The 70,989-nt window shown below is 37.0% G+C and overlaps 5 protein-coding genes and 2 long non-coding RNA genes across 11 annotated transcripts; 4 read left to right on the plus strand and 3 right to left on the minus strand.

The window, feature by feature from the left end:
* Window positions 1-67: 67 nt before the first annotated feature.
* LOC137748239 (LEAF RUST 10 DISEASE-RESISTANCE LOCUS RECEPTOR-LIKE PROTEIN KINASE-like 2.1) lies at window positions 68-2,834 on the plus strand. The gene is made up of 4 exons (XM_068488357.2): window positions 68-996; window positions 1,116-1,151; window positions 1,234-1,263; window positions 1,376-2,834. The coding sequence occupies exons 1-4, from the start codon at window positions 192-194 to the stop codon at window positions 2,536-2,538; spliced, it is 2,034 nt and encodes a 677-aa protein (XP_068344458.1). The 5' UTR covers window positions 68-191; the 3' UTR covers window positions 2,539-2,834.
* Window positions 2,835-6,731: 3,897 nt separating this feature from the next.
* On the minus strand, window positions 6,732-10,672 carry LOC137749057 (uncharacterized). Of its 4 annotated transcripts, none has more exons than XR_011070150.2 (7): window positions 10,437-10,669; window positions 10,078-10,166; window positions 9,913-9,983; window positions 9,314-9,376; window positions 8,450-8,523; window positions 8,100-8,331; window positions 6,732-7,203 (listed from the first exon to the last, which is right to left on the minus strand). It is a non-coding gene; the product is annotated as an uncharacterized LOC137749057 (long non-coding RNA). The 4 variants fall into 4 exon arrangements; XR_015954226.1 differs by lacking the exon at window positions 6,732-7,203 and adding an exon at window positions 10,285-10,346 and having other exon boundaries at window positions 7,905-8,331; window positions 10,437-10,672; XR_015954229.1 differs by lacking the exon at window positions 6,732-7,203 and adding an exon at window positions 7,905-7,999.
* Window positions 10,673-19,209: 8,537 nt separating this feature from the next.
* LOC137748147 (rust resistance kinase Lr10) lies at window positions 19,210-21,650 on the minus strand. Its single transcript, XM_068488241.2, has 3 exons — window positions 20,870-21,650; window positions 20,613-20,639; window positions 19,210-20,510 (listed from the first exon to the last, which is right to left on the minus strand). The coding sequence occupies exons 1-3, from the start codon at window positions 21,546-21,548 to the stop codon at window positions 19,399-19,401; spliced, it is 1,818 nt and encodes a 605-aa protein (XP_068344342.1). The 5' UTR covers window positions 21,549-21,650; the 3' UTR covers window positions 19,210-19,398.
* Window positions 21,651-31,076: 9,426 nt separating this feature from the next.
* On the plus strand, window positions 31,077-33,880 carry LOC137747568 (rust resistance kinase Lr10-like). The gene is made up of 5 exons (XM_088681503.1): window positions 31,077-31,516; window positions 31,709-31,918; window positions 32,034-32,069; window positions 32,370-32,396; window positions 32,510-33,880. The coding sequence occupies exons 1-5, from the start codon at window positions 31,435-31,437 to the stop codon at window positions 33,670-33,672; spliced, it is 1,518 nt and encodes a 505-aa protein (XP_088537629.1). The 5' UTR covers window positions 31,077-31,434; the 3' UTR covers window positions 33,673-33,880.
* Window positions 33,881-34,110: 230 nt separating this feature from the next.
* On the minus strand, window positions 34,111-39,214 carry LOC137747566 (uncharacterized). The gene is made up of 6 exons (XM_068487697.2): window positions 38,875-39,214; window positions 37,311-37,383; window positions 37,118-37,211; window positions 35,648-35,770; window positions 35,499-35,556; window positions 34,111-35,122 (listed from the first exon to the last, which is right to left on the minus strand). Exons 1-6 carry the CDS (start codon window positions 38,905-38,907, stop codon window positions 34,547-34,549), a joined length of 957 nt encoding a protein of 318 aa, XP_068343798.1. The 5' UTR covers window positions 38,908-39,214; the 3' UTR covers window positions 34,111-34,546.
* A 489-nt stretch (window positions 39,215-39,703) lies between these two features.
* On the plus strand, window positions 39,704-41,910 carry LOC148698361 (uncharacterized). Of its 2 annotated transcripts, XR_015967023.1 has the most exons (5): window positions 39,704-39,988; window positions 40,090-40,158; window positions 40,859-40,921; window positions 41,603-41,672; window positions 41,816-41,910. It is a non-coding gene; the product is annotated as an uncharacterized LOC148698361 (long non-coding RNA). The 2 variants fall into 2 exon arrangements; XR_015967022.1 differs by lacking the exon at window positions 41,816-41,910 and having other exon boundaries at window positions 41,603-41,801.
* A 5,682-nt stretch (window positions 41,911-47,592) lies between these two features.
* Window positions 47,593-52,325, plus strand: LOC137747641 (protein ABA AND ROS SENSITIVE 1). Its single transcript, XM_068487786.2, has 7 exons — window positions 47,593-47,940; window positions 48,617-48,716; window positions 49,225-49,441; window positions 50,448-50,625; window positions 51,588-51,663; window positions 51,749-51,795; window positions 51,904-52,325. The coding sequence occupies exons 1-7, from the start codon at window positions 47,852-47,854 to the stop codon at window positions 52,082-52,084; spliced, it is 888 nt and encodes a 295-aa protein (XP_068343887.1). The 5' UTR covers window positions 47,593-47,851; the 3' UTR covers window positions 52,085-52,325.
* Window positions 52,326-70,989: the final 18,664 nt, after the last annotated feature.

The raw sequence follows: 70,989 nt of genomic DNA on the forward strand, positions 1-70,989 counted from the left end.
AAATAGGAGATGGTCCATGTCGACTGATCAAATCACTTGAGTACTACTACCCTTTACAAGTAGGATTATCATCATAATTAACTGGTAACGACGTTTTGTGAGGGTAAGATACGTTAGTTTTTCAGAATTCAGACTTTAATCAGAACCACATTAAGACCGTGGGGTGTTTGAAACGTTCCCACTCTCTCACCATGGCTGCAGGAAGAGTGTTACCCCTTACAGCTAGTTTATTCAAAGTATTTCTAGTTGTTGGTTTTTTCTGTGTAGTTTGCAGTGCTAAGGATGATCGTCATCACTGTACTTCTACCTGTGGAAACATCCCCAACATAAGCTACCCTTTCCGACTGAAACATGACCCAGGCAACTGCGGTGACCAAAGGTATAATCTGTCTTGCGAGAACAATCGAACTGTATTGTATTTGTGTTCAGGAAAATACTATGTCCAGGCAATCAATTATGATAACTACACAATCCGAGTTGTGGACGCCAATCTTCGTGAGGGTGACTGCTCTTCATTGCCTCATTATTCATTGGCAGAAAATAAATGGGATAGCCAAATTAGTAGACATCATCCATATAGCATTTGTCAAATCACAGGCAAAACGAGATGGAGTTTCCCTTATCTCCAGACTCAGACAGATTGCGTAGAACTATCGAAGCCAATAATTTTCATGACCTGTGAAACCCCAGTGAATTCTCCTGTCTATGTGGATACTGCACCTTGCACTAGTCCTATGCGTAACTCAAGTGGCCATGGTTTTGTAAAGATTGGTCATTTAAATGCCTCAGATATGAGGGATTTGTGCCGAATAGATCTTACAGTTGCGACATCATGGCCTGGTGCAAAGGACATGAACGTCTCCTACATAGACATCCACAAAGAGCTAGTCTATGGGTTTGAACTTTCATGGCTGCAGAGCAAACGCAGACCTCATAGTTGGAGTACTTGCTACATCGACAACGATACAAAGAAAGTCAATTGCGATTATGGCAGTAGTAAGTATTTTGTTATATGTATTTGGAAAAATCGGTTTCCTGCTATCATCTAATGGAAAAATCTGTTTGTTATATATATTCTTCACATAACCGATACTTTTGTTTCTTATATGATGCAGGCTTAACGAATATGATCATTTACAACATCCTAATACGTGAGAAATCCCATCATTTTCACTTTTTACTTACAGTTTACTCTTTGAAATTATCTCTCTAATTTAAATTTGTTTCTTGCAGCTAATATGGCTTTGGGGCTTGACATCATTAGTGAGTATTTCTGGTTTTTATTTTTAAATGCACAACGAATTTTCAATTTGAGAAGGTTGCATGCAGCTTCAAAGTTCCCTCTTGATTCTAATTTGAATTATTTCCATTACAGTATGGTATGTCCTTCCAGCAAGAACTCTACTCGGCATTTCATGTTTGATTGTTCTTTTAATCTATAAATGGAAAAGGCGGCACTTATCAATGTATGTCCTAATTGAAGAGTTCTTGCAAAGTCACAACAACCTCATGCCAATAAGGTACTCCTACTCCGACATCAAGAAAATGACCAGAGGATTTAAGAGCAAATTGGGTGAAGGAGGTTTCGGCTCTGTCTACAAAGGAAAGCTTCGTAGCGGCCGCTTTGTGGCAATTAAGATGCTGGATAAGTCCAAAGCTAATGGACAAGATTTTATCAATGAAGTTGGTACCATAGGAAGGATTCATCATGTAAATGTGGTGCAACTAATTGGCTATTGTGCTGAGGGGTCAAAGCGTGCTCTTGTATATGAGTTCATGTCAAACGGATCACTTGATAGACACATATTTCCTAAAGAAGGGAGCATACCCTTGTCTTGCATGATGTCATTTGAAATCTCACTCGGGGTAGCTCGTGGTGTTGACTATCTCCATCGAGGATGTGACATGCAAATTTTTCATTTTGATATCAAGCCTCACAACATTCTTCTTGACGACAATTTTGTTCCTAAGGTTTCTGACTTTGGGCTAGCTAGACTATGTCCATTAGATGATAGCAGCTTAACCTTGACTGCAGCACGAGGAACTATTGGATACATTGCCCCTGAGTTGTTCTACAAAAACATTGGAAGTGTGTCTAACAGAGCAGACATCTATAGTTTTGGAATGTTGCTGATGGAAATTGCAGGCAGAAGAAAGAATTTGAATGCAGTTGCTGCACATACTAGCCAAATTTACTTTCCTTCATGGGTTTATGACCAATTCAGCAAAGGAAACGATGTGGAAATTGAAAATGCCATTGAAGAGGAAAAGGAAATAACAAAGAAGATGCTTATAGTTGCGCTATGGTGCATCCAAATGAAGCCTAGTGACCGTCCTACTTCGATGAACAAAGTAGTAGAGATGCTCGAAGGAGAAATTGAATGTATTGAAATGCCTCCAAAGCCCTTCCTATATCCACAAGAGAAGCCAGTGGTGGATGATGAAGACGATTCAGAAACAACGTGGTCATCTGGACTTTCGAAAGATGATGTCGAAGAGTCACCAAGTTTAATTCAAAATGCTAATGAAATAATGTAGCTCTAGTTAGTCTGCATGATGCCTGGGCATAGTCAAGTTGACAGAACAGTATGCTATCCCTTCTGCCAACTTTGAATCCATCAGCGTAGTTTACAGTATAGCTTAATTCGCTGGAATAAAAGAAAAAGTTAATCTGCGTAAGTAATTGGCCTATTTCTTAGGCACAACTGTACTTCTTTTGTCGACACATTTTGCTTCTTCCTGTGCTTAATTTGAAGTCTACTGTGAGATATAGTGTGCTATTTTCTATTTCTCATTTTCTTAAATTAAATTTCACGACTGTCCGCTATTGAAAATTTTATCTTGTGATGAATTTTGGCACATATGTTGGAAATTTGTTGTGGGTTAGAGGGTAGGTATAATCAAATAAGTTGGCTTTAAAATATGAATGAGAGATTTTAGGCATTGGGGAATAATTTCTAATAAACAAAACAATATTGGGAAGCTGAGCATGCTCATGGTTGGTAAACACTTCAATTCCAAGTATATTTGCCAACACATTAAGGACATATGCAAACAAGCGTTGTTGTTCAAAATGAAGTTTGGTCCAACGCCAATGTGTGTCAGAAGAAAGAACATTGTGTGCCAATTAGTGGGCCAGAAGTGCAGGCTGGACTGGGGCCGGAAGTGCAGGCTGGACTGGTGCCGGAAGGAATATGTTATATCCCAGTTAGTACCAAAACTATACATTAAGGTGTTGTGCACTTGCTTTTCCGATTTGTATGTTTGGCATTACGGTTCTATTTCTTAATCTTCGTTTCAATATCTCATCATGAGCTAAGTGTTTCTTTATGCATTTGGGGCTTTTAATTTAGTTTATTAGTTCAATTTAAAAGTAAAGCCAGATATAGACAGGTATGTACGAGAGAAGGGAGAAATGAGATGTACCGAAATCATTTTCCTTATGCTGTACAAATGATGTGGATTGTGGAAGTGGTTGAACTCATCATGAGCTAGTTTTGAGTTACTGGTATAAAATTGGGAAAATTATTCAATGGTATGTAGTATTGAAATGATACAGAAAATCAATGACTAAGAGGGGGGTATTGCGTCAGGAGTTTGATGGACTTCGCTTGACTCTCAAATTAAAGTGTATTCAATTCAAAGGCTACTTAAACAACTATGAATAAATTTCCCCATGTTGATCTTCTTTAACTGATCTGGTATGAGTTGGCTGTTCATTTGGACTTCAAATACTTGAAATCTCTACTGGTTTATCAACTATTTCAGACTTTGTATACTTTTATTTATAACTCGTGGTCTGGTAATACAAGGAAAAACGATTTAATCTTTAAATTGTGATCAATGTGAAACTGTCATCTGACTGTGTCCCAGACGACGGCTGGTGTTCCAGTTCACGGGTTATTAACAATCATCCGCTCTTTTATGAGACGACAGACGACAGCAAACTAGTCGATTAAGCCAAAAATTATACCAGTGCAGATTGGAAATTGTAGGGAAGGTTCAATGGCCCTTAGTTCTGTCCACATCCAAAACACCTCCAAATCAAATTGACCTACTAATGCAGTATTCTACAAGTTAGACAAATAAATTCTATCCACAAAACTTTGTTATATGAAATGTATGGGGAGCTAATTTCCTTCTACTTTTCCTTACTTCCACAGTAGACAATGAAGTTACAATCTTCTGCTCCTCACCACAAGTCATTAATGTGAACGCGTGGGAATGAGGAAAGCTATTCCTCATTAAGCACTTTTCCATTGTCTTTACAAGATTTTACTCAAGTAGTATATATTACCCCAGTTCCATTCATCAATAATTGATTTTCCTGCAGACGATAAATTTTAAAAACTATCTTCTGACGAATATTTGCTCAGAATGTTGGAAATTGTGGGTTATAGGGTAGGAAGAATCAAATAAGTTGGCTTTGAAAAATGGAAGAAAGATTTTAAGCAGTGGGGAAAACAGAGCATGCTCATGGTGGGTAAACACTTCCTTTCAAACTTTATTTGCCAATACATTTAAGGAGATATGCAAACACGCGTTGCTGACCAAAATGAAGTTCGGTCCAACACCGATGTTTGTCAATATCTTGGACAATCAAAGACAAACCAAACGTTGAAAGAGAGACAGAGGATATGTACTGCAGAAATTTGTTTCAAGATTTTGAACTTGGTAAATAACGATGAAGGAAATAATGTTCTTGATTAGTTATTTCATGCAGAAATATTTAGGTGTGGCTTCAATGAAACGTAGCACTCAGTGCTATGGGTGCTTTTGAATCTTGTATTTTCAATCTCAACCATTTATATTTTCCGTGGCACGCAATGCTACGTACTATTGAGGAAAAATTGGAAATCTTCCTCATATAGAAAAGATCAAGTGACTTTCTGAATTTGTTAAACAACCATTCATACAGGCAAGCATCACTTAGTTCTAACTTCATAATCAATCAAGAGGTTCTTCTAGTGAACCTAGTCTTTTTGACAAATAATACAAGGTGAGCATCCAAATCGCACTACTATATTGGTGTGATACATTATTCAGAAATTTATAAATTTTATCGTGTTCTTAAATTTACATTTAAATTTTGTGTCCTGTGAACTTTTTATTTACAGATCTTTAAGATTTGTACATTTAACATTAAGGACAGATTCACTTAAATGTTACTTGGTACTTGTTTCTATTTGTTTGCACTGTGGGCACGGGGGATCGAAATTATACATAGTTTATATAAAAAATTCTGGGTTCTCCAGAGTATCAAATGTTTTAACCATTAAATATTGATATTCTATATTTTTAAATAAAGGTTCAGCAGTTAAAATACCCGAAGTACTCGAAAGTCCCAATTTTATAACATGCTTGTGAAGGTGAATAGGGGAGGGAAAAAAGAGTAGTTTAAAGTTGAGGTACATAAGAATACTGAAGGTACCTTCAATCTGAATCCAAATCGGTGGTGTATTTTCATGCTTTGGTGTCTGTTAGCACATCTGTCATGTCCTAATTAGTACCAAACTAGTCACTAAGGTGTTGTATATTTGTTTTTCCAATTTTTTTATGTAGAGTACAAATAATAAGCCAACCTGATAATTTTAAACACGGCTTATCTTAAATTATTGTAATAATTTTAAATTTTCATCTTTTCTTAATTATTTAAAAAAAAAATTAAAAGAAAATAAGCCAACCTAATAATCTTGACATTTGGAGCCATTTGTTAGAATATTTTAGTCTAAGGAGGAGGTAAATTTGGGAAAAGGAGTTCAAGAGGTAAATTGGCACATATGGTTTTGTAGCTTAATTAATTATAGTTCAATTTAAAAGAAAAACCTAAAATAAACATGTATTCCTTATGCTTTACACATTATGTGGATTGTAGAAAAATGGTTGAAATTACATGAGCTTTGAGGATATATTTGTCCCACCAAAAGAGTTACTGGTACAAAACTTGAGCTAGTCTCTCCGCTCTTCAAGAGAATAACTTATATGCAACTGCTGCTAATCATGTTATTCTATATATGCTGTTAGACCAAGTCCGAGTTACAAGAATCCAGCTCATGTTTAAACTCTAAAGTGCCTGCCATCATTACAACTATAGTGGACATGTGATTGCTGACTCATGGACAGCAGGGAGGACAGTTTATTATTGTTGTGCTTTTGCTCCGAGTGCTCTGGTGTGCTGTTGCTGTGCTGCTGCATGTGTGGCGTGCAGTATTTGTATTTTAAAATTGTAAAATTTGTATGTTGTAGTGTATATATTAAAGCCTTCCCGTAAGGCCTTGGTGTGGGTGAATTATTTTATAGAGATCAGAAATTCTATCATATGCATCATGTGTAAAGTTGAATGCTAAAACAAAAGGAAAGTAATATTTTTTTTTTTAAATTATAAAGACGTGATTCATGAAAAATTATAAAGATACAAATTAGGATTGTCACACCATTTTATGCACACAAATTACGAGTGGTCAAATCAAGAGGGTTGAATTTTCAAAGTAGCCCTGAGTGCCACGTAGAGGCATATGAACTCCCATTGTATAGTTTGGAAGCCAAGGAGAATTGGTCCTTGGAAAATACTAGTTGCTACCCCAAATCAAGTAGCCGGACTTTCAACGGTTTTTGGTATTTATATTTTTTTTCTTGAAACTAATAAATATTAAGAAATTTAGCTACATTCATAACTATTTAAAACAAGAAATTAAATCTAAAAAAAGATACCAAACTGGACACGAGCGGAATTGAAAGGAGAAAATAAGCATCCCCATTTTTCTCATTATTATAGGCTTAAGATTTTTCCTATTTAGATCAATAGAGATCTACAATATATGTTAAGACAACCAAAACTTTCCTAAAGCGAAAAATTGGTTTTACCTTACAAACTTTGATTTTAATACCAAACCAAACCGAGTGCATGTCTTCGGTTTGGTCCACAGTTTTGAGGTAAAAGTAGACCAAACCAAACCATGCCAACCCTTAATCGACTAGTTCTTAGCCTTGTGCCCAAACCTAAACCACTATTTTCTTTGCAAGTCCATTAGACTTGCCTACCAGAAGACTAGAAGATGGTACATGTCGATTCATCAAATCACTTTAGTAATACTACCCTCTACAGCAGGATTATTATCATTAACTGTGAGCCTTCTTACTCGCAAAAATTGTAATTCATGCATCCATTAGAGCTTGTTTGGAAACATTTTGCAAAACAGCCTTCTGTACAAATACAAAAACGAGTGTACGTAAATTTAAGAATTTTAAACTTTAATCTAAACCACATTAAAACCGTGGTGGCGATGTCAATATGGGAAAAAAAAGAGAGTTAATCATCAAATGTTTTCCAAAACAAAGCTACTCAACTCAAGCATTGAAGATAAATGCAGCCGGGGTACGATTGCAACATATATAATCTAGGGAAAGATGATGAACACAGCCACAGATAAGGAGATCGAATAGATGTAAACAAATTGACTGGCCTTTTTTTAACCTCCAAATTTGAGTCGTCCATCTGATCAGTTTCTTTTCAACACTCTAATTTATTTAATATGCCAACAAAGGCTACTTAGACAACTATGGCTAAATTTCCCTGCGTTGATCTTCTTTAACTGATCCGGTATGAGTTGCTGTTCATTTTTGGCATAAAATGCTTGAAATCTTTACTGGTTGAGTAATGCTAGGTAGACTAAATTTCAGACTTTGTATGCTTTTACTTTAATTTATAAGTTGTGGTCTGGTAGTACAAGGAATAATGATTTAATCTTTAAATTGTCGTCTCCTAACATTAGGAATGACGAAAACCAACTTGTTCAAAAAGTTTATGTGATGAAGCGACAAATTTCAAAGTGAAACTGCCATCTGAGTGTGTCCTAGTTGACGAGTGATTAACAATCATCTGCTCTTCTACGAAACATCGGACGACAGCAAACTAGTCCATTATGCCAAAAATTGTAGTACAGGTTGAAAAATTGAAGAGAAGATTCAATGGCCCTCAATTCTGTGCACATCCAAAAGACTTCCAAATCGTGTTTTACAAGTTAGACAAATAAATTCTACCCACAAAAATTTCTTATATGAAAGGTATGGGGAGCTAATTTCCTTCTACTTTTCCTTACCTCCACAGTAGACAATGAAGTTCGCAAACATCTGGTCCTCACCACAAGTCAACATAAACGTGCGGGACTGAGGAAAGCTATTTCTGTGGATGTCGAATACTCCGTTCCTTATCGTGGTTGCGAGATGAGTACTATACTTTACATGACACATCCTAACCCTGATGTCCCCACATACCAGGGTAGGCATGTGCTGACTGACACCCGAGGGTGATGAAGCCATTTTGAAGTATGCCTACGAATAAAATTATGTAATTAGAATGAAAACACTAATGCAGGAACTTGTTCAGAGCCAACTACTAGGAATAATATGAAATAATTTCTAGGAAAGTATGCAAACAAAGGAATAATACCTATCCGAAGAAGACTTGAGAATAACTACATAGAGTTGTCCTGACGCCGGAATCATGTGCCTCAGATCTAAACCCTGAGGGGGCACAAAACAGAAAAGGTGAGTGAACCAAAGTTTATAATACTACTAATAATACGAAAACCATTTTATTTCTGAACATAATAACCCCCTGTTTTGAAATACATCTATAGTACTACATGGTAAGTTTTCTAAAAGCTCTAATGTGCCATGAAATCAATCATAAAAACCATGTGTATAAAACAGTACTTGAACTGATAGTATCGCCACCCGAAGGCAAATTCATAAATCCTTTGCCCCCAGGCAAATCCTGTACTTTCTAGGGGTATCATAGTCGGCCGAAGGCAGTACCTGGCCATCACCTGAAGGTGAAACTGTACGACTCCGGGATATGCCGGAGAAGAATCTATAACATCTCACACCGACACTAGCCATGGCTAGTGAAGTTGTCTGACACTGCTTTCGGCAGTGAAGTTGGGGGTAGAACATATATCTCACTCCTCCTCATCACTGTGTCCTATGGCCATAGACATCTAATACTCATGTTGGGTGGATGTGTTGTATGATAACCCACTAGATACATACCCAAAAATATATCTCAAAACCTCATCGAATAAAGCCAAGCTGGTTTATACTCATAAACCCACTGAATTCTTACGTATAAAACCATTTGTTCATAACTTAAATAATTTTTAAAGCGATGAAACCAAATCGTAAATTCTCTAAATCTCAACCATATGTATATCCTTAAAAATGTACTTTAAAACATGCTCAAATTATAAAAACATCATATGCATGCATTCCTAAGATTTGTAAAACCATGCAAGTTATGAAGGGGGACACTCACAAATGTTTTATTGCCGAGGAGCCGCTCAACTAGTGAGGATGTAGCCACTTCCCACCAATGTACCTAAACACATAAAAAGACCACTTAGTCAAACTCTACTAAAACGTTAAAATTTGGGAAAACGGATAGCGGATTCGGATTCGGTACGTCGAATAACCTAAGGAAGGACCTCGAGTTACCCCATGCGTTGTTGCACACGCCGCCACGGGGTAGCGGCCGGACGACCACACCTCCACGCGCCGAGATAAGTCGCCGGAAAAAGTTGACGACGGCAGAGCACAGTGCCTTCGACGGAGGCGTGTGTGCCCCATGCACTGGGCATGATGCGCCAGCCCAAGGGTTTGGGTTTAGGTCCTAGTCGGATCCGGGGTTGGGCCTGGGTTTTGGGTAATAGTATTGGGTCGAGAGGCTTTGCGCCTAAGGTAATGGGCTTGGGTTTAAGCCCAAGGGATCAGACCTAGGGTATAGGGTAATTGCGTTGGGTCTGATTCATTGGGCTGGGTTCATATTAGGTTTTGGGTTGGTTTTCGAATTAGGCTTAGGCTGGATTACTGAGTTATATCCGGGTTTGGATTCAAGTTCGAGATAACGAAATATACCTTGCCGTTAGGAAATTCCGTTAAAGTTAACAGATCTCGAGGTTCCGCCGTTGAAAAGCCTCGCCGTCAAACTACATAAAATTCCAGAATATGATCAGGGCTCTTCCGAGCTCGATTTCATCGATTTCAAAGCCAAAATTCAAGTAATTAGGTCGTAAAACTCACTAGCAATAACCCTAGGATCCTTTTAGGGTGAAGAGAGGTGAAATCATTCTCAAATTCGATCGTTGGAGCTCAACGAGACTCGCCAGAATCTGGAAAAAGGTTGGCGAAATGGATGTAGAGAATTACACCCACAACATCAATCTTAGGTTAGCCCACAAACATTATGATTCAAAATCAAGCTGAATCCCAATAGAAACAATCACCAACCAGCTTTGAACTCGACGATCTACGCCAGAATTCGTTGATGGGGTGACATACAGGCACAGATTCTAAATACAGATTAAACCCCAAAGGTTTTCAACATATAATTCATCACAGAGATATATTATAATTCACCAAACCTAAGAGAAGTAGTTAACCTGAGATGGAAATTCAAGAAAGCTCAAGCTCTTGGCATTAATGGCAGAGCAAACAGAGGTGCTCTAATAACACATGCAAAGCTGCAAGTAGATTCTCCATGTCCCTGAGATTTTTGGGGTTTGATTTGGACAGAAATGGCGTGGGTGATGGTGGTCTCCTTCTCGGAGCTTAGAGAGAATGTGAGCTAAGAGAGAATTAGAGTGTTAGAGAGGAAACTATTTTCAGAATAAAAGAGAGAGTTATGGGTCACGGGGAAAGAAATGAAACGCGACTTGAGCTTGGTTTTGGGCTAACAATCCCACACCCAACCTTTGGGCCGAATTGACACAGCCCAATCTGATGGCAAAGTTGTAATTTATAGCATATTTTAAGACTGGGTTATTACAATCTACCCCCCTTAAGAAAAATTTCATCCCTGAAATTTGAAATAACTTGCTATATGTAAAATATTTGAAAATAGAGAGATAAAATATGTATACATATAGGAAAGAAATCGAGTAGAGCGGCTGCATAAAAGAGCATGCCATTTTCGTCGCGAACAGATTGCAATGACTCATTTTTCATGCCTCCAAGCTCATACCTTCTTCCTTCCTCAATACGATAGTATAGTATAAAACTCATATAAAAATATTAAGTTGAAAATAGGATTTATTATGTAATAACATAATTCAAAAATATATATACGTAATATAGGATGACGACAAAAATAGATATATATACTAACCTAAGATTCAAATACTTGTACAGAGTGGAAAATCAAAAATGAAATTAATTCACCCAAAATTTTGTAAAACCAAAATGCATATAAATAAAATAATGTAATTTAAAATATTTGTACTGAAAATCGAAACCACAAATGAAAATAAGCATGCCCAAACATTTGTCAGATCACGTACTTCGAGAATGGGTGTGTCTTGAGTCGAGTCCTCATCATAGCTAACTAATAGCTCATGTTGTAGACGGGCCGAATTGCCCACTTACTTAGCGAACCCAACAATTAAGCCATCGAAATTACAGTCTACAACCTATAATGCCGATAAATCATCGTTGTCATGGTAAGCAAATGAGAAGTTCCCGAGTTCCGAAGATACCGAAATACCATTTTACTCTTCACAGTGAGAATGTGTCTAGATCATCCGATCTATGCCTCGATCATGTTGCCGTACTACTCCAAAGCACACCAATCAAAGCTACTAGAGGTGCTTCAACATCTACGCATACATGAACAACAAAGTCCTGGAATGAATTATCTGAAAGATGCGTATAGACGAACATATGTCATAAAACATTACTGTCGTGTCCAACCGTGATGATCGCACTCCTGATCGCGAGACATAAGATTCAAAACCAGTATTAAAGGAACTCCCACTCTAACCACTTCCTTTGAGTAACAATTGCTACTTCAACCCAATTATAGAAATTGACCCCACAACCACCAAGCTCGTAATCTGCAGTTCTACCTTTACCAATTCCTTACTAAAAGACGGCTCAACTCCAAACCACTTAAAACTCTTCCTAGTAAGTCAAGTAAGCTTGTGGAAAGGTTATGCTCTTAACGTTCATGTCCAAATCAATATGAACTAAGCGTACACTTCAACATTCACGTAGATCCAAACAATAAGGTCCTGAATTGAACTAATCGAACGATGCGTAAAGACGAACGCTTGTAGTAACACATTTCCTCTATGACGAACCAAAATCGTTGCTCTCCTAGTCAGAAGATAGAAATTTCAAAACTTATACTAGAAGAACCATAACTCTTACTACTTCCCTCAATTTGACAGTTACCATTTCGAACCATACATAGAAATTGTCGCCATAACTGCCAAGCTCAAAACTTACATTTTTACATTCACCAATTCCATGCTGGAAGCCTGCTCAATCCTCAAGACCACATGAAACTCTTCTTGGTAAGTCTAGTAGGCTCGCAAAAGATTATGCTCCTAATGTTCCCATTAGAATCGATATGAAACTGGGTGCACATTTCAGTTAAGTTGATCCATCATGGATTCGTCACGGAGCTAACAAGGAACCATGTCGAGAAGGCTAAAAGAACACCCAATAATTTGAGGGTCAAGACAAGTCCATCAAATCTAGAGTACAAGATATCTGAGTTATTACGATGCTTGCATGCATACAATACCTCACTTGATTGGTTGATAACAATTTAGAAATAAAAATTGGCTAACACAGTTTTCTGATGATCGAGAGATAATGTCAAAACAGTATTCGGGGATTCAACATAATATGGAAATATATGGATCGAAGAGGATTCAGGTACCTACGTGCTTTTCTACAACGGGCGTCTATAACTACAATTGCACAATTAGGTGGTACATGATGGTGCAGTCGTATACTCTATCAATCACCGTCGTCAGAGACTTAGCTCATTTCAACTAAGAATATAACTAAGAAGTTTACGAGGGTGGACGATAATCCAATGAAACTGATGAACGAAAATTTAGATTTTTTCCTCAACCCAAAATTCATAGCAATTTGTTACTACGGTAGTTCTAGAAACATTAAATCACCAGTGGTGAAGAGTTACTCAGTCAGGTGTTGAGTGAGTAATTGGAGGAGGGACTATCCCAACTAAAACTTTGACGTCTGAATGGTTCTCCTGAACAGTCTATCTACTTCAGGAATACTGTAAAGAGCAGTAAGAGAGCCTATGACTACTAAAATTTCTTGCAATACCAGGAGGTGAAACTGAGACTGTGAACAGAGCTAATGCAAACCAAAGTGTCAGAGGGTCTGAAAGATTTGAAAATAAAAATTTCGACCAAATGGTTCAGGGTATAAGTCTCACGAACGGATGGATAGTACACCGGGCGAGATGATCAATAAACCACAATCATCACCTAAGTCTCCACAGAGAAGTGTCATTTGGTTTTCAAGTAAGGGTGGTAGTTATTGACTCTAGGTAATAGATAGGACAATTCACTTCAGGTAGTGCCAATGTCAAATGACATAGCATTACTCAGCCATGCTGCATCAGCGCATCACCATTTATGCAGTAACCATCATTGTTGGATTCAAAATTTATTGGTGTCCTCAAGGGATGTAAGAACAGTGTTAGGGTGAGGAAACGTCTTGAATAAAACTAACTTGTTTCTTATTCGAAGATGAGAGTTTAGGTTATGGTCAAAGAATCACTAGTAGTTATCAATAGAATTTGACAAGACTAATAATATTTAATAATTCATGACACTCAAGAGGATTTTTGATTTCCAACTGTCACAACCTTGGATTTGATAAGAAGACCTTCTGTTACGCTCATTTTTCCCAAATAAAGATATTTACAAAATATACGCAAAGTCGACATTTGAGGAATTTGATATAAGCTTGATTGTTGGTGTTTACTAAACAAATCTCGTGGTCGGAGTAGACAATAATATTATCAGTGAACAATCGCTGAGAAATTCCTTGAGGGTCTACACAAATTCCTTCAGTGGAAACAACAAGCCAAAGAAAGCTGATTTGGTCTACCCCACCGGTACAAGCTAACATTACCAACGACTAGTGCTTGCTTAATTTCCTTCTACATGAACCTCCGATGTTGTGCGCAGTCTCCTAACAGCTATGCCTCTGCCCACCATTCCAGAGGAACGCATGTTGTAGAAGACCATCACCGCCTCTAATCCTTAACTGGTCCCAACTAGACTTTCTCCTACTAAAATTTCCTCTAATTCCCATCACTTAGATACAAATCTAACTCTGCTCGCCATCCCTAAGGGACGCATGTCGCAGAGTATTGATCTGATATTGAATGTCATTCATAAATCAATTACGTCAACTTGAAGAAAAATCTTGACACAAATTTATTATTCTTCAATAGAATGTGACAATTCAAGCAAAATGAAAGTTACACAACCGTGCCGAATAACATCAATAAACGGAAGTCATGACATCCAAGTGATATCACAGCAGACACACTACTAGAATAGAAGAAAATCCTAAGTATGCTTTGAACAACCTTGCTCTGATACCAAACTGACATGCCCCAACCCTAATCTCCCCACATACCAAGGTAGGCACTTGTTGGCCGACACCCGAGGGTGACGAAGCCATTTTTAAGTATGCCTACGAATAAAATTATGTAATTAGAATGAAAACACTAATGCAAAAACTTGTTTAGAGCATACAACTACTAGGAATAATATGAAAGAATTTCTAGGAAAGTATGCAAACAAAGGAATAATACCTATCTGAATAAGACTTGAGAATAACTATGCAGAATTATCCTAATGCCGAGATCATGTGCCTCAGATCTAAACCCTAAGGGGGTGCAAAACAAAAAAAGGTGAGTGGACCAAAGTTTATAATACTACTAATCATATGAAAACCATTTTATTTCTGAACAAAATAACCCCCGGTTTTGAAATACATATATAGTACTACATAGTAAGTTTTTTGAAAGCTCTAATGTGCCATGAAATCAATCATAAAAACCATGTGTATAAAACATTACTTGAACTGATAGTATCGCTACCCGAAGGCAAATCCGTAAATCCTGTACTTTCTAGGGATATTATAGTTGCCCGAAGGCAGTACATGTCCATCACTCGAAGGTGAAGCTGTACGACACTGGGTTATGTCAGTGAAGAAACATGGTAGGCCCCATCACCTTCGGGTGATGCTGTATGATTCGGGGTTACAGTGGAAAAGAATCTATAACATCTCACACCAACACTAGCCGTGGCTAGTGAAGCTGTCCAACACTGCTTTCGGCATGAAGCAAGGGGTAAAACATATATCTCGCTCCTCCTCATCACCGTGTTCTATGGCCAAAAACATCTAATACCCATGTTGTATGGATGTGCTGTATGATAACCCACTAGATACATACCCAAAAATTTATCTCAAAACCTCATTGAATAAAGCCAAGCTAGTTTATACTCATATACCCACTGAATTCTTATGTAACAACCAATCCCGGGATGTACGGAATGAAAAGGGGTATTTTCATATTTTCACTTTGGTTGGGTTAGATATTTTGAAGTGTTACTTTTGGGTTTTATTTGGTGTGCCAAGTAGGGCCTACTTTCTTTTTTTGTTTCCTTTTCCTGTCCCTTTCTCCCCTCCCCCCTCCCCCCCCCACACACACACACAACTCACTTTCATCTCTCTCCCTTACTTTCTCTCATCACTGTCTCTATCCTCTCTCCCTAAGAAAGCACACAAACACAACAACAACAACAACAACATCAGCTGCACACCACCATCCCTCACCCTCTTTGTGAACCCCATGAACCCATAAATGGCAAAGGGGCTCTTCCCTAGTTTTCCGGCGAGACCCATATGTTTGCAGGCATTTTTCGGTCATCTTCGGCCACCTTTTGGCTTCCAAATAGGTATAATATTATTCCTCTCGTCTTAAGCTTCGTTTTGACATTATGGGTCCATTTTGACATTATGGGTCCGTTTTGACATTACAGGTCCATTTTCATGTATATAACTTACAAGAAGATCCTAATACAATTCAAAAGTTTTAACTTCTTTAGATGCAGATTTGTGGCAAGAAGCTATAAATGATGAAATGGACTCCCTGGAGTCAAATCAAACTTGGCACTTGGTGGATCTTCCACCTGGTTGCAAAACAATAGGTTGCAAATGGATTCTTAAAAGAAAATTAAAACCTGACGGATCAGTTGAAAATTTTAAAGCCTGACTAGTTGCTAAAGGCTATAGACAAAGAGAAAATATTGATTTCTTTGATACTTATTCACCTGTGACTAGAATAACATCTATTCGTGTATTGTTTGCTTTAGCTTCTATTCATGATCTTGTTGTGCACCAAATGGATGTTAAAACAACTTTCTTAAATGGTGAATTAGAGGAAGAAATATATAAGGATCAACCAGAGGGTTTTATAATTCCAAGACAAGAAAATAAAGTTTGCAAGTTAGATAAGTCACTTTATGGATTGAAATAGGCTATTAAACAATGGCATGCAAAATTTGATAGTTTGGTTACTTCGAATAGTTTTAAAATAAATGAAAGTGACAAATGCATCTATTATAAGTCTAAAAATAATATATGCACGATAATATGCCTATATGTGGATGATCTACTTATTTTTCGTTCAAATATTCATGTTGTGATTAATGTCAAAACTTTATTATGTGCTAATTTTGATATGAAAGACTTGTGTGAAGCTAGTCTAATACTTGGTTTGAAAATAACTAGGTCTAAAAATGGGTTTTCTTTAGATCAATCCCACTACATAGAAATTTTTTTAAGAAAATATAATTATTTTGATTGTAAACCAGCATGTACTCCTTATGATCCTAGTGTAAAATTGTTCAAGAACATTGGTGACAGTGTTAAACAATCTGAGTATGCGAGCATTATTGGTAGTCTTCGTTATGCTACTGATTGCACTAGGCCTAATATATCTTATGCCTTAAGAGTTTTATGCAAGTTCACTAACAGACCTAGTTTAGAGCATTGGCATGCTATAGAGAGGCTTATGAGATACCTTAAAAGGACGATGAATTTCAGATTACACTATGAGAAGTTTCTTGCTGTCCTAGAAGGTTACAGCGATTCTGATTGGAATACCCTGTCAGATGACTCTAAAGCCATTAGTGAAAATATTTTTAGTATTGGTGGCGGGGCCGTGTCATGGAAGTCGAAGAAACAGACTATTTTGGCTCAATTTACCTAGCTACGGCAAGCGAAGAAACATGATGGTTGAGAAACCTACTGTCAGATACCCCTTTATGGGAGAAACCGATTCCAGCAATTTGGATCCATTGCGATAGCATAGCGACAATAGCTAAAGTGGAAAACTGTTATTATAACGGGAAAATGTGACAAATACATCGTAAGCATAACACTGTAAGAGATTATCTCTCTAATTGAGCTATAAGAGTGGATCATATACGGTCTGAGGGAAACTTGGCTGATCTTTTGACAAAAGAACTAGTGTGAGAAAAGGTTTGGAAAACCTCGAAAAGGATGGGACTAAAGCCCTTAGAAAATTGAGTCATTTATGATAGCAACCCAACCTATAGACTGGAGATCCCAAGAAAGAGGTTCAAAGGGTAATAACAAGTTACAAGTGATATGAGTGAAGTCTTGCTAATTTTAATTTGGAATATTATTCCATGTCCATCCCTAAGAAGCATGACATCTTGAAGCGTTTTTAGGTTGAGATTTTTTTTTCTCTTAGTAAGGTCTATACTCTATGTTGAGTGGGACATCTAGCTACAAGAATATCCTTGATAGTCTTATCTATGTGAATATATATATACACACACACACACACAAATTAAAGCCACTAGATTGTTGTAAACTGAAATAGAAAGGAACAAAATTACCCGAAAAATGTAGAAGCCTTGAGTGGTGAATGATTCTTGGGATGAGTCGCGGACTAAGTCGCTCTCTTTAAGACGTTTAGCGGCTCTGCCCAAAGTTTGCAAACAGTTCACAAACACCACGTTGTCCCCAGGAAAACAACCCAGAATCCTCTTCTTCTGATGAGGTTCTTCCTTGCACAATGGAAGAACCTTCAAACTTACACCCTTTCGAAATGTTGTTATTAAATTAATATGTAAAACTATTTTTTTCTCTCTCTTAGCCTCTTTCCATCCGCATAACTTGTGTGTGTGTGTATTTTTATGTTGGTGTGTGTAAATATATATTATAATAAAAAATACGTTGAGATTGCAATCTGTAATGAATCAAAGCAATTGAAATCCAAACCGCAAGGAATCATGGCAATTGAAATCAAAACGGATAAAAACCACAACGGGACAAAACGTAAGTCAATTCAAACTGAAAAAGAAAATAAAATGGTTCGATTGCATGTTTCATATTTAGGGGAGATAACTCCTTAAGCCAAAATTAATTGACTTTTAATATTGGTAATAAAAAAAAAACATAAATATATTTAAATATTTAAATAAAAACATTACTGCTCTAACAAATAATGCTAGGCGGACTAAATTTCAGACTTTGTATACTTTTACTTTAATTTATAAGTCATGGTCTGGTAGTACAAGGAACAATGATTTAATCTTTAACTTGTCGTCTGGTAACATTAGGAAGACGAAAACCAACTTGTTCAAAAAGTTTGTGATGAAACGACAAATTTCTTGTGAAACTGTCATCTGAGTGTGTCCTAGTTGACGGGTGATTGACAATCATCTGCTCTTCTACGAAACAACAGACGACAGCAAACTAGTCCATTATGCCAAAAATTGTAGTACAGGTTTAAAAGTTGAAGAGGAGGTTCAATGGCCCTCAATTCTGTCCGCATCCAAAAGACTTCCAAATCGTGTTCTACAAGTTAGACAAATAAACTCAACCCACAAAATTATATGAAAGGTATGGGGAGCTAATTTCCTTCTACTTTTCCTTACTTCCACTGTAGACAATGAAGTTCACAATCATCTGCTCCTCACCACAAGTTAACGTAAACGTATTGGACCGAGGCAAGCTATTTCTGTGGATGTCGAATACTCCATTCTTTATCGTGGTTGCGAGTTAAGTGCTCTACTTTACAACAGGATCATGATCAATAATTGTGAACCTTCTTCGTAATCGCTTGGCCAATATGAATGTCTAGTTTTACTCGCATAAACTGTAATCCATGCACGCATTAGGGCTTGTTTGGTAAAGTTTTACAGAACAGTTTTTTCGTTTTACAGATACAAAAACGAATGTAAACTAGGATGAATTCGTACGCAATATAAGCAATCGGGCTATGAATGCAACGTATAAGTAAGAGAAAACCGAATGCAGCCATAACTAGGAGATAGAACAGAAGAAAACAAGATGAAATGACCTTTTTTCTTGTTTAATTATGTATTACACTCACAATACTGCTTTTTTGAATATGTTTAACCTCCAAATTTGAGTTTATGTTCTTATCAATTTATTCTCAGAACTCTAATTTATTTAATATGAATTACAAGCTGCAGCACAATAGCAATTATAATCAATCATTTCCAGTCATTCTAATTCGGAGATGACTGGTAACTCTTGGCGATGGCGTTTTGCAAGCATAGTGATATCGTTTCTTGCTGAAGCGGCAGAGGAGAAAGGATTAGGAGGCAATTTTACATTGTCTTCTCCTTCCAACATTTGAACGACAGCTTTCATCGAAGGACGGTCTACTGGATACCACTGGATGCACCATAGCCCCACAATGGCAAGTTTCGTGGCAATTTTAGCATCATTCTCTTCCTCAACGTGGATGCGTATGTCATCCCCTTGTTCTAGAAGATTATAGATCCATTCGGGGAAATAAACTTGCCCTGTATTCTCCACTGTGACTTGAACATTTTTCCTGCCTGCAACCATTTCAAGTAACAACATTCCAAAACTATAAACATCTGACTTGTAAGACACGGTACCAAAGTTCCTTGAGAACACTTCCGGTGCAATGTATCCCATGGTACCCCTAGCAGTTGTCATGGAAACTGCACTTTGGTCCTTGGAGCACAACTTGGCAAGACCGAAATCAGAGATTTTTGGGTTGAAGTTGTCATCTAATAGAACATTGTGAGGTTTGATATCGAAATGAAGGATTCGTTGGTCACATCCGTGGTGAAGATACTCAATTCCTTTGGCTATGCTGAGTGTAATATGTTGCAGCTTCTCCCAACCAAGGAAATGGTTCTTGCTGTCTGCTGACGAAATGAAATTTTGCAGTGAACTGTTTGGTGCAAATTCATAAACTAAGGCTCGCCTAAATCCATCAGCGCAATATCCAACCAAGCGAACCACGTTAATATGGTGGATCCGACCTAATGTTCCCACTTCATTGATAAACTCTTCTCCATTTCCTTTGGAATTGTTGAGCATCTTTACAGCAACAAAGATCTCACTCGAAAGCTTTCCTTTGAACACTGTTCCAAATGTTCCCTGTCCCAACTTGTCTCTAAATTTATTTGTAATCCGCTTGATATCTGCATATGAGTACCTTGTAGGCCTGAGAGCTCTGTAGTTTTCCAAAAATTCTTCGATCATGGTTTGCCGCTCCTTTTCTTTTCGGTCAAAAGTATATACACGATGGAGTCCGACAAGTATCAGCACAAGTGAAAATGAACCAAGGACTGCACCTGCATATTTTAAGTTCAATTAAGAACCTCTACACTTAACTTCCAAATTGAAAATGGAAAAAAAAAAAAAATTCTTTCATGGTGAATGCATATAGAACGAACCTGTAACAACTAGTTTTTTCGCGGTTCCTGTAGAAAGAATTCGATTCCATTAGTTCTTCATGTGTACCAAATCATTAAATCATTGCATATTTGTTTACAGAACATTCTCAAGTTCTTGATTGCGAAAGGAACATTTTTTATCTATGGAACTTCAGCATCGGGAGCAAAGAGGTGATGCCTGACTAACTACTGCATGATTAATGCTTCAAAAATGTGAAGAAGCTAAGTAAAAACATGATGCGGATGAAAGGCCATACCGTTTTGCTTGCTTACATTGAAGCACTCAGTTTCGGAGTTGGTGCGATTGTTGGCCTTCAGTCTACATCCTTTACCTCTCCTTTCACATCTGTTACATGTTGGTTTGGACCATTCCAAACGAAGAAAATAATTTGGTTCGAATATATCATATGGGACACTGAATGGAAAGTTGTACAACTTGGTACAAGATGTAAGGGGAAGACTGTCAACGAAACTATGTGAAGGTATAGGATATATATGATGGCTAGTCCCACTAAGGCAAGGGATTGAATCATAATATAGATCTCTTTTTGCTGGTGAACAACTAAATAAGGTATAGTCATATAGGTCCGGCCTTTGGAATATGAAAGCAGAGGAAGATAAATTAAGTTTCGGAAGATGTCTTGGAGCACAATGATCTGGATCAGATACTTGAATCACCTGAGATTTGTAGTTGATACTAATGACGAAGAACTTAACGGAAACTGGCAGCTCAAGCACCGTGTTGTTGCTTCGATCGCAGGATAAATCAAATCCAGGATAGCCACAGTGGCTTGGCTGTTTCTCTCTGAGTCGAAATGGGAATCGGATAGGCGGACCATCGTCTCCGCAGCGTGATTCTGTGCACTTATTTTGGCATGCTCCAAGGTTAATCATGAGACCTACCGTGAACAACAGGATGAAGAAAGAGATTGTCATCTTTGGAAAAGGTTTCCTGTATTTCCCCAGGATAGTTCTTCTTCCATTTGCAGGCTACTCAACAAGTTAAGACTGACTGGTAGATAATTGAGTTGCTTTCTGTCCAATCAAAATACTTCACTTTCACTTGTGCAATATCCTACATCACTTTCACTTCTGCAGTATCCTACAAGCCAATGCGGGTACCTGTTAACTTTTTTTCCTTTATTTTCCGTTTTTACTTTATTTTAATTAAATCTTAACACTGTCAAACTAAAAATTAAGTTGAGAAAGATGTCAAAAAATTTAGAATGGAGACATAAATTTGGGGAAAGAGACCCACAACTAGGGCTGGGTTCGGTTCTAATCGGTTCGGTTTTTTCTCAAAACCGAAACCGAACCGAAATTTCGGTTCGGTTCGGTTTGGTTCAATTTTTTTTCGGTTCGGTTTTTTTTCGTTTCGGTTTTTCTCGGTTCGGTTTCGGTTTTTTTCGGTTTTTTTTTTTTTTTTTTTTTTCTCCCTCCAAAATTATTAAAAAAAAAAAAAGGAAATATGAAAGTTCACATTCATATTAAGAGGCCAGGCGGAATGAAAAATAAGGAGGAGGGTTAGGAAACTTAAATTCAAGAAAAGAACAAAGGAATCCCAAGCAGCACATCTTAACAAAACACTACATGATGGAATCTAACTTCAACTTTGTTATGTTAAACATAGGCTCAAGAATAATTGAATAACCACCCTTGGCCATTTGTTCTTGCGCAGTCTTCAAGTGGGACAGAAACGGATTCAACAAACCAGAAGCTATTTTCTCCGTCATTCCATTTGCGGATATAACCAGATCGCACCTATCAAGACGAAGGTTTAGGAGCAGAAAATATCAAAATGATGAACAGTATGGCATCTTCGAAACTTTCACAATCACATTTACGTATAATAAACAAGAAACAAAGCAGACAACAACTAACAAATAGTGCATTTTCATCAAAATCTTTCCTTGTTTAGATTCGAGTACAAATACGGCTTCTCGATCAATAAATCTGCACATTTCCACTAAATGTAGCTCCAAATGAATTTAAGACACTATAATTCATCAAGGTATGCAAACTGAACAATAACAAAGCAACTCAGAAAAGATTGAGTACCAAATAATCAAACACTTTTACACATGCAATGACATAACAAAACAGACACATAACATAAATATCCAATAAAACACCAAAAGATCCAATTCTAAAACAACAAGAATAACCATCCAAAAAATAATAAAATTCTAACTTAGACATTGCTCATAACTTCATATAACCCAATACTATACCAATTGCATAAAAAAGCCAAATCCAGCCTTTATTGTAAAAATAAAAAATAAAAAAACATTCAAGACTCATTTGATTTGAAGAAAAGGATTACCTGGTCCGAGTTGGGGTGAGTTGGAACAGAGCCGAGTCCAGCCGAGTTGAAGACTTCATCTTTACAGGGAAGTGGGTTGGGGAGGATTGAGCCCAGGTTTATAGAACCAATGCAGGAAAGTGGGATCAGAGACTCATTGGGAAAGTGTGGAAATGTGAAGCTAATTTGTGAGGGAAAAAATGGGCTCAGAGAAAAAAAAATGAGAAAATTTCAGATTAAACCCAGAACAGAAATGGCCTGTCCCAGCTAAAAAAAAAGGAAACTGCAAGTATTCCACGTTTCATAAGAAAATAAAATAAAAGGAAACTGCAAGGCTCAAAAGTGAAGTTCTAATTTCTGAATAACTACAAGGCAGGTCATACCTTTGTTGTACAGACAAAATCCCATAGCTTTGTTTTGTTCCGCATGATGTCCTGGAGGCCTAATGATAGCCACGGCAAGAACAAGCTGACGGCGAGATCAAAGACTGGCGCTCGCGGCGAGGGCAAGGTGTGAGTCGTGTGACCGTGTGAGAGATTGAGAGATTGAGAGAGACAGAGCGAGAGAGAGATGAGGCTCACTGGCTCAGGGCCTCAGGCTGCGCGAGACTGAAGAAGAAGAACTGAAGGCAGGGAAGGCCGGAAGGGAAGTAGGGAACGAGAGAGAAGAGGCTTAAGGGTTAGGGTTACAACGGCGGCTTTAGTTACAGGGAGTCAGGGCAGGGTTTTGTTATTTGTTAAGGCTTAAGGGTTTTGTTAAAAACATTAAAAAATTAAAAATAACCTCACAAATCCTGGAGGCATGAGGGTTCGAACCCATGCCTTCAGCTTGTAAAGTTTCATTGAAACCAACTTGGCAATAGGTTCTGTTTTGTTATGATTGTATGACTAAACAATTTATAAATATTCAAAAAAATTATATATATATATATATATATATATCGGTTCGGTTCGGTTCGGTTTCCGAGCCTCAAAAACCGAAACCGAACCAACCAAATTCGGTTCGGTTCGGTTTTGTAGTTTCGGTACGGTTTTTTTTTCGGTTCGGTTTTTTTCGGCCTCGGTTCGGTTTGGTTTTCGGTTTTTTTCGGTTTTCGGTTTTTTGAACCCACCCCTACCCACAACCATAAAATTGAGCCAGTCCTCCCCACTTTTCACGCGTTTCCAAATGGAAATTGATCAAATTGCAGGTACTAGGTAGTGTTCTTGCTTTTAGACTTTTAAATTAACCTTTTTAAAGCAAGGCAGGTGGGAAGATGCCAAAAAAAAATGCACATGGGGTGATGCACGACATGAAAACCAAAAGCAAAAAAATGAAAACAGGTTTAAGCAAGTTTATTTAACTTTTGGTTTTCATTTTTGTATGTCATTCCATGAAGGGGTGGACAAACGGGTACAGGAACCGCGGGTCGGGGCGGGGCGGGGCGGGCCTGGCCTTTGTAATTTTTGGTTTGGGTCGGTTCCCAAAGTATAGGAACCGTGGATACCCGGACCGGCCTGTTTGTAGTTGAAATGGACGGACAAGTTTGAAGAGATCATCTCTCACTGTTAGTTTTAGGTTTCCTCGTCCTGGACCTCGACTTTGTCACTCGAGTCCTTGAACTCGATTTTGTCTCCCACAGTCTCTCTCCAAAGCTAATGCCTTGTGGGCAACCCAATCGACGATTGGTGGCACTGCGAGGACTAGAGCAACAACCCAATCTCACCAGTCACCCCTCTCAAGTCTCACCAGTCACTACAACCAGAAACCAAATCTCTCTCTCTAACCCTTTCGGGTTTTTAAAGCGGCGTCATCGTTGAAACCATCGTTATCACCGTCACCAACCATGTCATCGTCGTCGAAGAAGATCACCCTCAAGAGCTCAAATGGTGAGTCATTCGAGGTTGAGGAGGCAGTGGCGCTGGAGTCGCAGACCATCAAGCATATGATCAAGGACGATTGTGCCAACAACGACATGTAGACACCACCAAGCCCGACGAGAAGATCTCCGAGGACGATCTCAAGGCCTAGGATCAAAATTTGGGGATTCGGTTGGATTAGGGTTTTTGATTTGGGAATTAGGGTCAATTGTGTTGTTTTAGGGCTTAGGGTAACTGATTTTGGGGTTTTCTATTATGGTGGATTGAATTTGAATGGCGAGCAAGTATTGGGTGGTGTCTCTGCCAGTTCAAAACTCGACGTCATCTCTATGGACCTCCAAAAGTACTTTCGCTGTTTCATTTTTCTTCTGCAATTTTATTTCTTTAGCAATTCAATTTTTTTTCGATTTGGGTATTCATTGGATTTAATCGATGTGAAGCTAATGTAAGGTGAAGTAATCAGATATGGAGAGTTGGCGGTGGAGATAGGCAGTTGCAGGCCTCTTCGTGTTCAATTTTGAGCAGCGCAGCCACGGGTGGTGGGAGCTGTTCTTCTAGTTTGGGACACAATTTGGACTCGGCCTTAGGGACTAGTGCTATAGCATCTGCCGCCACTGCATGAAGCGGCTGCTCAAAACCACGATGAGAAAGCTCGACAAGAGATGACTGCGACGAGGATGTCCGGCAAGAAGGTGGTGGTCCGATTCCCGGAACAATCGAGAGAGTTAAAGAATAAGAGAAGGAAGAAAAAAAGAACTCAATAAAGGAGATTTTGCCCGAGGCCCAAAGTTAAGCTCAGATACCCATCTCGAGACAATATGACGGCTCCCCATTTAAAGCAAAGGCTAGGTGCTTACAAGAGAATTGACAACTGATGGAAACCCACCTACTCTCGGCGTAAAAGCACTTTCTGAATGGTAGAACATGTAAAAATGTTGATGACTCACTACCCTTCAGTTACTTTCGGGCAAGAGTAGAAACAGTACAGTCGGGTTAATTCGCCTATAAAAGGAGGAAGAGGGCCTAGAGATAAAGAGACTCAACCAATCAAACAAATAAACATACAATTTGCCTCTCCGTTAAGCAAATACCCAGAAAGTTGTGCTTTGTCCAGATTCTGTACCTTTTTAGCCTTAGACTCCCCTTAGAAAGACATTTTTTGTCTAGTGTAAAAGCTCTGCTACCTTTTTCTAAATGTTGTAGTATCTATTCTCTTGTGTAAACTTGTTCGCCATTCATCCTGCTTTTGTACTCAATCCCCTGTAACCACAAAGAGAAGAGATCGCAAGACGATTAAACCTTGCCCGACAAGGTGAAATCTTGCCCGATTCTCTTTGTTTTGTCTTGAAGTTAATTGATCTAGTGTTATGATGTATTCCCCAGTATATATTCAAGTCATTTCCAATCCTTTGATTAACCAAAGTTTCATCAGTTCTCAGATCTGTTTTACTTAGTGGTTTTACTGTCATAAGAAGACTAAATGTCAATTAAACTGATGACTTGGTCAAATCTGGATCTTCACCCTATAAGCATACAAGATAACCAACCAAAGGTCCTTGATCTCAAGGCATAGAAAAGAACTTAATGTAGACTTAACACATCCACAACAATCCTTTGATAACAAGAAGTCAGAATAACTTGGGGGCGCAAGTAATCGGCTTAAACACATTTGTTCTACATCTGTCATACTAAGATGGCAGCGACACGCCTAAGCACTTAGTTAGTTTTGATTTTGAGCCTCCAGGCTTACACCTATGGCCCCACAAAAGCACCTTTCAGAACTAATTTTGTCCTCCTCTTGCAACATCTCGGCAAGTCGGAGCCCAACAATCAACCAAAGTGCCAACTCTTCGGAGAGCTGTGTGCTCGAGCCAGGGACCCTCCCAGCGAGATTTCCTGCCCGAACAGGTTGATTCTACGTTGACGTTGGACAAAACATGGGGGTTGTCGTTTCGTGTGTAGAGGTGTGGTGTGTTATTGTTTAAGGGTAATTTAAAAACATATGTGACGTTCCAGAGTGGGGCCCGTTAGCCTTTTCATTGAAAGGACTTGGATCCTCTCCTGAGCTAATGGAGAGGATCCTCCTCATCAATCATCCTGGTCCGTTGGATTTTTATCCAACGGTTACAAACAGGGGGATCCCTTTAAAGTTATAATGATTGTAGCCGTCAGATAAAAATCCAACGACCCAGGATAATTGATGAGGAGGATCCTCTCCATTAGCTCAGGAGAGGATCCAAATCCTCATTGAAAGGCTATCACGCGTTATATTTCCGCGGGATATTTGGCGATCAATGGAACAACTATTTGTAACTGTACCGTTCCTATTGCTAATTGCAACAAAAATATGTTCCCTTTGCCAGCAATGGCCACGTTTTCCCTTTCATGCCTGTAGGCCAGTTTTTGTGCAGTAATTCCCCATTTATAATAAAGTAGAAACAAGTCGATGAATAACTTAAGAGCCATCTGATAATTTTCTTGTTTTAAATTTTTAATTCTCATTTTTTATGGTTAAAAATAAAGAAGAAAGGCAGGGAAGCAATGAGGGATCGATAATGGAATCAAATTGCAGGTGGGAAGAATGTCGAAAAAATGCAAATGCAATGATGCACAACATGAAAATCAAAAGCAATAAAATGCACATGCAATGATGTCATTCCATAAGCATCTCTCTCGTCCCTCCCGCCACACTGCATTCACATTCGTGATTCACGCATCATTCCATTCTTCCACCTAGTTTATTTCTAATAAGAAAAAAAAATAAACTGAAAATAAAATCGTTATCAAACTGACTTTGAATGGGTGGATTTGAAACACCTTTTAGTTAGGTTAACTTCCTAATCCTGCTTATTTTGTGCATCAAGCACGTGTAAGGTGTGAATGATAAAACAAAAGAAAAGAAATATTCTTTAAAAATTATAAAGATGTGAATGATGATCTCCACACCATTTCATTACCATCTTTTTGTTTTTCTTTTGACTATATATTGTAACAAACTTTCACAGAAATTGTTTGGAAGCAGCAGTGGGTGCCACAGGGATATGAACATCCCTTGTATTGCTTGGCAGAACGACTTTCACAATAATTTTTTAGGAATTTTTTTTTCCTTTTTAGTCCCTTTGCCCACAACGGAAGACTAGGAGTAGGCGACGGTGCATGTCGACTTATCAAATCACTTTAGTACTACTACCCTTTACAACAGGATTTTTATGGAGTTTCTTAACTTTAATTCTTGGAAAAATTGAAATTTAATAAAAATTTAGTGGTATATTACATATTGATTATAGGTCATTGATGTGTCTTTAATTTACATTAATTAACGTGTATTTTATTCAATGTTTCCTATTAAATATTTAATTTATTAATATATTCATTTTGATTTATTTTTTGACCAAAAAAAGTTTTTTTAATTTATTAATTTTATTTAACATTCTTTAAACTTGAAAGACTCAATAATGTACCTAAATGTTTGTACAAAAATGTATTATATTGAATTAATGTACATAAATGTTAGTAGCAAAATATATGTACCGAAACATATGTACTTAAATGTATGCACCAAAATGTATTATCTTGAATTAATGTACCTAACTGTGTGTACCAAAATGTATGCGTCGAAATTTTAGTACTGAAATGTATTATATCGAAATAATGTACCAAAATGTTTGTATATAAATGTATGTACCAAAATGTGTGCACTGAAATGTATTATATTAAATTTAATGTACCTTAATGAAGAACAAAGTATATCAAAATATGTTTTATAACAAAAATTAGGGGGGTTTTGAACTTTAATCCAGAAGAAGATTAAAATTTAATAAAAATCTGGTGTTAGATTGGATATTGATTTTAGTCCTTTAATGTGTACTTAATTCAAATTCATATTATATTTTTGTTTTAATATTTAATAGATATCTTATTTAATGTCATTACATTAAATTTTAAATTTATTATTATACACATTTTAATTCATTAATTTTATTTTAACTTCTTGTAATTAGTGTACCTAAATGTCCATATCATAATATATTTTACTAAATTAGTGTCACATCCCGGCCCGGGGCGGAACACTTCCCGGGCCCGACTCCACTACCGTAGCACAATATTGTCCGCTTTGGGCTTACCATTCCCTCACGGTTTTGTTTTTGGGAACTCACGAGCAACTTCCCAGTGGGTCACCCATCATGGGATTGCTCTAGCCCCCTTCTCGCTTAACTTCGGAGTTCCGACGGAACCCGAAGCCAGTGAGCTCCCAAAAGGCCTCGTGCTAAGTAGGGATGAGAATATACATTTAAGGATCACACCCTTGGGAGATGTGGGATGTCACAATCCACCCCCCTTAGGGGCCCGATGTCCTCGTCGGCACACACGCAGCCAGGGTTAGGCTCTGATACCAATTTGTCACATCCCGGCCCGGGGCGAACCACTTCCCGGGCCCGCTCCACCACCGTAGCACGATATTGTCCGCTTTGGGCCCCGACCACGCCCTCACGGTTTTGTTTTTGGGAACTCACACGAGAACTTCCCGATGGGTCACCCATCCTGGGAGTGCTCTCGTGCGCTACTCGTTTAACTTCGGAGTTCCTACGGAACCCGAAGCCAGTGAGCTCCCAAAAGGCCTCGTGCTAGGTAAGGATGAAATATACATATAAGGATCACACCCTTGGGCGATGTGGGATGTCACAATTAGTGTACCGAAATGTTTGTACCTAAATATATTGTAGTACCTAAATACATTGTAATGAATTAGTCGCACATAAGAAAATATGCAAAAATATGAGTGTACCAAAAATTCCGTACCTAAATATATGATACTAAACTAGTATACTGAAATGTTTGTTCCTAAATATATTATACCTAAACATATTATACTAAACTAGTGTACCAAAATGTTCGTACCTAAATATATTACAATGAATTAGTGGCACATAAGACAATATACAAAAATATAAGTGTACTGAAAAATCTGTACGAAAATATTTTCTTATATAAGATACTTACCATAATGAGAATTAAAATTTATAATATAATCTTAAAATTTATTTATGAACACCATAAAATTATAAATAAATAAAAACATTAAATATATATACACACACACACACACACACACACACTAGCATTAAATAGAGTCTAGGGACTAAAATCAATTTTTAATCTTGTATAAGACATTTTTCTAAACTTCATCTTAATTAGTTTATCTAATTATTTACAACAAAATATACTAAAATTAGGAAGAAAAAGAGAAATAATTAAAATATCAAAATATAAGTAATAAATGAGGTGATTAACGTATCAAATGACTAAAATTAGATTTTGAACTTACTCATAACTTTAGTCTAAAAGTCATCTTTATTAGAAGTTAGAACGAAGTTTCCTATTATCTTTATAATTAATTGTGAGCCTTCTTCGAATATGAATTTCTAGTTCTACGTACATCAATTGCCATGCATGCATAGTTACAATTCGTGATTACTTTGTTATACTATTCTTCTCCCGAGGAAATATATTTAGCTATACAACTCTAATAGCTAGTTTGGTATTGCTGTGTTTTTTAAAGAAAAATGTTCTGCTATGCTGTGAGAATAAAAAACTGTAAAATAAAGTTGTTAAGTGTTTAGTAAACGTTATTTTTGTAAAAGTGATTTTAGTAAAAAAAAAAAAAAAAAAAAAAAAAAAAAACAGTGTATGAGCGTTTAGTAAACTTTTATATAAATTGTTTTGAATATGTTAATGACTAAAAAGGATATAGTATTAAATGTGATAATAATGTCAAAGACAATAATAATGATTGTAATTTTGTAACATGTGGGGGGTTATACTTGTTATTTGAAAAGTTCATTAAATAAACATTGATTACTATGCTTTGAAAAGAAAAAAAAAACACTTTTTTTAGAAGCATAGTAGATCCTGCTTCTGCTATTTTTTTTTATGTTTTTCTACTTTCATTGACAACAGTTTTTTTTTTTTTTTAATATTTTTTTTATTTTACCAAACACATTTAATGTTCCAGGTTTTTTAATAAGCTGTTCTTTTTAAAGCACCTCAATCCAAAACCTTAATCTAGGAAATGTTACGTACCACTTATTACCACACAATGGAGGGCCTTACACTTGTAAACATAAGTAATTGGACTACTCCTTATATTGTCAATTAATTTTATGGTGGAATCTCAACTTTCTCTATAAACATCCGGTTGCAACAAACGATGTGGGAGCTTTCTTCTACTTTTCCTTACTTCCACCGTAGTGGTTAATGAAGTTCACAATCATCTGCTCCTAACCACAAACTGAGGAAGATATTATCGTTTGAAACGTCCGGTTTCCTCTCTTACCATGGCTGCAAAAGGAGTGCTACCCCTTACAGCTAGTTTATTCGTAGTATTTCTAGTTGTTGGTTTTTTCTGTGTTGTTTGCAGTGCTAAGGATGATCGTCATCACTGTCCACCTTCTTCCTGTGGAAACATCCCAACATAAGCAAACCTTTCCGACTGAAACATGACCCGGACAATTGTGGTGACCAAAGGTATGACCTGTCTTGCGAGAACAATCGAACGGTATTGTACTTGTATTCAGGAAAGTACTATGTCCAAGCAATCAATTATGATAACTACACAATCCGAGTTGTGGATGCCAATCTTCGTGAGGATGACTGCTCTTCAATGCCTCTTCATTCATTGGCAGAATATAAATTGGATAACCGAATTGGTGGAGATCATCCATATAGCATTTGTCAAATCACAGGTAAACCAGGATGGATGAACTTTTTATTCTATGATCAAACAGATTGTGTAGAATTATCGAAGCCTATAATTTTCATGACCTGTGAAACCCAAGTGAATTCTCCTCTCTATCTGGATACTGCTCCTTGCAGTAGTCCTATGAGTAGCTCAAGTGGGCATGTTTTTGTTAAGATTGATCATTTAAATGCCTCAGATATGAGGGATTTGTGCCGAATAGATCTTACAGTTGCGACATCATGGCCTGGTGCAAAGGAAAAAAACATAAACATCTCCTACATAGACATCCACAAAGAGCTAGTCTATGGGTTTGAACTTTCATGGTTGCAGAGCAAAAGTAGATATCATGGGTTGAGTACTTGCTACATCGACTACGACACAAAAAAAGTTGATTGCAGTTATAACAGTACGTATTTTCTTATATTTGGAAAAATCAGTCTCCTTGTCCTGTTTGCTAAAGTTTTTTTTTCATGTCAATATTCTTCACTTGATCGATACTTTTGTTTTCTTGAATGATGCAGGTATCACAAATCTGATCGTTGATGGCATCCTACCAAGTGAGAAATCTTAGTATTTTCACTTCTTACTTACGGACAAAAAAAGTTGATTGTAGTTATAACAGTACGTATTTTCTTATATTTGGAAAAATCAGTCTCCTTGTCCTGTTTGCTAAAGTTTTTTTTTCATGTCAATGTTCTTCACTTGATCGATACTTTTGTTTTCTTGAATGATGCAGGTATCACAAATCGGATCGTTCGTGGCATCCTATCAAGTGAGAAATCTTAGTATTTTCACTTCTTACTTACGGTTTACCCTTCCAAATTATCTCTCTGCTTACTTAAATTTGTTTCTTGCAGGTATTATCCGTTGGCTTATCTTCATTTGTAAGTATTTCAAGTCTTTATTTCTATATACAGAACGAATTTCAAATTTGTGATGGTTCAAGGCTGCTTCCAAAGGTTTATCTTCATTCTCATTTGATTTGTTTCCGTTACAGCAATAGTTGTCCTTCCAACAAGAACTGTACTCGGTGTTCCATTAGTGATTGTGCTTTTAATCTATAAATGGAAAAAGCGGCACTTATCAATGTATGTCCTAATTGAAGAATTCTTACAAAGTCACAATAACCTTATGCCAATAAGGTACTCCTACTCCGACATCAAGAAAATGACCAGAGGATTCAAGGACAAACTGGGCGAAGGAGGTTACGGCTCTGTCTACAAAGGAAAGCTTCGTAGCGGCCGCTTTGTGGGGATTAAGATGTTGGGTAAGTCCAAGGCCAATGGACAAGATTTTATCAATGAAGTTGGTACCATTGGAAGGATTCATCATGTAAACGTGGTACAACTAATTGGCTATTGTGTTGAGGGGTCAAAGCGTGCTCTTGTATACGAGTTCATGTCAAATGGATCTCTTGATAGACACATATTTTCAAAAGAAGGACCTGTCTCCTTGAGTTGCAAGAGAGCTTTTGAAATTTCACTTGGTGTGGCTCATGGAATCAGTTATCTACATCAAGGGTGTGACATGCAGATTTTGCATTTTGATATCAAGCCTCACAACATTCTTCTCGACGACAATTACGTTCCAAAGGTCTCTGATTTTGGGCTAGCTAGACTCTGTCCATTAGATGATAGCAGCTTAACATTGACCGCAGCAAGAGGAACTATCGGATACATAGCTCCTGAGTTGTTCTACAAAAATATTGGAGGTGTGTCTAACAAAGCAGACATCTATAGTTTCGGAATGTTACTGATGGAAATTGCAGGCAATAGAAAGAATTTGAACGCAGATGCAGCACATTCGAGCCAAATTTACTTTCCTTCATGGGTTTATGACCAATTCAGCGAAGGAAACGACATAGAAATTGAAGATGCGACTGAAGAAGAAAATGAGATAACAAAGAAGATGCTTATTGTTGCTCTATGGTGCATCCAATTCAAGCCTAGTGACCGTCCTGCTTCGATGAACAAAGTAGTAGAGATGCTCGAAGGAGAAATTGAGTGTCTTGAAATGCCTCCAAAGCCTTTCCTATACCCACAAGAGAAACCAGTGGTGGATGATGAAGATGATTCAGAAACAACGTGGTCATCAGGACCATCAAAAGATGACATCCAAGAGTCACAAAGTTTAATTCAGAATGCTGATGGGATAATGTAGCACCAGTTATTTGTGTGACGTTTGGCATAATCAAGTTGGCTAGATGTTTATGCTCCCCCTTATACATCCAAGTTTGAATCTTCCAGCGTTAATTTACAGTAGATTCATTCGCTTGTATAAAAAGAAGTTTGTGTGTAGCTGTAATCAGGATTATATCCTATAGCTCCGTAATAATTTTCAATAATTATTTCCGTGCTTGTTTTGTCAACACATTATGCTTCTCCCTGTTCTTAATTAGGACCATCTTTTTCTTGTGCTATTTTGTTATTTCCAAAAGGCACTTCATGTGGGTTAGGGTTAAGGAAGAATCAAATAGGCTGGCTTACCATCGCTGCCGATTCCTTACCATCATTGCGATGGTACAAACCATTAGCAACGCATACGCATCCCGTTTCATTGCGGAACTTCTTTAGGAGCGAAAAGAGTAAGAGAGCAAGGGAAGCAAAATCCAGTTCACGGGTCAGAAGATTAATTGAAAAGCCTAACAGAACGACGAGTAACCTACTAAATGTCCTAGAAATCTATGAGAAACATAGTAAATTAAAAGGCAAACCACTCATAGGGCAATCCACCGCTATTCAAGGGTGCCAGATTCATCATACACTGCTAAGAGTCATACTGCAGAGGCTATCCTCTCTGTCATCGTCACGGAAAAGCTACCTCTGGAAATGGATGTTAACAAATGCTACGACACTAACATTGGACAGGATAAGAAATTCCGACTCTCCGTTGGGACAAGTGCACTGGCCATTTCATCTCCAATTAGGTCACTATTCCAGCTTTTGTATTACTTTTATTTAATTTTCCTTCACGAGCTTTCCACTGATCTTGTTCCCGCTACCCTACTTTGGGACAATAAGCCATCAAGTGGAATTCAGCCCTCTTCGTCGTAATCTTCTTCATCCTCGTCTAGCCTTCTGCTCAGATTTGCAAGTTGAAGAGGATCAATGGCCATTCTATTCACATCAGCAGGAGACCACCCAGGATATTCTTCATGTTTAGGCTCGGCAATAGGTCCAGCTGATGAGGCTTGGGCTGCCGTTGGGGCAACTTGGGATGCCACTGGGGCTGATTGGGATGCCGCTGGGGCTGCTTGGGATGCCGCTGGGGCTGCTTGGGATGCCGTTGCTGCAGCTTGCGCTGCTGTTGCTGCAGCTTTTGTGTCCTCGCTATCATTTACATCAGTATTCAGATCAAAATTTCGAACTGCAGGATCAGTTTCATCAGGGACAGTGACATTTTCCTTCAATACATCCTTCGACTCGGAAACATCATCCACCACCATTCCAGGGTTTGGATTAGGTTTAATGGTCTGCTGAAGAGATGTGCAGGGTTCAGATTCAGTCTCATGGTGTGAAATCTCTCTTTCAGCTGTCCGACCACGTCCACGGCCTCGTCCCCGACCCCGGCCTCTTCCTCTGCCACTGCTGCTGCCATGGTTTATCTCAAGCTGCAGAGAGAAAGTAAAAAGTTAAACGAAGTTTTTGACATCAGAGAACTCTTTGCATATTGCATTCAGCCCAAGTACAAATAAAACCAACTCAGAACCTCTAAAACAAACTTGTATATATAAATTCAAAGAATATTTACATGCTCAACCTGGACATCCTAAAGAAACCAAAAGAGGCATCGCTCCGGTTAAAAGCCCTTGTGAAAAATTAGAATGAAAAACACATAACATCACAAAGAGCTCAATAAACGGATTTGGCATATTGAGCATGGAAGTTGGTTTTACGTTTTTTTTTTTTTTTTTTTGGTAAAAGGAAGTTGGTTTTACATTAAGAACAAGAAGATAATGATTAATTGCAGGGTGCCATTAGAGTTACCATCTTGCTCCTCTTCAATTCTTCATCACTGTCATTGCATTCATCACCTGGTGGTTTTCTGCAAAAAAATACGTCAGCAAGTAGACTCAACTGACTCTCTTGTAGATTAATGATAATGCAAAATAACAAGAATAGACCATCTGATATACCTTCTTTTTGAAATGGTTCGGTCATCAGCAGCAGCATCAGAGTGACCATGACCATAGTCCGGAACTCTGCTGACAATGTCCCTCAGAAAATCAAACACATTATAGTTCTGTACACAATGCTTTCTGCAAACAAGGTAGAGAAATTAGATCTGGCTCACATAAATGGGACCACATGGTATTTTCTATTCAACTCCCGGTGCAAAAAGTTCTTTAAAAGATACATCAGTAAACAGATTTGAGAGAATATTGCAACTAGATAATAAAAATATTTGGTATTCGAACGGCACAAGCTTAAATTAATTATTTCAGGTACTAGAAAATATAAGCTTTTCTTCCCTTAGCTAATTAGATCATTCTTCAGTATGGGAGCCGCAATCAAGTTTGGTATACTAATTGCATATTACTATTGATGTGCATTTCTCTAATAATGTTGTACTTATCCTGAACAAAATGATTGTATCTAGGAATTACAGCTCACTCGATCAGCATAGAATTATAGCATGTTACCATCCAACCTAATATGTGTCAATGCTAATGGATAGGAATCTAATTTAGAGGTTAGAGGTTGAACACAAAGTCGTTGGAAGGATACTGCAAGTGGATCCAATTCATTCTCTCATAATTTCATTTATATCCATGTCTTCTGAGCTTGTCATCCATTCAAAATGTATCAATTGCTAATTCCATTAATTAGGCTAGATCCGAAGAAATTTAAATGATCTTGAGATAGATGAGCTCTCTTCTTTTCTTATTTCGTTAGAAAATACCATAAAAGATGGGTGAATTGACTATTCTAGAATTACAGAATATTCCTGCAAACTCTTGTTCTAACGGGGTTGACTGATGAACCATCCAAAATGATTTGGAAAGATAGAATACCATGCAAAGTACAAATAATTGCTTTGATATTTGTCTACAAATTAACACTTGTTCTGATATCCAAAGCAGGAAACATAATTTTTGTACATAACCTTGTTCTAATATTCCTCTATCATTCTGCTGCACTACAAAAGGTTAATCTGGGTAATTCTCAGTCTTTCGTGTTTCTCTGCTCATTGAGAACTTATGTGCTTAGAAGAAAGTTATGTAACCTATATTTAGGATCCTCTGCTCATTGAGAACTTATGTGCTTAGAAGAAAGTTATGTAACCTATATTTAGAATACATGAAGTTGGGGAGGAGGTCAGTTTAGTGTGCTTCTAAAATTCATTGTGGTAATAAGGTGCTCAAGAGTTTAAATATAGGGCATCTCTCTCTAATTTAGCAAAATTGGGAAACTGCAGTTTCTGGATACTGTTGTCCTTTTGCACAGTGTATACGTTGTATTAAGCATGCCAATAGAATTTTTTCCTGTACAGTTGGAGTAATCATTCCCTACTGTTGTACTTTCTTTACTATGAACTCATTCTGTTATTGATACCTTAAAAATAATTAAGTAAACAGATAAACGTTGTTCAATCCTTGACTTACAGATGCAGTGAGTTCATGGTTTTAGCTCCTCTTTGGAGGGTTATCTCATAGGTACGGTCACAAAGGTCTTGCAAAAATAGCTCCAACGCTTTTGCTGCATAACATGCAAGATGAGAAGTATAAGCAACCAAATAATGAATAAAATAACCTGGTGACTGGTAATTTATTAGTCCCGAAAGTTAGAAGTACTGACACACTAAAACAGGCACCGCTAATGCTATCTTCCCAACATCCTCATCAGCTTGCATAATCTTTTTAATCCGGGCCTGCCAAATTAAAATTGTGTATGAGAATAGGGGACATGCATTAATTCAGAGCTAAACTACAGTTAATAAACTAAACTTCATTTGTCATTCTTCAAATAGGAAGCACAAGGTAAATATCCTACTTAGTACTTGTTTAACAAAAAAAAATAGTCATCAACATGCTTCATTAAAAGATGAGGGGTTCTCCCGAAATTAGTGCATTTCATACATGGACACTCTGAGGTAAATGACAAGTGCCATCAAAGATATCCTATATAACATACTCCCACACTTGGCACACAAACACAAAACACAAAAGAAACTGGGGGAAATTTAAATAATATTTGCTACATGAAAACCCGATAACCAGCAAGCAGAAGATTTGTTAGTGAAAGAAAAGTCACGGATTGACAAACAACAATGGCAAACAACAACGAGGCGTAGACCATGATTCTTGACACAATCTCTTTTTCTTAAGTGTATACAAAGGAGCTATACAAAAAGTATAAAAGAGGACTCTGTTCTTTCACATTTCAGTCTTCACCCACAACTTCCACATGCAAATACATGCGATTACAATTTTATGGAGAGGTCCACATAAGAGAACAATTAAATACTGAAACAACAGGCAGCAGCACTTCATAAAGTACCAAATTATATGTCGATCATCCAAATTTTCAATCATGAAATTACCAATGCATAACTAAATCTGCATAAAAAATAAAAAAAACGTTTTTTCCATTCCTTCTTTCTTTTTTTCTTTAAGAAAGTTACAAACATAAGTTTCACGACTGTTGGTCGCCCAAACCAGCGCCTTACAGAGGTATTCATGAAACCATGCATAGTATATGGATCACAAAGTAATTAAGGAAGTGTAAACTTCCGTTTTCTTTCAACCCACGATACAAAACTCTCTAGTTGTTTTACAATCTTCAAAATTAATCCAATCCCAAATCTAAACACTCATTGAAAAAGAATATTTAATAAAACAAGATCAGATTTAGCCCTAAGGGGCCTCAAAAGTCATCACCTAATCTTGACCAATCAGCAAAAACACATCACCACAAGACCAAAGAAGCATGTTATCCCCAGAAACAAAACCCCCATGATTTAAGTACCTATCCACAAACCCTAGATGAAATCATCGATACGAAACAAATCCCAAGACTAAATCAGATAGCCAAAAACAACAAACCCATAACCCAATTCTACCTAAAACCACAATCACAGCAAACAAAAGGAAAATACGGCCTAGAAAAACCCGACCCAGATCGAATATCTCAAAAATCCCAAAAAAAAATTGAAACTTTTAACCAAACAATTCAAATCACCGAAACATAAATTCATTAATCTCGCTAATTAATCACACGATTAGCACAAGGAAACTCCAATAATCTAAAATTTCCCTCCTTTTCCTAATTTTCCTGTCAACCAAACAAATTAAAACTCGATCTGAGAATAGCATAAACCCTAGAAGGAGCGGAAAGAGAAAGAGAAGAAGAGGGGACTTACGGCAGGGAAACGGGTATCGAGCTTCTTCCTCATGGCGTCAGATTTGAAACATTAATTAAATCGAAAAGGCAACACAACAACAAGGAAACCGAAAGAGAATCGAATTTTCAGAGCCACAGAAGAATATTTGCTGCTGATTTCATCATTGTCGTATAAAATCCATCGCACCCCTCTCAGATCCGAAACGTTTCTTATTTTATTTTTCTTCGGGGAAAATAAAATAAGAAAAATAAAATTTAAGTCCAAATTTTAATAATTAAAAAAAATAACAAACAAATAAAACAGGTTTTTTGTTCCAACGGAATATCCGTCCGTACGAGTTTCTATCAAATAGAAACGTAGAGAGATGATGAATGAAGATGGCCTTAAGAACGTGGAGAAATTTTTTTTAGAATTTTAACGAAAAATTTTTGATGCTGTTTATTTTAAAGAAAAATTATATTTTTATATTAAAAAATTAATTTTATTATTATTTACTTTACTCTTTATTTTGTCTTTATCGTTAAAATAAAAAATTTCAAACCATTTTCATCAGTTTTCGTAAATTTTTAATTGTGACATGAACACGGGTGGATTTAGCCTCACAATAGGTTAGCAATTATGTGGTTCAAACTCGCAGTTGACAAGAATCGAACATAAGATCTCTTACTAAGTGAAGAGGAATACCATTAAACCGTATGTAACAACCCGTCCCGGGATTTACGTAAGAAAATGGATATTTTTGTATTTTCACTAAGTTTGGAGATACTTTCTTTTTTTAAATTGTTTTTGAGCCTTAATTGGTGAGCCCAAGGGGCCCACCCCCTGTTTTGTCCCCGGTTCCCTCTCCCTTTCCCTTTCTTTTATTTCTTCTAAAAGTCTCTCTTCTCTCTTTCTTCATCTCTCTTTCTCCATTCCCCCTCTCGGTGCTATTTCTCCGAGCAGAACACACCCACACACACACACACACACACACCCATGCCCACACCTATAGCTCTTTTCTAACCCCGTGGTAGTGTTTTGGACGTCAAACCATGAAGAAACCACCTCGGAGACATTTCACAGTTTTCCGGCGAGCACCGCCCCTTTCGAGGCAATTTTCGGCCAAACCACGGCGAGTTGGCCGGCGTGCAAGGTAGCAATCTCTTCGTCTCGCTGAGTACTACAACTTTCCTTTTTGTTTCACCCAATTTCACTGAGTATGGAAGAAGTTATACTCATTTGAATCTTACCCAGTTTCCGGCGACCTCAGTGACTTTCGAGGTGTTTTCCAGCCAAACCACGGCGAGTTAGACGTCGTGTGAGGTACCATTCTCTTCGTCTCTTCGAAAGCTACGATTTTCATTTTTGAATCACTTGATTTCGTCGAGTATTAACAAGGTTATGGACGTTTGAAGTTTGTCTAAATTCCGGCCGAATTTCGGCCTTCTTCTCCGGTGTGAAACCCAGCCCAAGAAACCACCCAGGCCTTCAGGCCGTTTCCTTCCCCCACGGGCCTTAGGCCTGTTTTGGTATTTGGCCCAAAACCCTAACCCTTTCTGTTTTTATTTTTATTTTTGTTTACTTTAAAAACCCAAAGGCCTTTGGGCCTTTCCTGCCAAGCCCAAAACCTTTTTAATTGGGGCATTGGGCCGTGAGGTTAAAGCCCAAACCCAACCCACCTAAAACCTAAACCCATTTCCTTTCTAACCCAAACCCAGCCCACCTAAAACCTAAACCCATTTACCCTAACCCAAACCCTAAAGCCCAAACCCGTGACCCTGACCCGTTGACGCGTGACCCTGACCCGTTGAATTTGACCCGTGGACAGTTGATTGAGTCAACGGTCAGCGTTGACTTTTGACTTTGACTAGTCAACGGTCAACTTTAACCGTTGACTTTTTGGGTTTTCGTGCAGGACCCCTCCTAGGCGAATTTCGTCGTCCTGAACCCGTTTTCGATGTCCGTTTTCTCAATTTCATTCATTTGAGTAGAGTTTGACTAAATGTACCATTTATGTGCTTAGGGACGATTATCTGTGGCGTTTCCTTCTTCGCTAGATGGCGTGGCTTTTCGACGGCAAAGTACTGTGAGTGGACCCCTTCTAAAAATGCATGTTTTGATAGTATAAATGCATACATGAAAAGCATGATTTGATGATTATGTTTTATGAACGTTTTACGAGATAACATGTTTACTGAGGCTAGTTTGAATTATTACTATTTTTCCTATAACCCATGTTCTTATAGAATATCTGATGGATGACGATATGATATTTAGAACATGTTTAGAACACTTCTTTATAGTATAGATGATGGATGACTTTATACTATGAAGTTGATTTTCAATATATGTATGTTCACTGGTTTTGTACTTACCTAGTGGTCCTTTCCGCTACGGGACGTAGGGATAAATCCGGTCCGTCCCGGGCGACGGTTTGATGTTGGTATAGGGCCTGGAGTGTGTTTCCTTCTGACTGTCTGTTCAGAGACAGGGAGCCGGCAAGGGGCCTGAAGTGCATTTTCCTCTGACTGTCTGCTCAGAGACGGGGAGCCGGCATGGGGCCTGAAGTGTTATATCGGACATTCACTAGTGTTTATTATTTATGCGAATTATGATTTGAGATATTGCACGACATGCTAGGTTCGGAAAACCTAAGTTTATCATTATATATGTGTTTTCATAAAACCTGGGGGTTAGTATGTTGATAACTGTTTTATTATATATATATCAACTTGGTCCACTCATGTTTGTTTTGCGCCCCCTTCAGGACTTAGAATCGAGGCATACAATCCCGACGTCCAGGCACTTCCGCATCGGCATCTTCGAGTCCTCTTGGTGTAGGACCCATTCCTTGGTTTCATTCAATTTTATATTATTTTCTTCTAGTGTTCTAGATTAGAGGTGTGCTCTGAACACGGTCCTTATTTGCATATTATTTATTCTTTTATATTTATAAGCCTTATTTACCCCTTGTTTTCAGCATTTGCACTCAATAAATGGTTTTCGTCACCCTCGGGTGTCGGCCAGCACGTGCCTATCTTGGTATTCGGGGAATATCGGGGTCGGGGCGTGTCACCGTAGTACTAAGTGGCGGAAAATTTTATTTTTTAAGTTAGGCTAAATAACCAAAATGGTCCTTAAAATTTGCATAACACATCACTTTGGTCCCTAAGATTGTCCACCATCCATCATTTTGGTCATTCTGTTAAAAACTCTGTTAAGTGTCCCGGTGGCTGGAAGTTTGGGCAATTTTCAAATCTTTGTAACTCAATCGTTTCTTAACTAAATTCGACCCATAATATATCAAAATGAAGATAGGAAAGTGTAGAATATGATTATACCTATTTAAAAGCCCAATGGTTGTCAGAGATAGTCGGAAAATAGCCTCAAAGTTGACTAGTCCACAGGAAAATTGGGAAACTCTCCAGAAACTGGGTAAACTTTAAACGTTCTTAACTTCTTGAAAACTCAACGAAATCGAGTGATTCAAAAACGAAAATAATACTTCTTGATGAGACAAAGAGAATGGTACTTTTTTTTTTTACTGCTAATTCACTGTAGTTTGGCCGAAAAACAGCTCGAAAGTGGCGAACTTGAAAAATAATTAGCCACTTTCGAGCCGTTTTCCAGCCAAACCACAATGAATTAGCCATCTAGAAAGGTACCATTCTCTTTGTCTTGTCGAGAAGTATGATTTTCATTTTTAAATCACTCAATTTCGTTGAGTATTGAAGAAGTTATGAACGTTTAAAGTTTACCCAGTTTCTAGCGAGTTTTCCAATTTTCCCCTGGACCAATCAACTTTGAAGCTATATTCTGGCCATCTTTGGCAATCATAGGGCTTTCAAATTGGTATAATCTTGTTCTACACTTTCCTATCTTCATTTTGATGTATTATGAGTTGAATTTGGTTAAGAAACGATTGAGTTACAAAGGTTTGAAAATTGTCCAAACTTCCAGCCAAGAGCTCGGAGTTTTTAACGGAATGACCAAAATGATGGATGGTGGACAATGTTAGGGACCATTTCTATTGATTTTCAATTTCAGGGGACCAAAGTGATGTGATATGCAAATCTTAGGAACCATTTTAGCTATTTAGCCTTTAAGTTATTAATTTTTTTAACACACATATCTCACTATATGTGTGTACCACCTCGTGTTCCAGTTGCATTGAAAAATCTTACTCACCACTATAAATTATGGTGCTTACCACGAATTTCGAAATTCAAACTCATTTAACGGTTATAAATAGAGTGGTGATTACCACCATTTGAGGAAGGTGAGCAACAATGAACTCCCATAACATTGTAGGGCCACTCCACATGTCACGTTGTGAGTGGTCAGTTTATTCAAAGTGTAAGACTATGATTGTAGTTGGCTATTCAATCTTGACCGTTTTATCTTCAATGGTTGGGATTTTGCCATGTATGGTTGTAGTTTATTGGAGTTGTCTTGCACTAATCGTTAGTAGATAACCAGTGGCAGTTAGTAGATAATCAGTGATTTGAATTATGTTTCGGTGATTTGAATTATGAGGGTAACACCACCACAATGGTTAGTAGATAACCAATGACAATTAGTAGATAATCAGTGGAGCAGCTACACAGTGCCCCAATATCCAAGGAGCCCCTAACTTTTGATTGAATATAATATATATATATATAATTTTTTTTCCAGCATACTTAATTAAGTACAAATTTGAAAATATCTAAGTTATTTTCTGTTTTAAAGAATATTGTATCTTTTTATATACTTTATTTTTTATTAAAAAATTAAATTTCTTTGACATGTACCATTTAAAAAAAAAAATCTATACTTATTGTTTAATAGATGATATTGTGTTAAAAATTGACTTTCATACTAGGTTTCGTACTCACAAATATACCATGAAGAAAACATATGTTTTAGAAAAAAAAAAAAAAAAAACAAAAAACAAAAAACCAAACAAACAGGCCTTGTATGTGAAAAAGACCCATTTTAATTTTTGCATAAGGATCTTGAAATCTCAGGGTTGCCCTTGTAAATAACACCACCACAACCCTCTTTAATTCATTAATTGCAAGAGACGTAATTGTTTGGTCTTTCTTTTCAACCTGCTCGGGTATCCTGTACAATACTTCGAAATTGGAATGAACATGAAGAAATTAACGATACTTCTTTATCTTTTGAGTTATTATGTTGGATCGGTCACTTTTGTCGGATCGGTTGGTCAAGACTTTTAGTCTTTAACTCAACCTGATGAAAAAATGAGATCACTTAACCCCGCAACACAATCATTGGTGTCTTGTCTTTCACACCAATACTCAAGACCGGTCACTTTTTGAAGAGAAGATATAGTACGTACTGATCTCTCCAAATTGTCAATACCCAATTGGCAATCCTATGATCAAGAACATTTAGGCTAGTGTATGGAAGAGAAATATCTCATGAATCTCTCATGAATCTAACTTATTTAGGTCAAGTTCTCATGAGTCTAAGGTCTCATGTGAAATGTATGTAATCATGATTAACTTTAGGGCACCTTTTGAATAGCTCAAAAAGCAATTGATGTGGTAACACGTAACTGGTTATTTGTGGCAACCAAATGTCAAGCCATCAACGGTAAGGGTAAGTGAGGACATTTGTCAATAATGTTTGTGACCTAATAACAAATTAGAAATGTTCATTATTGATTAGGGTGAGTCCAATGACTACTGTAAGTTGTAAGGACCGGATTGCAAAGAAGTTCTAATCTTAAGATACGTACTCTACAGATTTTAAGTCCTTAACTATGTTCCTAGTCGTTGGATAATCGAATGGATGGCTGAACATCTGCTAAGGCTGGTTTATGTCATATTCAATAGTAAGTCTCAGACTAACCATGTAGTGACATGGAATAAACACAAAGGTGCTCATCTATGAGATCAAGTTCACTAAACATTGACATATAAGTGTACCAATGGAAGATCACCTACTTGTCAATCATATCAAACTTTTGAGTTGTGAATGCAACTAGTTCTTCGATCTGAGGCATCACTTGTCATCTCATGTTAATGAATATGATCTTTGGTTTCACCTCGAAGTTCTTAAACGATACTGAAGCATTATAATGTGAAGTTTTGGGATCATATGCATTAATATGGAGATACATGAACGCACAAGAAGGAATCTATCACCTTCGAGGTAATCATGAAGGTAGATATGTTGGGTAGTGGACTACTTTAGTATAGGTGTGTGGAAGCGTGGCAGGTGTTGTAAGTATAAATAATCATATTAACGTGATGGTTAGTGAAACATTGGATTCCGTTAATTATATTAATTAATCTATGTGATTGTGGTTAATCGACATACTTATATTTATGAAAAATAAATTAAGAATCCATATTCAAGCATAATAAATTGAGAACACATGTATGACTTGTATTAATTTAGAGTTCCAGCCTTTAGATTTTATATGCGGGCGAATTCAATGTTGTTGAGGCTCTCAAGTGTTAGACCTCTACTAGTATCCACATGATTGAATTTTCAGTTGGTGAAGGTAGTCTGCTAGGAAGCTCTTCACCAGGTGATGCGGCAAGGATGTAAAGCGTGGTTCAACAACTTACAAACTAAGAACCCATAGTGAAGAGTGATTACGGGGCATGGATCAAATAGTCTCATTTAAATGAATCCCATAAATCAAAGATTTTATCACAAATTGACTTCAAATCCTAGCATCGCTACTCCTTCTCTTCCTTTCTTGCGAATAACAAAAAGACCATCTCACCATCGACCTCTTCCTTTGGTTGGAGCAGTTGGCAACCCCTTATTCTATGCAATTTTCTTTATCCTTTTTCTCGCTAGAATCTCAGGCTATTCTCTTCATGGGTAACTTGTTTTTTGGGCATGCTTTGCCATTTTCCTGGTGTTCTTCGTCAGTTTCATAATGTTTATCACCATATTTTGTCTTTGGAAAACCTAACTTTTATTCTCCAATTGTCATGCTTTAATCCTCAGCACGCATTGTTGGAATCAAATTTGTGCACCACTATAGATGGTGAAGTGCAAGAACGGCCACTTACAAAAGAGAGTAAACAACCCTGAATTCCTAGGCACCAATGTGGTATCGGTGAAAGAATCTTTGATGGTCAAGTAAGTAAAGGTCTTAAAACTCAAGTAGTGGGCTAGAGAGTGAGAAAGCAAATATATACAAGGTGCATAATATTAGAATACCTTTGACGAACCCTAAATGGGGTATTTATACTAGCCGGAGATAGTCCTTTGAGGATAGTGAATCTTTATAAAGCTAAGAGAATCCTACTGGAAATCTATTAATAGATACGCTTTCTTTTTAGGATTGAGATTACTTGTGGCCTAAACCAATTTCTAGATTGTAGGAATCTCCAAGATTATAGGAACTAATCCTGATCCCCAATCAATCTAGGTTATCGTATGTTGCGAAGCAAGCATGATCGATCTCGACAAGGCTTATGGGCCTTGCCTCCATTCTAGTGCCCAACAAAGTGTGGTCGCAATGTTGGTTTGTTTCACGGCCCAGCCAAAGCGAAGCCACTTAGTCTATGACCAGACTATGTAGACGCTCCCATTTTCATCCACCTTATTTTGATGCAGAAAAATTCACAGTCCTACATAGTTTTTTTTTAAATTTTTTTTTATTTGTTTGAATTTATTGTATGTGGTACTGAATAATGAAAATAAAAAAAAATGAATTTTTTAAGTTCAATCCAGTCTTGTATCAAACAATGAGTTAGATTTAAGTCCAATCCAATCTCATCTAGCTTAGTGTTACACCAAATAATGGACTTGAATTCAAGCCTCACCAATCCATGAATGAACAAGAGCCGTTAGATTGTGTTAGGTTAAATAATCTAACGACTCTTGTTCATATGTAAACTTAAATGTGAACTTTTGAGGTCAATCGAGAAAACTTAAATCTAATCTTATTTGAAAGACCCAATCCCATCAAGCCCACTAAACATTAGACCGTTCAAGTCGTTTGAGATTTCCTAATACAGAAAATCCTATAATTTCATAAACTAACACTATGTTTGGATAAAGAAATTTAAGATTACCAAGAAATTTCAAAATGATGGAAATTGAATTGATGAGATTTTATTTTCTAGAATTTGTGAATTTTTTTGTTTGGTTAGCCTAAAAGAACAATAGAATTGAATACGGAATTTTGTTGTTTTTAAGCTCTCAATCATAAAAATTGGAAAATGACATCTACGTACATGAAATTTAAACTTGGGAATTGGAGGTCCCAAATTCCAAGGTTTTTTTCACGCGGAAATTCTAAATTTCTATGTTTATGAATCCAAACAAGAGAATTCGTGCATGTTAATTTACAAATTCTGACTTTTATCCAAATTCCAAGTTTATTTCCCTCATCCAAACATAATGTAAGGGCCATTTTTTTTTCTTCAGTTTTCAACCTTTGTTTCATTTTTTTGAAAATTGAAATCTTGTTTAGTAACTATTTTCATTTTTGAGTTTATAAAAATTGTAAATCAAAAATTGAAAATTACTTTCTTGAGTTTTCAAACTTTAACCTTAATTTTTCATTTTTTCATTTTTCATTTTTCATTTTTCATTTTTTAACTTAAAACTGAAAGTAGATAACAAACAAATTTTATATTTCCAATTTTCAAAAAGTGAAATAATTACCAAACCATCCAAAACAATACGGAATGGATCATCTTCGGAAAAAAAAAAAAAAAAAAAAGGGAGACGGATCCCAATGCCTATTCGATTTTGTCACGTGGCGAGAACGCAGTTGTTATGGGCAGGAAGAAACATTAGTCCTTTCACACACCTGATTACTAATCTCCACGCCGCACGTCCCAACCCTTCCTCCTCCCATCTCCTTCGCTCAGTCTATCGCTCCGCCTACCTCCACCGTCCTCCTCACCTAGTCCTTAGCCGCCCACGCCCTCATATCCCCATCACCTCCATAAACCTCCATCTCTGATCTCTCAATCACCGCCGAATCCTCTCTCTCATCCTTCGGCAGATATATAATTCATAGATATAAGAGATGGATGCGAAAGCCAGGAACAAGGCGTTGTTTCGTGCGAGATTGAATGCCCAGAAGAAGGACAAGCGCATAGACTCTCCGCTCGTACGGTTAGTCAGTGCCCATGCCTTCTCTCATCAAATTTTGCTTTTTTTCTTTCTCAGTGTTTATATGTTTGTTGTCTTTGGGGTTTAGATTTTTATGAAGAATTGAAAACTAGAGGCTATGGAGTTTCAGTGTAATGTAATTATCATTATTAAATTGTATTCTGTAGAACCGGTTTCGTGAATTTCGTTTTTCAATTGGATTCTGTAGAACCCTTTTTGTAAGCAATGTGTATTGTTGTTGGTTCTATGATCATAGTGTTCCTCAATGTTTAATTGATTGATGTGGTGAAAATCATGCTCTCGGAGTTTGATCGTGTCAAAAACTTTTAGTTTATCAAGCACAAGTATGAATTTGGTTTGGCAGTCCGTTTCTTCTTTTTACGAAACTTATGATTTGAAATGAAACTTATGAGAGCTGGTTTGGGTTAGAAGTAGGAATTAGCTGAGAAAATGCTGAGTAGGGAACGAACTAATTTATATTTTCTGGAATGCATATGGGAACCAAAGAGATTTATCTTGACATTGTTTATTTCGACCTTCTCGTTATGTATGCTATTGTTGCTGTACCTTTTATTTGAACTTTTTCGTATTACTGGTTCCGTTCTGGTGTTGGTATATATAGATTGCTAAGCCAGAGTTCCTGACTGCTTCTTTATGCCCCTTTTTGTGATACATACAGGTACAATGAATCTGAGCAGCCTGTGTGCAAGGTTTGTGACATTGCTCTGAAATCTGAATCACAATGGGACGCACATCAAGCATCTCGTAAACATCGTGAGGTGATCATTGTTAATATAGTACTTCCCTATTTGTAAAATTAAGAAACTAAGAGACCTAAACAAACATCTTGTGTTGTGGAAAATTCGAAGTTGATATGAAAGATGCAAATTTTTCAAATATTATGAAAGGGTTAATGCAGCATTTTACCTGCTTTTTGAAAGATAACAAATTAACTCATTTGATCTCAATCAAATTATGTATTGTGATGTTGAAAACTTAAAATACTGCTGAATTCAACCAGGCAATAACTGATATTGTTCGGTTAGTACATCTTCTTGTATACTAATTTGGGTTGGATATCCCATACGTCAACATACATTTAATCCATATTTGGCAGAAAGATGAAGCATTTCCTTTACACTTTCTAGGTTTGAAACTGTGATGGGCCTGGGAAGTAGGTGACGTTACTGTTCCACTTACATTAATCTTAGATGCAGTTCCTTATTCTTTTTCTTTAATATATCTATCTGAATGAGTATTACTAACAGAATGTTTATATTGCAATAGGCACTAAGTAATTTCAAAGCTACAGCTGCTGGACTAAACCGAGTCAACAATGCAAAAGCTGAAGCCCGTCCAGATTTGCCAAAACCTAAGCCGGAACATTCTGTGGAGTTGCTTAAACCAGGACCTGAAGGCTCTACAGAATTGCCTAGAGAGCAGTCGTCATCTGGGCTTCCTCCAGATTTTTTTGATAACCATGATGCAAAAAAGCAAAATACAGGTGAGAATATCCACTCTATTTGTTTTTCTATATGACTGTTACCACCTTCTCATTGCTTTGAGGCGGTAATGACAAGATCAGTTTGACACAGAGAATTACATTTTTTATAAATATTTTTATAAGAACTTGTATAGAGGCTATAGACTTATACGTAAGGGAGCGAATATATGCACTAGCCCTTCTGCATGGGTGTAGCTTTGCTGTTTTATTTATTTCTACAAAGAAAAGGTAGTTTTACCAAGGAGATCGATGCAGAATTTAGTGGGAAGGTTTTAGTCAAATTCCTCGGTAGGTATAAAATTATTAGTAGATTATGTAACTCCTTTGGATGGGGAAGGCTAAGAAAGCAGGGCAACGGTGAGTGCATTCAATTCTTTCTTTCCAGAATACTAAAATAGATATAGCACTGAATATAGGTTTACGTGCTTCTCTACTAGATCCTTGCTCATTAAGCCTCTTGCTTCATTTGTAATGCAGTCGAAAGAAGCAAGGAATATAAATCCATCATCAATAAATTTTCCTAAAATCACTGCATCAGTTCTGTAAAAGTAAATGGAATTGAAAATCTTTCCACCACAATCTATTTAACCTCAGGATCTATAAGACTGAGATGCTAAAAAATTGACCAAAGGAGAGGCATGCCACTCATTAAGCCTCTTTGATCGCTTGTAATCTAGCTGAAGGAAGCTAGGAGCTTAAATACAAATTTACACTTTGAAAAAAAAATAAGCACACAACCTTTCTTTAACAGTCCTCACCATTAATTCATTTTGGGCTTTTTCTTAATGTCATTAGACTACAATAAACTGTTTTTTTTTCTTGTATGATCACACAGTTTTGGGTTCTATGAGTTGATCATTAAGTTTTGGTCATAAGCACAATATCAAAACAGAAAATCTGTGTAGAGGATTTGATATTTGCGTTATTTTGGAATTAGTTTTGAACTATCAATCGTTTTCTTTTTATGATATCTATTATTCTTTCTGACTTAGCACTATCATCTTAGGAAGGGAAAAGGTGCAGACAAGAAATATTGAGCCTGCCAGGGACCTTACACAGACATCATCACAGGTTGCCAGTTCAGAGGCCAAGCAAATAAAGGGAGCTCTTCCTGAAGGCTTCTTTGACAACAAGGAAGCTGATTTATCTGCACGAGGAATAAAGCCTGTTAAGCCAGATGTCAAGTAAGTGCACATTTTTCCTTAACTCCTAGATTGTATGAGTTCGTTGCAATGGTTCAAATGCCATTCTAGATAGACTTGTTTATAATAAAATAACTGTGAAAAAGGTTCACACCGAGAGAGAGAGAGAGAGAGAGAGAGAGAGAGAGAGAGAGAGACTTGTTCAAATGCCATTCTAGATAGACTTGTTCATGATAAAATAACTCTGCAAAGGTTCACAGAGAGAGAGAGAGAGAGGCTCCCTTTATTAGTCATATCATAATTTGAATGCTTGTTCTTGATGCATTGTCAATGTAATAGAGAGGATGGAAAATGCGCCCCCGGGTTCATTCTTGGGAATTCATTTTGGTTTGGCTCTTTCCAATAGTCCTCCGCAGTTGACACAAGTTCTGCCCATTTGAAGCTGTTCGCTTTACCAAATTACTATCTGGTATTTTCTGAAGGACAAAGGTATCGGCTGTTTTGAACCTGAGAAAATTGGAACAGACCTATTTGTAAATGAGCAATACATGAAGTCATTGCCTCGAAGGTAGTGCACATTAGAGGTTCTGCACCTAATATGAGCTTATAGAAAAATTAAAAGACATTAGAAAAAATTAAAATCCAGTACCAATTCACTTCCTACGCAAAAAGGAAGCAATCCTTTTCTGGTGGTCAAAGTGTTGAGTTCTACTGTGAAAGAAGCCATAATTATTATGATTAATTAAAAACTTGGAATAGTTACCCTTGAATTCTCCACGTCAGTGGTTTCTGCACATGGTTTTCCATTGACCCAATGATAGCCGTCCCTCCCTTATGGTGTCTGGATTCTTGTGTTTTCTTCGCTTCTCTTTCTTTTTATAGTGCTCATGGTTTGTACTGCCACGGACTGAAGTTGAAGTGTGAGACTAGCTAAGCATGAAAACTGCTGATTGATTTAATATGAAGGCATTGTGATCTTGTGTTTTGTATTTACTGTATGGCAGAGATGAGTACAGAGAATTTGAGAAGTTGATACAAGAGGACTTGAAGGAGGTTGATAATCGTATGGAAGAAGAGGAGGTGAGGGTTTGTTGCACTTTTGCTTGAGATTGATGCTGACTTGCGCGTACTCATATATTCTTTTGTTGTTGCAATTGTGCTGCAGATTGATGCTGCTGAGACGATAGAAGAGGCTGAATCAGTGGAGCAAAGGTGAGTGCAGCAATAAAGTGCTATCATTCTAAACCTTCGTTTCTTTTTTGCAACTCAATTGTCCTTGCTGTTAGTGTTTACCTTCTTTGTTCTTCTTTTGTTTTTCAGGGCATATAGGGAGAAAGTGGAATTGTTGAAAAAGAAGAAAATGGAACTGAAGGCTTCCGGTGCTGCCAAGCGCAAAAGAGTTCCGGATGTCGTAAAAAAAGAGCCTAGTCACGATGAGTCATCAAGTGATAGCGACATGGATGAGAATTTTGCAGTGGATTGGAGAGCACAGCATTTGTGAATGCTCTTGGGGTTTCCTCCAGGATCCGTTCTTGACATTTTCGAAACCTGACAATGTAATGTGCCAAGTACTTGGTTTTGGATTCCTTGTGCTCTCTAATTGCAATATGGTATATGTATATGTACGATGGGGAGTAAGCGAATGTGAAAAGCTAAAATGTCTACGCAGCTCATATGGGTACCCCCCACAATGTTAGAAGAAACAATGCGTTGTGGCAAATATATTTTCCAGTCGACGACTAGACGTACTTATTCACAGCTTAAATTTTCTTACAAGCAGAGGTGCATCATTAAATTTACCTAAAATGGGAATCACTAAATTACGCATAGGCTAACAAACTCAAAAGTGTATGAAATTGATGTATATCATTCTTTTGGTTTCAAAAGTTGAAGATTGATCAATGTCGTTGAAACATGTTAATTTTCTTGCATGCTTGAAACCAACGTACAAAGAAGGTTTCGAAGCTTACCTTTGTAGTGTGCTTTTTGAGCCCTCGTTCGTGCTTCTCCAAGCTCCTTGGTACAAGCTCCATGCCACTAGCGTCCTCTCCAAGCTCCAAGCTCTGATCTTCCTTGTATGTGTTCTCCTAGGTTCCAAGTTAGGAACCCTCTCAACTTTCGACACATTTGGAAGACTGAGATGGTGGTGGATGAGGTAAGAGAGACGTGAAGTATTCTATTGGTCTCTTTTGAGAGGAGGGGACAACAAGGGTGGTGGTGGTGGTGTTTCAATTTTTCTTTTTGAGTTTTCTAAGCTCTCCTAGGCTTGCAAGCATTCATCTCTTCAGAAAGATGAACACAACACTCAATAGGAAGTTTCTTACAAACTCTTAAACTCTAACATGCAAGTTTTGTTTTCTAGAGAGCAACTTCCCCACAAACTCATTGTGAAATGAAATAGCCATCTCCTTCTTAGAGAAGGATGAGCCATGAGTGCATGCATCTTATAGACCATAAGGGTGTGTTGAAAAATCCAAACCCTAGCATCCATAACGCCAAAATAAGCAATGCCCCCCTTTTGGGCCTTTTTCACACTTACGTCAACTCTGACTTAGGTTGGATCAAGTGGGCTTCGGCCCAATGGGCCTTATGAGTCCCAAAACTCCTTTTGAGGCCTAACTGTCTCTTGTTCATGGAGGCGACTGAGTTCCAAAATGATTAATTTGCACTATTTCAACTAAAAGTTTACTTGCTTGACATTCAAGATTGCATGCAAGTACTCAGGTTGATCACAGTCAGTGAACTCAATCTCTGTTGAGCACTTACACACTTGTCTAGTGCTCACTCTCGAATGGTCTTTGAGACTAGCCATGCACCTCTCTATATGCAAACATAGTGTTTACTGATCTTTCTGAAATTTATCAACATCCACTTAATAGCTTCGTTGATCGGGAACAACTTTAGGGTAAACACATAAGAAGTCTAAATTTGTCGGGCAAACTTTCACCCACTTTTTTCTAAACAAATCAAATTTCCCCCAATTCAAGGGTTTGCCCGACGAAATATTGTGAAATTCGTCAAGCACATATTTTCCCACTTTGTTCTAAATATTGTGCTTACATTTTAGGGTAAACACATAAGAAGTCTAAATTTGTCGGGCAAACTTTCACCCACTTTTTCTAAACAAATCGAATTTCCCCCAATTAAAGGGTTTGCCCGATGAAATATTGTGAAATTCGTTGAGCACATATTTTCCCACTATTGTTTTGGCCAAAACTTAAATTGGGCAAACATTTCTATGCAATCTTTGCCAGATAAATTGGTCATTTTGCTTGACAAAAAATCAAGTGTATAATATAAGTGTCACATTCTTTTAGGTCGACGAATATTTTAGGTTTGCCTGATGAATGGGTTCGTCGAGAAAAGGTCCTGAGATTTTATAATAGGCTCGAGAGCCTTCTTCTTTCTTCCTTACACCTTTTCTCTCATATCTCTCTCTCTTTGTGAAATCCACCCCCCCCACCCCACAAAAAAAAATCTGCAAACTCGCTCTCTGTCACTCGTCATCTCTACTCTTTGTCTCTTTCACACCCTCTCACTCTCAAGCTTTCGTAGAAGTATGATATAAAAAAATTTCATACATATATTTTTTATATTTATTATAAACTTTATAATACAAAATGCTTTGATTTACATGTGAAATGCTGTGAATATATGTGAATTTGTAGGGGTCGGGTAAGTTGAGGTGGGTATGGGGAAGAGGATGGGGTGGGTTTAGGGTGTAGGCAGGGGGAAGGGGTCGGGACTCGGGGAAGGGGACGGTGGGGTGGGGTGCATATGGAGGTGGGGTGGATCTGGGGGCGGGCTAGGCTCAGGTGGGTTGATTTGGGTGGGTTGGATGGTCGGGCTTAGTGGGTGTGCTGGGGTTGGGTGGGGTCTGTTGTTTTTTTAAAATTTTTCTGTGAAATATTATATTTTTTAGGATTTTCAAAATAATTTGGAAATATTAGAAATTTGTAGGAAATATTAGATACATTAGAATTTTGAGAAATATTATAAATTTTTTGAAAATATTAGAAATTTTTGAAATATTGATTTTTTTAGAAATATTAGAAATTTGTAGGATTATTAGAAATTATTAATTTTTTAACAATATTAAGAATTTTAGGAATATTATAAATTCTTAGAAAAATTTTGAAACATAGAAAGTTTTAGAAAATATTAGATATATTAGAAATTTTCATATGAATTTTTAAAATATTAGAATTTTAAAAAAATATTCGAACTTTGTAGGAATCTTAAGAATTATTATTATTATTTTTTTTACTAATATCATGAATTTTATGAAAATTTGTAAATTATTGTTTCTTGTTGTGATTTTTTTCGTAGATGTCATCTCCATTGATCACCAGTGGCCCCCGCTTTGCTTCTTGTTCGAGTCATAATGACTTGGCGTTGGTGGCAGAGATGGTAGATTTTCCATTGGTGGGACTAGCTGTACCTAGGCAACTGAGCCCACTGCATTAACTTTATAGGTCTGGAAGTGCAATCTGTCCAGCACATTCACTGCTGGAAACAACTTGGCATTGTGCTAGCCCTAGCCCCTGTTAATGCTGCATAGGTTGATACCGAATCAGTGTCTATGCCTCGGCCGGAGACAAAAAATTCCTTGTCGAGGTGTGAAGAAGGTGAAAGTGAGGGGGATCGCTCGCATATGCAAGTAATGATCGTGATCGTGTATGACCCACAACATCGACGAGTAAATGTCAAAGTCAACAACATGTTGACTCATGACATGGGAGCAATCATCCGCACCAAGTAATCCGTGAAAGCTCCCACATGGAAGAAGCTCACCCCCGAGGTGAAGGAGGCGATGATGACAGAGATCTAGGTAAGTATGTTTTGTTCTTTTTAAATTGATTAGTTTTAAAATTACGGTCGATAATTTTAATCCTTTTTTTTTTTTTTTTTGTTGTTGTTGTTGTTGTTGTAGACTTATGCGCCGCATAAGAAGGACGAGTACGTCGCCAACCTCTCCTAGCAACAACCGGACATGCCACTAGAGTAGCTGACATCTGATCCACATATGTTTGTACAGTTGTTAATGGAAGAGGTTTTGGTGATGGGAAGCTGAGAGATCCGCGACCTAGGAGAGGGTCTAGTTGGGGACCTCAATCGGGGGATCTTCTTCATCTAGCTCTTAGCTTGCAAGCATGACGTCTTCTACATTGCAGCAGTTGGAGATAGAGTTAAAGGCCATGCGCCATCCCGAAAAAGTTGCACGTCAGCAAGAAGAAGCTCAGGAAGAAGCTGAGCACCTTTAGGGGAATGACTGTCAACGGTACATGCGAGATATGGCACATGCAATGGCAGCCTCTGGCATTCGCGTCATCAATCCTCTGAGCAACCTTCAGTTGCCATCCCAGCAGCTACCCTAGGAGTACTTAGTTTAGGATATTTTACATGCATTCTACGAATATTTCAGTTTTATATAAACAAATATTTTTATATTTTGATTTCTTTTGAGATTAATAGAATTAAAACTAATTAATTTATTTGAATGTCGTTGGGCAATTCTTTTTTATTTCTGAAAAATATCACTTTGCTCGACGAAATAGTGAAAAATTTGTCCGCAATGGTTTAGGATACTATATTCTAGCTCTGCAAATGGGTTTGAGCAACGAAATTCTCTTGGCGGGCAAATTATATTCGTCGGGCCAAGTTGGTCAAGGCACTTGACATGATGAAATTGTCGTCAATGATTCCATTGGGCAAAAGTATTTTGCCTGGAAGAGTTTTAATATTCATCGGGCATATACATTTGTGAGACGACGTTTGCCCGACGAAGTTTCTTCAGACAAAACATTAGATAATTAAACTTATTTGGCCATACAAAATCATTTCGTCTGGAGAGGATTTTTTTGTAGCGTTGAAGGGGAATATGTTACATCCCAACCTGGGCTTACATGATTCTCACCCCTGGACGATGTGGGATCTTACAGAATATACATAATATTTTCCATGCCAGCTTAACTTATTACCAAGTTCGATTTGCATACTCAAATCCAGTATAAGCTACTTAAAGTTCGATGCACTGATTGCCGAACTAGGATTCTCTCCCCTCATTTTTCCATCCCCTTCCATCCCCTCATCTCATACTTTCTATTTTGTAGTTCTCTTTCTATAAAAAAAATTAATATAAGATGTTGTTAATCGTGATCGTTCAAATAGGAGGGGAGGGGAGGGGAGGGGAGGGGAGGGAAAAAAAGATGGGAGAGAATCATACTCCTTGATTGCCACCCATCTGAAAGTCAATATAGAAGATTGGCAAACATGGCATCCACGGCCGACCCAAAGATTTGATGGGTCCTGTGCGAAAGTGAATTGGAGGCCATAAAAAGTACTAAGAATTTAGTTTTTTTGTTCATTCAATTGAGCTTCTATAAATTTTAATAGCACAGACAAATTTACCAAATCAAAGGGTGGAACTGTGGCATATTGTTTTTCCTTAACTATTTAGAGGGCCAGGTTCTAATTTTTATGTTATTGTGTGGAATTTTTATATTATTTTGTGGAAGCTTATGCATTTAATAAAAATAAACTTAAAAAAAATGATGGAGACGAGTTTCGAACCATCCCCTAGGCCGATGTAAAGAAGCAATAATTACACTTGCACCAAGACTCAAGTTTGCAATATTCTACACATATTACTATATATACGTTATGCATGTAAAATTGAAAAATCAAGGGCCCTTCCGATTTGGGGGTCCTATGCGGTGGCACCACTTGTACCCCCTCAGGGCCAACTCTAATGGCATCCATTTGATTGGACAGTCTTGATTAATTACTTGTTATAAGAAAAATGGTTTTTAAAAAAAAAGTACTATATATCATTGATTGAAAAATGGTTTAAAGCCCAACTTTTTTTTAAATCCATGGTAGTATGGAAGACTTCCATTTAAGAAAATATAGAAATTGTTCTTCAAAAAGAAAATATAGAAATTTTAAATCAAACATTCGAAATATGGAGTCAACTTGTGGTGGTGAAATTTCAAATTTTCAAACACCAAAAAGGAAACTTTTTCTGAATTGGATGCCAATTAAGTTGATATACATGCATCTTAATTCCATGTTTACAATGAATACTATTGATACGGTTTAGGAAAACTACTATATATCTTTTTCTGATACTAACGTTACTCAAGTGACAACTAATTTTCACTTTGCATGAATTAACCTCTAGTTATATTTTTGAACATATCTGCAAGCGTTTGATTAAAATTTTGAACTTAATTATCAACTCACGACCTTGAAAGTTAAGACCTGTTCCTATCTAATGTTATCAAAGCTGGATTTTCTGTGTAATTTTTTTCCTTGTAATAAGTTGCATGATTTTTGCTTAAGCCAAATTAGGTAGAAGGAAAAACGAGTAGACTTCAAAGTTCAAACTCTTGAGTCTTGACTGGAAATATAAAATGGTAATTATAACGAAAGGATAAATTAATAGTTAAATACAACATATCTTTTTACTTATATTGAACAATTTATAAATAAATTGCCGGTCTTTCTCTGTTATTTATTTTCGTCTTTTGTAATATTATTTGAGTCTAGTGACAAAGACAAGTATAATTTTATTTTTTGTAATATAAAGAACTCTATAATTTGTTTTTATTTTATTTTTTATATTATCTCTGTTTAATAAAGAGGAGGTTTATTTTTTCTCAACACCTATAGTCGATCATGTACCACATGAACGATTTTCAACAGTAATTGTCTATTGATTGATGTGGTACACATGAAGGACCGATACTAGCATTTTCTCCGTACAATTTTACACCTAACTAGATGGATGTATATGCAATTGACTTCAAATGGAAAGTCTACCGATTCTCTAATAATACTATTATTTTCCATGCATGGTTGTAACTTATTAGCAAGTAGGGTTTTTGGTTGTTCAAATCCAGTATAAAGCTACTTAAAAAGTCAATGCACTGATTGCCTCCCGTATGAAAACAGCATAGAAGCTTGACATGTATATCTGCATAAATAGCCGGAATTACATTGTACTTGCAAATTTTGTTTGAATGATATAATTATTTTGGGGACAAAGTCTTGGCCTCGAAGCCAAATCTCAGCAAAAGCTTACTCATCACTTTAATCTTTTGCTATTATTGTGCATATTACAACTACGATACGAGATTTCTTTCCTAACATGAACGATAAGCATTAACCCAAACCCTTAATAAAAAGGACTTGATGTCTCCAAACATTTTCATCAAACCCAAATTTTCTTTTCTAATTAGTTCATGAGATGGCAGAAGAATATCAAAGCCCTTTTGAAGCCTCTAACATCTCAGCCGCCTCAGATGGCACTCCACCACCAAAAAAAGATAGCCCTTCTCCTCTCCCTCCTCCTGACCTTCCTGACCAAAAAATGAAGATGAAAATGAAAGAAAAAGTCATTATCGATGATTCTGATGATGAACAACCCAAGCCTAAACAGCCATCCCCGTCAGCCGGATCATCATCATCACCAACACAAAATTCTCGTCCCTTGCTTGATCTGAAGCGTTCCAACAACGACCCTGGTCATGCGTCAGGGGCGTTGCCCTCGAAGGAACTCATTCTGTTCAACCCTCTGAACCAGGGTTCATCATCGAACCCCGGGGGATTAGGATTATTATCTCAACACAACGAGCCAAGAGATGAGAACCCGCGTGGTGATGATGGGAAAAAACCCCAAAGTAGGGTTTTCACATGCAACTTTTGCAAGAGAGATTTCTCTACTTCCCAAGCATTGGGAGGTCATCAAAACGCTCACAAACAAGAGCGTGCCTTGGCCAAAAGGCATCAAGGAGGACTAGGAATGGACCATAATTTCTTCGGACATTCCCATCCTTATTATAGCCCATATTCAAGTATCACTCAACACCCTCTCTATGGATCATATGGTAGATCTCTTGGGATTAGGATGGACTCCATGATTCACAAGCCTTATCCATGGTCCTCCTCGACCTCCTGGTTTGGACGCTTTGGCCATGGTGTTGGTTCCGGGGGTTGGTCATCATCAAGGCCAGGGGACCTCATGAATAATTTTCAATCCTCCATTGATAGGCTCAACCTTGATGGCCTTCATGCTAATACTACTTCCAGTGAAACATTAGGCCTTCCAGGAAGCATCAGTGCTTCAAGGTATGTTCAGGAAATTGGATCTGCTCGCAATTTTGGTGGTTCAAACTTCGGAATCAACAGGCCAATCATTGGTGGTGATGTTCTCGGCCGTGAGCCTCCAAAACCCGATACAGATACTTCTGGACTTGATTTGTCTCTTAAGCTTTAAATTAGTTGTTTGTTGTTGTTGAATTTTATTTATATATGTAGAACACAGTCACAGTGTTTCGTTTAAGTTCGATTAGATGCTAGTTTGTTTGAACTTAAGTTCGATCATCTGTTCTTTAGAATATTGTTATGAAAAATTAAATAAGATTATTGTTTTTTTTATATTTTGATTGTCTTCTGGGTTTTGTCTGGTTTCCAAATGACTTGATTAAATAATTTAATTCATCATCAGGCTTTTTAGATGTCCTTTGGGGTTTGATGTCTAACTGTGATTTAGGAAGATGCAGGCATGATAAAACTTTTATCACATAATGATTTGAATAGATCATGAGTCTGTGTGTCAGTGTGTACGTTTTGATTGCACTCAAATAATCATGCGATTTATTGCAAAAATTATTATATTAGTATAAACCTCTCTTAAACTTATAATATTGATCTTTTAAATTTAATGTCCTGGAAATTATTTATTCAATTATTCATTTGATCATTAAAAAGTTTATGGCTTTCGAAACTGAGATCATGTGATTAAAGCTGATCATGTTTTTTTATAAAGAAATTTTATTAATAAGCTTAAATAAATTTAGTCCTCAACGAAACGTTACAAATTAATAATGAAAAGTTTTATGAACTAAGTGGATTGGCTATTTTTTTTCCCTTTTCTTCTTCTTAGAAAAAAGTATGATATTCATTAAATTGATAAAAAAAAACGTACAAAATGAGGATAGGGTGCTTATTGGGTCTCGATAAAAACTTTGCCAGAAATTTCAATCCGAACGTAGGGAAAAAAAGTGTCCCACACATACAACTAAGGCTAATTAATGTTTCTTTAACAAAATAATCAGCTAACTTGTTTCCTTTTCCTAAGAAGGTTAATTAAGCCTAAACCCTAATAGATACGAGATTTTTTTGAGTGTATGTGCACATTGAAATGACGGTAAAACAAACACGTGGAGTTCAGAGCGAAGTCAACAAACAAACCTAGCTAAGATTGACATGCTTGTTTGTGAGCCTTTGATTCATTGAATCTTGCATATGAAATCATAAGTTCTCGGGTTATTATACAAAATGGTCCATGAGATTTGTATGATCAATAGAAATGGTCCATGAGATTGAAAATCAACAGAAATGGTCCCTGAGATTGTCCACTATCCATGATTTTGGTCATTCCGTTAAAAACAATTTTGGGCAATTTTCAAAGCTTTGTAACTCAATCGTTTCTTAACCAAATTCGACCCATAATATATCAAAATGAAGATAGGAAGTGTAGAATAAGATTATACCTATTTGAAAGCCCAATGGTTGCCGGAAATGACCGGAAAATAGCCTAAAAGGTGACTGGTCCGCGGAAAAATTGGAAAACTCGCCGGAAACTGGGTAAACTTTAAATGTTCATAACTTCTTCAATACGTACTTAACGAAATCGAGTGATTTAAAAATGAAAATAATACTTATTGACGAGACGAAGAGAATGATACCTTTTTCGAAGGCTAACTTGTCATGGTTTGGTCGGACAACTGCTCAAAAGTGGCTAACCATTTTCGAGTTAGCCACTTTCGAGCAGTTTTCTGGCCAAATAATGGCGATTTAGTAGTAAATAAAGGTACCATTCTCTTCGCCTCGTTGAGAAGTATGATTTTTCTTTTTGAATCATTCAATTTCGTTGAGTATTGAAGAAGTTATGAATGTTTAAAGTTTAACCAGTTTCCGGCGAGTTTTCCAGTTTTCCCACGGACCAGTCATCTTTCAGGTTATTTTCCGGCCATATCCGGCAATCATTGGGCTTCCAAATAGGTATAATCTTATTCTACACTTTTTTATCTTCATTTTGATATATTATGGGTCGAATTTGGTTAAGAATCGATTAAGTTATAAAAAGCTTTGAAAATTGACCAAAGAGTTTTTAACGGAAGGACCAAAATCATGGATGGTGGACAATCTCAAGGACCATTCCCATTAATTTTCAATCTCAGAGACCATTTCTATTGATCATGCAAATGTTAGGGACCATTTTGTATAATAACCCTGAGTTCTTAGGTGCATATATAGCTAGCACTTTGTTGTGATTCTTTTATCATTGTTTTTCCATGAATTAATATAACAATATGGTAATTACTTAGTTGGGATTATCCTAAATCACAGAAAACAAAGTTATTATTCATTGTCATCTCCAACCTAGGAGGTCAATCAGGTCCAAACTGATATTCAAGAGGCTTTGACAATGATTTGAATTAGGCTCCAAGTCAAGTATTACTTTGTCGAACCCAGACTCGATTCCATTTTTTAGGGGTTTAACCAAAAAGTACTTAAGAACAGAAAGTTGTTTGTCACTTAATTTCACAAAGAAATAATTACTGGTAGTTTAAACTTAAAATGGAAAGTTGTTTCTCACGTAATTCATAACAACTCTAACTGAGTTGTGGCCAGAAATTTAATTTCCTACTGGGAAATTAACGCACTGGCTCTTAATTAATATACAATTTTAAATCAATTTACGCTGACCCTATAGCATATTCTTTCTTCTTTCTTTTTTTCATAGAAGGATGATATTCATTTTGTCCTCATGATGAATAAGGAGGTATTTTTTTTTTTTACGAAAAAAATAAGTTCACTATTATAAGGGGAGATGAGAGAGTACGAAACTATTACTATAATGTAGGGGGGAGTTCCTACCAACGTGTATTTTATTTTTATTGATTAAATATACGTGGGCAGGAATTCCTCCTAAATATCCATAAATGAATTTAACCAACTTTTTAATACATTTTTATTGATTAAATGTAAACAACTAACAATATTTAAAATGGTGAAAATATTCATTAGTGAATAAAAACTTGTGAAAAGTAATATACCGTAAGGCGTAAGGACAAGTGCACATCTAAACTCAGACTACAAATGTAGGAAAGGAATCTGATTAGGCAGTGTCAAGGATTCTGTATATTACAATCCGTGAGTTCATAAACTTATTTCCCCTTCTTGCACTGGTTTGTTCCCTTTTTTCTAGGATTGCCCTTTCATTACAGCAATTTATTTATTTTCTTAATGAAAAGCATTGTATTAAAAGTGTGAGGTGTAGGCGAGGCGTCTGAGGGATAGCCTGGCTTAGGAGTGAGGCAAAGCCTCATTGGACCTAAATTTTTTGATATATACACTAAGCGTATACATATATATTATATTAAAAAAAAAAGATTACTAACCAATAATCACCTTGAGCACACACATATATTATAAATCTATATACATACATATATAGACATATATTATATATATATATATATATATATAAAATAGAGTTTGAAAAACACAATGAACACACATATAACAATGCATGTAGATAGAACACGCATCCATTATATAAAAAATAAAAATAAGAAAAAAAGGCAGAGAGACGACAGTGCAAGGAAGAGGTATGAGGCAGTTAAAACCCTACCCAAAATTTGGGTTTGGGAGTTAAAAAAAAAAAAAAGAAGCCCTGAGGCATGCCTTACGCCCACTCCCTCAAAACAGAGGCGGCAACCCTCAAGCTCAGCCTCAAAGGGCGCCTAAGTGCGCCCTGAGGCAAGCCTTTTAAAACATTGATGAAAAGTCATACAACATTTGTAAAAGAAATTTATAATGGGATAACGCACATACAAACGGAAGAGGCAACCCATATATAGACGGACCTGGCTACAATTAACTCACTATAAATATATAGGGAACGGATCTATGACACTAATTTTTTTGAACTTTTAACATACATTTTTGTAAAACCCATTTCATAATCTATTAACGATATGAATCTTCTATTTTTTAGAACATAATTCATAGATCATCCTTGCAAAAAAAATTTGACAAATCCAAAACCATAGACTTTCATTTATAGTGAAGAAAATGAACAAATACGGTTTTACAAAGAAACGCTAATCTAATGGTCATATGATTTTAGAGAATGACCTAAAAGATAGATATATGGTTCGAATCGGTGAAACACATTATAGAAGGGGCCCGCATAATATATATTATTACTTGTTATAAGAAAAATGGTTTGTGAAAAAATACGAAATTCATTGATTAAAGAATGATTTAAAGCCCAACTTTTTTAAAATCCATGGTAATATGGAACACTTTCATTTTCTTAGCAGCCTAATATTTCTTTCAATTGATTACTCTCTTTAAGAAAATATAGAAATTTTTAATCAAACATTCGAAATAGAGTCAACTTGTGATGGTGAAATTTCAAAATTTCAAACACAAAAAAGGACAGTTTATCTTTCAGAATTGGATGCCAATTAAGTTGATAAACATGCATCTTAATTCCATGTTTACAATGAATATTATTGATACGGTTTAGTAAAAATACTACATATCTTTTATGGATACTAACGTTACTCAAATGACAACTAATATTCCATTGTGCATGCATGAACCTCTAGTTATATTTTTGAACTTATCTGCAAGCGTTTGATTAAATTTTTGAACTTAATTATCAACTCACAACCTTGAAAGTTAAGACCTGTTCATATCTAATGTTATCAAAGCCGGAATTTTTTTCCTTGTAATAAGTTGCATGATTTTTGCTAAGCCAAATTAGGTAGAAGGAAAAACGAGTAGACTTCAAAGTTCAAACTCTGGACTGGAAATATAAAATGGTAATTATAATGAAAGGGTAAATTAATAGTTAAATGCAACATATCTTTTTATTGATATTGAACAATTTACAAATAAATTGCAGGTCTTTCTCCGTTATTTATTTTCTTCTTTTGTAATATTATGTGAGTCTAGTGACAATGACAAGTATAATTTCTTTTGTAATACCATTTGAGTTTAGTAACATTAAAGAACTTTATATTTTGTTATTTTTTAATTTTTTATTTTATTTTATCTCTGTTTAATAAAGAGGAGGTTTATTTTTTCTCAACACCTATAGTCGATCGTGTGCCACATGAACGATTTTCAATAGAAATTGTCTATTAATTGATGTGGTACACATGGAGGACCGATGCTAGCATTTTCTCCGTACAATTTTACACCTAGATGGATGTATATGCAATTGACTTAAAAAGGAAAGCCTACCGATTCTCTAATATTATTATTATTTTCCATGCATGGTTGTAACTTATTAAGCAACAAGTAGGGTTTTTGGTTGTTCAAATCCAGTATATATAGCTACTTAAAAAGTGATGCACTGATTGCCACCCGTATGAAAACAGCATAGAAGCTTGACATGTATATCTGCATAAATAGCCGGAATTACATTGTACTTGCAAATTTTGTTTGAACGATATAATTATTTTTCTGGCAAAGTCTTGGCCTCGAAGCCAAATCTCAGCAAAAGCTTACTCACCACTTTAATCTTTTGCTATTATAGTGCATATTACAACTATGATATGAGATTTCTTCCCAAACATGAACGATAAGCATTAACTCAAACCCTTAATAAAATGGAGTTGATGTCTCGAAATATTTTCATCAAACCCGAAATTTCTTTTCTAATTAGTTCATGAGATGGCAGAAGAATATCAAAGCCCTTCTGAAGCCTTTAATATCTCAGCCGCCTCAGATGGCACTCCACCACCAAAAAGAGATATCCCTCATCCTCTCCCTCCTCCTGATCTTCCTGACCAAAAAATGAAGATGAAAATGAAAGAAAAAGTAATTATCGATGATTCTGATGATGAACAACCCAAACCCAAACAACCATCCCCGGCAGCCGGATCATCCTCATCACCGACACCAAGTTCTCGTCCCTTGCTTGATCTGAAGCTTTCCAACAACGACCCTGATCATTCGTCAGGGGTGTTGTCCTCGAAGGAACTCGTTCTGTTCAACCCTCTGAATCAGGGTTCATCATCGAACCCGGGGGAATTAGGGTTATTATCTCAACGCAACGAGCCAAGAGACGAGAACCCGCGTGGTGGTGATGGGAAAAAACCCCGAAGTAGGGTTTTCACATGCAACTTTTGCAAGAAAAATTTCTCTACTGTCAATCGTTTTCTTTTTATGATATCTATTATTCTTTCTGACTTAACAATATCATATTAGGAAGGGAAAAGGTGCGGACAAGAAATATTGAGCCTGCCAGGGACCTTACACAGACATCATCACAAGTTGCCAGTTCAGAGGCCAAGCAAATAATAAAGGGAGTGACAGGTGCATTATTTATCACATTTTCATGTTAATTATTCGTAAGTTTTGTTAAGGAATTGGTCTTAAAGAGCTTTATTACTTTCCTTTTATCTGTTTCAGCCAATCTGTGCATGCAAGACGTTTTTAGTGATAATTCGACTTTCCAGAGGAGTTTTGATGCAACGCCAATTGGAGAAGGAAGTTAAGAGGCGGAAGATCATTGTATCCAAATTTCATAATTTTTTATGGAGCCAAACGTTCCAGTTTTCAAAGTTAATCCTGCAGGAGTAGTTTTCCGGTCAGAACTGCGCAGCTGTAGGAGAATGAAGATTTGAAGGCTTTCCCAATTTTTCCTAGTGGTGTGCGATATATGCTTGGAAAGATAAGAGATCAAGCTACGTTTCCCATATTTTTACATAATTTTTCAAAAAAGAAATCAACCTCAAATTTGGCGTGCAAGTCAGATGCCGTGTTTCCCAAGTCAAGAAGGATTCTTTCCTTTTATTTTTCATTGATTATTTAGGAAGTTGTTCTCTTTTAGGAGAGTTTTGTATCAGACTTTTTAGGATTTTGTTAGAATAAATAGGGCAGTTTAGGCGATCTTAAAGGGGGAACGGAATACAGAGGATTTTTCGAAAGTGAAGGAGAAAAGCTTAGCCTGCTCTTACCATTCTTTTCCGGGTTTTATCTTTTTCCATGACTTCTTTTGCGATTCTTATTATGACTATGTGTAACTAAATTACTTTTCTAAGGTTTATGATGAAGCCATGACATGATTATTCCCAAAGTATTTTGTTGATTATTATTTGATTATAGGCCATGTTTAGTTCTTAATCTTTGTGCTTAATCTATTCTAGTTTTGAATGTTCTTGTGACTGGCCATCATTATGAACTTGTTTCTAGATATTTAGATAAGTCTAAAAGGATGACCAATATCAATTAGATTTATTGGAACTAAGATTGGGAAGAGTAGACAAACTAGTGAAGATAACCAATATCAAACTAGTCCTACTTGGTTGACATAATTCTTCAGTGCTTAAGGGGTTTTTGTGTGTTTAACTGTATGCCTAACCAATAGGATATAGTTGCCACATAGAGACACACGAGTGATGCCTGACCAAGGATTAATTCATATTTTAGAAAGAACAACCTTAAACATTGGTATGGTAATTGGATAGTAATCAATTTGAAGAAAAGCGAATAGGATTGTTATTGGTGGATTCATAACCTTAGGCTTTCATCACATTAATTTCTTTTAAACTTTCATTCGTTGTGTGCTTTCGTTTTTCACATTCTTGGTTTAATCTTAAGTTGAAGTTTTAATTATCTTTCATCATCAATTAATCAATCATTTGTTTCCTAGTTAAGTTTCACATAATCAACTGGTTGAATTGGTATTAAAAGCAATCTTTGTGGGATCGACCTCGTATTTGCATATATTACTACAATTGATTGGTGTGCTTGCGAGCTTAATTTGGTTTAAATTAATCTATTATTTAGGTTATTTTAAATACACATCAGGGAGCTCTTCCTGAAAGGCTTCTTGGACAACAAGGAAGCTGATTTATCAGCACGGGGAATAAAGCCTGTTAAGCCAGATGTCAAATAAGTGCACATTTTTCCTTAACTCCTAGATTGTAAGGCGCTATTTCTTGAAAGTTGTCTTCTTCGTTTTCATTTTTGTAGCCTGGTATGAGGTCGTTGCAATGGTTCAAATGCCATTCTAGATAGACTTGTTCAGGATAAAATAACGGTGAAAAGGTTCACAGAGAGAGAAAGAGAGGCGGTTGGGCTGGAAAGGTTCACAGAGAGGCTCCCTTCATTTTGTTCTTGATGCATTTTCAATTTAATAGAGAGGATGGAAAATGTGCCTCCGGTTCATTCTTGGGAATTCATTTTGGTTTGGCTCTTTCCAATAGTCCTCAGCTGTTGACACAAGTTCGCTTCACCAAATTACTATCTGGTATTTTCTGAAGGACAAAGGTATAGGCTGTTTTGAACTTGAGAAAATTGGAACAGAGCTATTTGTAAATGAGCTATACATAAAGACATTGCCTCGAAGATAGTACACATTCGAGGTTCTGCACCTAATATGAGCTTATAGTTAAATACATCAGAAAAAATGAAAATCCAGTGCCAATTCCCTTCTAGGAAAATTAACGAAAAGTCCTCAAAAACTTTAGTTGTAATCAAAAGGACAAAATAAAGGTATAAATGAATAGTACAAGAAGTAACTTTTCAAGTTAAAAATGTTTTTAACGTTAAAAATGAATAGTAACAGTAGTGTTTTATTAAGATTCTGCTTCACTTCCTACACAAAAAGGAAGCAATCCTTTGCTCGTGGTCAAGGTGTGTGAGTTCTACTGTGAAAGAAGCCATAATTATTATGATTAATTAAAAAAATAAGAGTAGTTACCCTTGAATTCTCCATGTCAGTGGTTTCACTGTTGGCGTGAGCCCTAGTTTTGATTAGGAATATAATTGTTATTATTGTATTTCCTAATTTGGTTAGAAGTCATTAATTATTATTTGTACTATAAGAGATGTGATTGATATATATATATATATATATATATTACCTCCAAGAGAGAGAAGAATAGAGTGTGATATAGATTGAAACCCTAAAATTAATTTTATCTTGACACCAGAGCCAGTTCTGATCCTGAATATTTGTCCTTACCGTTGCTGCAAATCTCTAAAACTCAAAAGAAACTTTTTTTTCTAGCAAGTGTCTCGAAGCAAGAGACATTGCTGCTTCGAAAGGTTTAGAAAGCAACAAAACCTAAGAAAACAAAAGCCCACTCTCTTGAAGCAAAGGGACGCTGCCAACCTGGACTCCGAAGTACCGACACTCTTCCATGGCTGATTATCAAGCCCAAACCCAAGTGGGGCAATTAGCAGCGCACGCTGACACACATGCTGGGTCAGTTTCTGACATTAGGAACACCATCGCAGGGATTATGGGCATGTCGAGCCCACCAGCAGACAATTATCATAATTTAGTCAGTACAATTGGTCCCAATCCAGACGGTTTGTGCCAGGAGCTGTCCCTTTTAAATTTAATTAATTCTCAAGAGCAGTCCAATGATCCAGGTAGCACGAGCACAGCTTTAATTGCATCTGTTGATCTTGACACAAGATGAATTATTGACTCCGAAGCCACTGATCATATGACTTATGATCGGTCCCTTTTTAACTCTACAACACCTCCACCTCGAGATAGCATTGTCACTGCTAATGGCGGAGTGGCCCAGGTTACAGGAGCGGGTTCAATTGCACTCACTCCTACTATCTCCTTACACAACTGCTTACTTGTTCCTACACTCTCTAGTCATTTATTATCTTTGTACACTCTCTGGTCATTTATTATCTGTGGGACAAGTTACCGAACAATTAAATTGTGTTGTGCTAATGTTCCCGTCTTTCTGTTTACTTTAAGATATCTGAACTCAGGCGATCATTGGGAGTGCTATTAAAAGGAGGGGGTTGTACTACGTTGATGATGTTGCACAAGGCCGTGTTAATCAAGTTCAAGGTCGTCATAGTGAAAAGTTTAAGACTGTTCAATTGTGGCATTGTCGTCTTGGTCATGCTTCCTTTGGTTATTTACGAAAATTACTTCTGTCATTGTTTTGGTAATATTTCATATTCTTCTCTACAGTGTAATGTTTGCACATTAGCTAAAAGTCACCGTACTTCGTATTCTCCAAGTTCTGATAGAAGAGTAGTTCCTTTTGAGTTAGTTCATTTTGATGTGTGGGGACCATCTCCAGTTACTACTCAACATGGAGTGCGTTGGTTTGTAACATTCGTTGATGACTGCACCAAGATGGCTTAACTATATCTTATGAAAAATAAAAATGATGTGGGTGACATCTTCAAAATGTTTTATCATATTATTTACACTCAATATTCGCTATCAGTCAAAGTACTTCGGTTCGACAATGGTGGTGAATTTCTTAATTAGGACCTGTCTCAGTTTTTCAAAGAAAAGGGTATTCTCCACGAAACTACTTGTCCTCAGATCCCTTAACAAAATGGTGTAGCTGAGCGAAAGAATCGACACATACTTGAGATTACTCGTTCCTTCCTCATTGGTGCGTGTGCACCTAAAACTTACTGGGCCGACGTTGTAACTTATGCCATTTATCTCATGAACCGACTTGTTCTCTCTTTTAGAACTCCTTTGGCTGTGCTTGCTAATCATGTTTCACTTCCTTCCACCCTTCATCTCGAACCACGAGTTTTTGGGTCTGTGGCGTACGTGCATCTCCACAAAAATCAATGAAGCAAACTTGATCCATGTGCGGTACGATGTGTGTTCTTTAGGTTTAGTCCACAAAACAAAGGTTATTGATGTTATCATCCATCCACTCGACATATGTACATCACTATGGATGTTACCTTCTCTGAAGACGAACTATTTTTTCCTCTTAGCCATACTTCTTAAGGGGAGACAACCTTAGGTGACGATTATGGTGGGTTCAGTATAGTGGGGAGTTTCCCTGTAGAAAACTATGCCAACCTAAGTGAGGAAAACCGTGCCAACCTAAGTAGGCTTGGCAACTCAGAAGGCAGCAGCCCTGTTGCCACCTCACGTGGGCCTTGTGAGAGCTCAAATTGTGACGGCCCATGTGGGCTTAATAAATCGACCATTGCTGCAAATTTTCAGCATGCAGTTGCACCTAGTGGGATAATGGGCTTCGGCCCAAATGGGCCTAGATTAGAGACAGAGGTTGCACCAAATATGGGAATAATTGATGTTGGCCTAAGTGAGCCTGGTTTGATGATTGCGGCTCCACAATTAAATGAACAAATGAGCAGTAATAGTGAAGAACATGTCAACCCTTCTCATACTCCTTAAGTGCACGTCCAGGGTCCAACATATATCCCTGAGGTAAGTTCTCACTTAGATACTGTTAAATCATCTTATGTGTTACCTCCTCAACAAAATCGAGGAAAACCACCAGACAGGTACTCTCTAGAAGAAAAGGTGCGGTACCCCATTGTGAGTTTTGTATC

Source organism: Pyrus communis, chromosome 2 (genome assembly GCF_041283825.1).
Source record: "Pyrus communis isolate YQ-2024b chromosome 2, ASM4128382v1, whole genome shotgun sequence".
NCBI classification, from domain to species: Eukaryota; Viridiplantae; Streptophyta; class Magnoliopsida; order Rosales; family Rosaceae; genus Pyrus; species Pyrus communis.

Excerpts from the sequence above, each read along its gene's own strand:
- LOC137748239 (XM_068488357.2), top strand. The coding sequence starts at position 192 with ATGGCTGCAGGAAGAGTGTTACCCCTTACAGCTAGTTTATTCAAAGTA. Across the intron at positions 1,152-1,233 it reads CATTTACAACATCCTAATAC|CTAATATGGCTTTGGGGCTT; the intron begins GTGAGAAATCCC and ends TGTTTCTTGCAG. Across the intron at positions 1,264-1,375 it reads TTTGGGGCTTGACATCATTA|TATGGTATGTCCTTCCAGCA; the intron begins GTGAGTATTTCT and ends TTTCCATTACAG.
- LOC137748147 (XM_068488241.2), bottom strand. The coding sequence starts at position 21,548 with ATGACAATCTCTTTCTTCATCCTGTTGTTCACGGTAGGTCTCATGATT. Across the intron at positions 20,640-20,869 it reads CAATGTAAGCAAGCAAAACG|GAACCGCGAAAAAACTAGTT; the intron begins GTATGGCCTTTC and ends TTCTTTCTACAG. Across the intron at positions 20,511-20,612 it reads GAAAAAACTAGTTGTTACAG|GTGCAGTCCTTGGTTCATTT; the intron begins GTTCGTTCTATA and ends TAAAATATGCAG.
- LOC137747568 (XM_088681503.1), top strand. The coding sequence starts at position 31,435 with ATGCCTCTTCATTCATTGGCAGAATATAAATTGGATAACCGAATTGGT. Across the intron at positions 31,517-31,708 it reads TAGCATTTGTCAAATCACAG|ATATGAGGGATTTGTGCCGA; the intron begins GTAAACCAGGAT and ends TAAATGCCTCAG. Across the intron at positions 32,397-32,509 it reads CCGTTGGCTTATCTTCATTT|CAATAGTTGTCCTTCCAACA; the intron begins GTAAGTATTTCA and ends TTTCCGTTACAG.
- LOC137747566 (XM_068487697.2), bottom strand. The coding sequence starts at position 38,907 with ATGAGGAAGAAGCTCGATACCCGTTTCCCTGCC. Across the intron at positions 37,212-37,310 it reads AGCGGTGCCTGTTTTAGTGT|CAAAAGCGTTGGAGCTATTT; the intron begins GTCAGTACTTCT and ends CATGTTATGCAG. Across the intron at positions 35,557-35,647 it reads CGAACCATTTCAAAAAGAAG|AAAACCACCAGGTGATGAAT; the intron begins GTATATCAGATG and ends ATTTTTTTGCAG.
- LOC137747641 (XM_068487786.2), top strand. The coding sequence starts at position 47,852 with ATGGATGCGAAAGCCAGGAACAAGGCGTTGTTTCGTGCGAGATTGAAT. Across the intron at positions 48,717-49,224 it reads CATCTCGTAAACATCGTGAG|GCACTAAGTAATTTCAAAGC; the intron begins GTGATCATTGTT and ends ATATTGCAATAG. Across the intron at positions 49,442-50,447 it reads TGCAAAAAAGCAAAATACAG|GAAGGGAAAAGGTGCAGACA; the intron begins GTGAGAATATCC and ends CTATCATCTTAG.